Here is a 72,089-nt window from a genome sequence, read left to right on the forward strand (position 1 = left end):
CTATGGAACAGACTGCTGGACCTACCATCCAATAGGGTTGCTAGTCAGATTTTCTTCTGGGACTTGTCTGTTGAAGGGAAGTGGGTCTCAGATATGTATGACTTGTTTCAGGAGTGTGGTTTTGGAGAATATTACGCTCAAAGAATGTGTATAAATGTAGAGCCGTTTAAATCTCTGATCCGTGCTAACTGGTTACAGTCTTGGACTGAAGAAATATGGCAGAAGCCAAAATTAAGAACTTATTGTTTATTTAAAAATGAATTTAAATGTGAAAAATATGTTATGTTTAATTTACCTAAAAGCAAGAGGTCCTTATGTGCTCAGTTACGATGTGGTATCCTGCCTTTACATATTGAAACAGGCAGATACAGAGGGACGGCGGAGGAGGATAGGATTTGTGAATATTGTGAGTTGAAGGAAGTGGAGAATGAATTTCATTTTATTTTGTATTGCCCATTTTATGACTCGTGACTTACGAGAGATTCTATTTAAAAAAGTTCACTCCCCCGAGTTAAACTTGTTAGATTTTGAAGAAGGTGCCATACTTGAATTTCTTTTTGACAACATCTTTGCTTTTTCCGAATATATTTCTCATGCGTGGGATAGGAGGAAAAAGATGACATATGATAGATAATTCATATATTTTACTTACTACATATTGTAGTTAAATCGGTGTTTTGCTGTCCATGCCGTCCGTGTGTGTGTTTGTATGGTTTTGTATTGTTTATGCACCGGAAACGATATGGTAATAACTTTATGTTGATGTGTCTGATAATCCCATGTGGGATGGGTCATGTAATTTGTCCTGACACGTAAATAAAACTTTCATTCATTCATTCATTCATTTTCTCTGTTACATTTCTAAGTGTGTCTTCTCTATGCTCTTGTTGATCACATGCTATCATATGATTTTCTATATTTTGACGTCACCACTGCGTCAGACACTTCCTTCCGTGTGCCACGTCACCTCACCTGTGCCACGTATGCTCTCTTATACAGGTGCGGCAGCCCCACACCCAGCTAATACAGCCTGACGAAGACCAGCCCCACACCCAGCTAATACAGCCTGACGAAGACCAGCCCCACACCCAGCTAATACAGCCTGACGAAGACCAGCCCCACACCCAGCTAATACAGCCTGACGAAGACCAGCCCCACACCCAGCTAATACAGCCTGACGAAGACCAGCCCCACACCCAGCTAATACAGCCTGACGAAGACCAGCCCCACACCCAGCTAATACAGCCTGACGAAGACCAGCCCCACACCCAGCTAATACAGCCTGACCAAGACCAGCCCCACACCCAGCTAATACAGCCTGACGAAGACCAGCCCCACACCCAGCTAATACAGCCTGACGAAGACCAGCCCCACACCCAGCTAATACAGCCTGACGAAGACCAGCCCCACACCCAGCTAATACAGCCTGACGAAGACCAGCCCCACACCCAGCTAATACAGCCTGACGAAGACCAGCCCCACACCCAGCTAATACAGCCTGACGAAGACCAGCCCCACACCCAGCTAATACAGCCTGACGAAGACCAGCCCCACACCCAGCTAATACAGCCTGACGAAGACCAGCCCCACACCCAGCTAATACAGCCTGACGAAGACCAGCCCCACACCCAGCTAATACAGCCTGACGAAGACCAGCCCCACACCCAGCTAATACAGCCTGACGAAGACCAGCCCCACACCCAGCTAATACAGCCTGACGAAGACCAGCCCCACACCCAGCTAATACAGCCTGACGAAGACCAGCCCCACACCCAGCTAATACAGCCTGACGAAGACCAGCCCCACACCCAGCTAATACAGCCTGACGAAGACCAGCCCCACACCCAGCTAATACAGCCTGACGAAGACCAGCCCCACACCCAGCTAATACAGCCTGACGAAGACCAGCCCCACACCCAGCTAATACAGCCTGACGAAGACCAGCCCCACACCCAGCTAATACAGCCTGACGAAGACCAGCCCCACACCCAGCTAATACAGCCTGACGAAGACCAGCCCCACACCCAGCTAATACAGCCTGACGAAGACCAGCCCCACACCCAGCTAATACAGCCTGACGAAGACCAGCCCCACACCCAGCTAATACAGCCTGACGAAGACCAGCCCCACACCCAGCTAATACAGCCTGACGAAGACCAGCCCCACACCCAGCTAATACAGCCTGACGAAGACCAGCCCCACACCCAGCTAATACAGCCTGACGAAGACCAGCCCCACACCCAGCTAATACAGCCTGACGAAGACCAGCCCCACACCCAGCTAATACAGCCTGACGAAGACCAGCCCCACACCCAGCTAATACAGCCTGACGAAGACCAGCCCCACACCCAGCTAATACAGCCTGACGAAGACCAGCCTCACACCCAGCTAATACAGCCTGACGAAGACCAGCCCCACACCCAGCTAATACAGCCTGACGAAGACCAGCCCCACACCCAGCTAATACAGCCTGACGAAGACCAGCCCCACACCCAGCTAATACAGCCTGACGAAGACCAGCCCCACACCCAGCTAATACAGCCTGACGAAGACCAGCCCCACACCCAGCTAATACAGCCTGACGAAGACCAGCGAGGTTGAAACGCGTTGCGTTTTGTTGCCCGTGTTTTTGTTTGAAGATGTACATGTTAGTAAACTTGTGTAGTACACCTGTACATTACTTCTAAATTAAAACGTGAACTTAATATCCAAGAAGCTCCTTTTTTCTATTTTGCATTCTACTTGGCCTGCTGAGCTTTCTTGGCTGACTTTTTTGTATTCTCCTCACACATTTTGTAGTTCACATGTTCTTTAGGCCAATTTCACACATTCTGGAAATCATCTCGTGACCCGCCTGGGGGTCCTGAACCCCACTTTGGGAACCACTGTTCTAGCATTTGGTAGGCAGCCTGTAAGGAAGCTTGTGGGCTTGCCTCGGGTGAAGTGTGAAGTGTGCTGGATCGTAAGTGAGGGCTCACGGGCAGTGGTCGGTCAGAACCACAGAGATGTCGGTCCTCGGACGTGGTTGAAGGAAGGGGAGACATATGAGGAAGAAGACAACCAATCGTGACCTGGCTGGTTGTAAGGCAGCCAGTCACCAGGACCTGGCTGGCCGCAAGGCAGCCAGAGACCAGGACCTGGCTGGTCGTAGGGCAGCCAGTGACCGGGACCTGGCTGGTTGTAAGGCAGCCAGACACCGGGACCCGGCTGGTTGTGTATCCAGGGAAGGAAGACATAGTAAGAAGTATATATCGCCACAGAACACCCTGCACATATACACCCCCACATCCGGTGCATGACATCGTTGGCGATGTCACAACGTCCGAGGAGGTATGACATCATCGGTGACCCCGCAAAGTCCCGTCTGCCATCACAGTCAGCCTAGACCGTCTGACATCGCCGATGACCTCACAGGTGAACTCTGACGTCATCATTGATGATGTCACGGCGGTGTCATCGTCATTACGTCGTTGGCTCGTGGGCATCAATTGCCCCAAGAACAAGCCTGATGGTGGGCCATTATAGACCCTTTTCTACAGCCGCTCCCAGATTCCTGTGGGGAATCTGTATTCCTCCAGAAATGGCAGAAATGGCCCTCCAGTCCCACCTGGTATAGGCGGGGCTCGGTTGATTAGTCTGGCCGTAAGGGGGGCTGTGGTCCGCTTGGCCACCGGCCGGGTGTAGGTACGAGTCTACACGTTGTTGTCCAGTCCAGGGGAAAATTTGGTGACTGTCCCCATCGGCCAAAATGTGTGCAGGAGCTGGGGGTCTACCCAGCAACTGCTGTAGTGAGGGGCCTCTGGTGGCTTGAGTTTCCAGTTGAGGAAACTCAGCGGCGTGAGGTCAGTGCGGGAGCTGCGCAGGAGCTTGGGGTCTACCCAGCTACTGCGGTAGTGAGGGGCCTCTGGTTCTGGTGGCTTGAGTTTCCAGTTGAGGAACCTCAGCGGCGTAGGGTCAGCGAGGGAGTGAGGGGCCTCTGGTGGCTTGAGTTTCCAGTTGAGGAACCTCAGCGGCGTAGGGTCGGTGAGGAAGCAGTTTGTCTGCCCTCGTTGGAGGGAAGCCTCGGCCCCTAGTGCCTCGTTGGCCGCCCCGTGGAGCGCCGGTGTGGCATCCTCGCTGAGGGCAAGTTTTTTTTTTTTTTTATGTGGTTTTGCTTTTTTTACAATAGTACAAAATATATTATTTGAACTATCCATTCCATATAAAATGAAGAAGTTTTGGGATCAGTAAATAGGTATATTTAGCGATTTAAAAAATCAAGATTTCAGGCTTGAGTCCTAGCTGAGGGGGTTTTTTCATTCATTTGCATGCGGCGTTTCACTGGCTATGTCTGCTATTGTTCCGAGTTTCGGCCAATGAGCCAACATCAATAGAATTCAGCGTGTTACATGGGGGCGGTGTGCAAAGCTCTGTTTACAAGTGACAACCCAAGCAGAGGGGCGAAACATGGCCGCCGCCTCCAGACAGTGTGGCTGACTGTTTCAAATTATAACAAAACAACCACTATTGCAATTTGCAATACATGTCCCGCAAGGTTTATGAGATTAGGGGAAAGTCTGAGCTGGCGTTACGCTAAACCAAACGTGGGGAGGAGTTGCGGATTTGTTTGGCGTTAACGTTAGCTTTTGTGTGGTGGCTAGCTGGTTGTGGCCTACCTAGCTAGTAGTTCAACAGGCAGCGGTCCACAAGCTTGTTGTGACCAAAATCCTCGCATTTAAAGCACTTCATACTCCCAGAGCTTGCGTAAACCATAGAGAACCTCATGCATTACTCAAAATGAAACGTCCAGGGTTTGTGTCTCCAAAAGCAACCGTGTCGCAAGCTCAGAGAGCGGAGATGGCGCGGCTGTGTCCAGACGCCGTCGGGATCGCTCTGCTTAGACTGTGCATTCTTTATGTCTTTCTTTTCTCTCTAATCTGTCTTGTCGATCAAACCACTAGTCTGATCACATACGATTTCCAAACGCTTTTAGAGATCAGAGATCAATCAGGCCTACCTTTTATTCCTGTGTCGATCGAGACCAAACGGGCGTTTCCAGCTGAGATCCTCCGGGGCAACAAACAAGTAGGCCGCGGGACATACAGCGGGAGATGGGCCAAGAAACACCGTGGGAAACGAGGGGGGATCCGTAACAGACTGAGGAGCAAGGCAAACAGACCACCCTTGCCTAGTATTCTGCTCGCTAACGTCCAGTCCTTGGAAAACAAGTTGGATGATATCAGAGCAAGGATTGCTTTTCAGAGGGATATCAGAGACTGTAACATCTTTTGCTTCACTGAGTCCTGGCTGTCCCCCTCCGTCCCGGATCACTCCGTCACACCGGCCGATCATTTCCACACCGTTTGCATGGACAGAACGGAAGACTTTGTCAAGTAACTCAAGACAATGATTTCCCAATCAAACTGTGCATTTTTATGCAAATAACCACTACAGATGACAATAACAAAGGAAAAGGATAACATTTAGAATTTTGGATTGTTTACAGTGACTTCAAGGCGGTTGAAATTACTTTTCGGGATGTTCTTGGGCGCCGATGTCATTCTGCTGCTGCTGTTGTTTTGGTAAAAGTAATGCAAAAATAGTGTAATGAGTAATGAGTTACCCAGAAAGTAACTTATTACGTTCAAATGAAAGTAACTAGTAATATGTAGTATTACATTTTGTAAGTAACTTGCCCGACACTGGTGTGTAATGACCGATGCCATCGCTCAGGACTACAGCTGAATTGGGCGATGTCCGACAGTACAACTGTCGTGCTCAACAACCGCTTCATCACAGATCCGCTTATTTACACCCGTGTGATCCATGAAGAGGACGGCAGTATGAACTGACAATCCATGAAGCTGCACAAACACAGCACTGTAAAACTGGACTGGTTTACAGCACCGATAATAACACACTGCACAATATCCCAAATACCCCAGATATTGTTTTCATTATTGAAACCAGAAAGTCAGTCACCATCATTGAAATAGCTCATTTGACCTGTACTGTACATGGACACTTGCTTTACATCCAAACTCATGAGATATCAGCCCTTGGTAGAACATATTACGACTTTAGGATATAGCTGTCAACTCATTGTGCTTGTGTTTGGGAGCCTGGGGCATGTTCACAAACTTGAACTAGAGGCAGCCACTAGAGGCAGCCTTTTCATCTGGAAAAGTCCATGCTTTGTTTACCCTTGAGTGCTAAACATGTTTATGTCTGCTTGTATCCATATAAGCTTCCATCCCGCTACACTTTCTCCTGTGTTTACAAGCACCTGCATCCAGTGTCTGGTCCTATATACTGTACTGTACTGTATGTTTACAAGCACCTGCATCCAGTGTTCAAGATTCAAGATTCAAGATTTTTATTGTCACTCCATGGTACAAGTATCACGTGTGAAATTCTTGTGCTGTGGACTCCGTTTACAACATAGTGCAAATAGTACAAATATAACAAATATAACAGGGCATATGGGTGCAAAAACACAAGAGACACAACAAGCATAAGGCAGTATAGTGATAAGACAAGTCAGAGACAGTGGCATATTCACTGCACATAGGTGCACGTGTCGGGTGCATACTTTAGACGTGCTTAAACATTTTAAATTCTGCGTATTTGACATACAGGTGCAAATAACATATTCCTTATTAAACATACAATTAAACTCGGCATTTTAAATTCGGCGTATTTGACATACAGGTGCAAATAGCATATTCCTTATTAAACATACAATTAAACGTTAGACATACGTAATGGTAGCAGCTACAGTACGGTACAGTGCGGCTACTACACTATTTGTGTATGTTAAGGAGTCTCGTGGCCTGCGGGAGGAAACTGTTCCTCAAGCGATTTGTGCGTGCTTTCGGAACCCTGTATCTTCTCCCTGAGGGTAGCAGGGAGAACAGGCTGTTGTGGGGATGGTTTGTGTCTTTGATGATCTTCAGGGACCTCCTGAGGCACCGCTGTTTATACAGTTCATGCAGATCTGGCAACTCACATTCTGTTACGTGCTGTGCCGCGCGTCTCACTCTCCGTAGCGCCCTGCGGTCCATGGTGGTACAGTTCCCGTACCAGGTGGTGAAGCCGCCAGTCAGCAGGCTTTCAATGGTGCCTCTGTAGAAGTCCCTGAGGATTTCTTTCCTTAGCCCAAATTTCTTCAGGCGCTTGAGTCCGTGTATTCGCTGTTGGGCCTTTTTGACGACAGTGGCGGTGTGGCCGGCCCATGTCAGGTCCTGGTGGATATTGACTCCCAGGTACTTGAAGCTGTCCACCCTTTCCACCACTGTGCCGTTGATGGTGATTGGGGGGTGTGCGCCCCCCCCCCTCCTGTAGTCTACAATGATCTCCTTGGTCTTGGAGACGTTCAGAGAGAGGTGGTTGTCCTGGCACCATTGTTCCAGGGCCCCCACCTCCTCTCTGTAGGCCGTCTCGTCGCTCCCCGAGATCAGCCCCACGACTGCTGTGTCGTCTGCAAACTTCACGATGGTGTTAGAGGTTTGAGTCGCCACGCAGTCGTGGGTGTAGAGGTCATACCAGAAGGGGCTGGAGACGCACCCCTGGGGCGCTCCTATGCTGATGGTCAGTGGGGAGGAGGTGAGGTTGCCCACCCTCACCACCTGGCGGCGGTCTGTCAGGAAATCCAGGATCCAGTCGCACATTGCTGTGTTAAGTCCCAGGTCCTTGAGCTTGCATACCAGCCTGGAGGGTACTATGGTGTTGAATGCTGAGCTGTAGTCCACGAACAGCATTCTTACGTAGGTGTCCTTCCCCTCCAGGTGGGACAGGGCGGTGTGGAGCACGTGTGCTACTGCATCCGCTGTGCTCCTGTTGGGCCGGTATGCGAATTGTAGCGGGTCGTGGTCCGGGGGGAGTGTGGGGCGGATCTTTGATATGACCAGCTTTTCAAAGCACTTGCTGGCTATTGGTGTGAGGGCTATTGGGCGCCAGTCGTTGAGGCTGGTCGCTTTCTGCTGCTTGGGAATGGGGATGATTGTCGCTGCTTTGAAGCAGGAGGGAACTCGTCGGAGGGAGAGAGACTGGTTGAAAATGTCTGTGTATACGCCTGCCAGCTGGTGGGCGCAGGCCTTGAGGACCCGCCCGGGGATGCCGTCCGGGCCGGCCGCCTTGCGAGGGTTGATACGCAGGAACGACCGGCGCACCTCCTCCTCAGTGATGGTGAGAGGGCGGTCTGGGTCTGTGGGGGGGGGAGGTGGGGGGGGTTGGTGGTTAGGTGGGGATGGGAGGGGGTGCTGAGGGCTGGGGGGGAGGGGGGGGGAGGGGAGGTGGGGGGGAGAGGTGGCGGGGAGAGGAGGGCAGTGGGGGGGGGGAGAGGAGGGGTGGTGGCGGGGAGAGGAGGGCGCGGGGAGAGGAGGGCAGTGGGGGGGGGGAGAGGAGGGGTGGTGGGGGGGCGGAGGGGCGGAGGGGGGGAGTGGTGGTGGGGGGAGAGGGGGGGAGGGGTGGTGGGGGGAGAGAGGTGGCAGGGGGGGGAGGAGAGGAGGTGGCAGGGGGGGGAGAAGAGGAGGTGGCAGGGGGGGGAGGAGAGGAGGGGGGGAGGGTTGGGAGGAGAGGAGGAGGGAGGGGGGGTGGTGGGGGGGGTGATGGGGGGGAGGAGAGGAGGAGAGGGGTGGAAGAGGAGGAGGGGAGGCGCTCTGGCAGAGGGGTCGAACCTGGCGTAGAACGCGTTGAGTTCGTCTGGCAGGGTGGGTGACTCGTTGTTGTTTTGCTGTTTTGCCCCTTTGAAGTCAGTGGCAGCGTGGAGGCCTCTCCACAGGTGTTTGGGGTTGTTTGAGTCCAGTTTTGCTTCCAGCTGCCTGCCATATTCTCTCCGTGCTCTTTTTAAAGTGCTTCGGAGGGCATATCTTGTTTGTTTGTATTCCTCTGGTGTTCCGGAGTTGAAGGCGGTGGTCCTGGCGTGTAGGGCTGCCCGGACGTCACTATTGATCCAGGGCTTCTGGTTTGGCATTATTTTGATTATTTTTTGGGGGATTATGTCCTCTGTGCATTTTTGAATGAAGCCTGTTACTGTGTCTGCATACTCGTCCAGGTCTCCTGCAGCCTTGAACTCTTCCCATGCTGTTTGGTCGAAGCAGTCTCTCAGAATGTCCTCTGATTGGTCTGACCAGCAGTGGGTGGTTCGGAAGGCCGGGGGGTGTCGCTTGAGCTGTTGTTGATACCTGGGAACGAGCAGGATGGAGGCGTGGTCCGATCTGCCAAAGGGGGGGCGGGGGGTCGCCTTGTAGCAGTGTTTGATGTTCGTGTAACACTGGTCTAGTGTGCGTTCTCCCCTTGTGTGGAAGTTGATGTGCTGATGGAGTGAAGGCATGCGCTTCCTCAGGTTGACTCTGTTGAAGTCGCCTGCCAGGATCATTGCTGTTTCCGGTTGTTTCAGCTCCTGTGCGCTGATCGCGCGGTGGAGTTCTTTGGCTGCGTTTATCGCGCTGGCCTGGGGGGGAATATATACTGCAGCAAGAGTGACTGACGTGAATTCACGGGGACTATAATGCGGGACACATTGGAGCATAATGTATTCCAGGTCCGCTGTGCAGTGCGTTTCAATGTTAGTGGTATTCGTGCACCAGTTATTGTTTATCATCAGACAGACCCCGCCGCCTCTCGCTTTCCCGGAGCGCTCTTGGTCTCTATCCGCTCTGTGTATACTGAAGCCTGGGATAGCGATGGCCTGATCCGTAGTGTCGGCTGAAAGCCAGGTCTCAGTCAAACATATAACGTTGCATCTCGCTATGTCCTTTTGAAACTGTGCCCGTGCTCTCAGTTCACATAACTTATTTTCCAGTGATTGGACATTAGCCAGCAGAATGCTGGGCAGAGGTGGCTTATGCGCTCTCCTTCTCTGTCGTGCAAGAAGACCCCCTCTATTTCCTCTCTTTTGCCGTTTAAGTTCAGGGTATTCAGAGAGGTCGGGAGCCGTCCAGTTTTGTTTGGGGTGTTTTTGCGCATTTCTGATGTCTAGCAGCGCTCCCCTGTTGTACCTACGTACGGTGGTACTGTTGGTGCCGTCGTTGTTGTTGAAGTTGCTGTTGTCGCTGTTGTCGTTGTCCTCCATTGCTGGTGGTCCCTTTGGGGGGGGGGGCGCAGTGGGAACAATAGCGCGATCGCCCGGCGGTAATCCACGCTGTAATCCAAGCTGTTGTTGTTTTCCCTTTGCTAAAAAAGTGCACTTACGCTACTATGTACACTGTATAAAAGACACTGATATATACACTAGATATTTACAAAGCGAATAGAAGTGACGAAATTATAAACAAAACGAAATTACTCTAAAAAAAGACCTATTTCTCTACGAAGTTCACGGAGCTCCACAGCCGGTCGCCTCTCTCTCTAGGCGCCCTCTTTCTCACTTGTCTGGTCCTATATACTGTACTGTATGTTTACAAGCACATGCATCCAGTGTCTGGTCCTATATACTGCACTGTATGTTTACAAGCACCTGCATCCAGTGTCTGCATCTATATACTGTACTGTACTGTATGTTTACAAGCACCTGCATCCAGCGTCTGCTTCTATATACTGTACTGTATGTTTACAAGCACATGCATCCAGTGTCTGGTCCTATATACTGTACTGTACTGTATGTTTACAAGCACCTGCATCCAGCGTCTGCTTCTATATACTGTACTGTATGTTTACAAGCACATGCATCCAGTGTCTGGTCCTATATAATGTAGTGTACTGTATGTTTACAAGCACATGCATCCAGTGTCTGGTCCTATATACTGTACTGTACTGTATGTTTAGAAGCACATGCATCCAGTGTCTGGTCCTATATACTGTACTGTATGTTTACAGGCACATGCATCCAGTGTCTGGTCCTATATACTGTTCTGTACTGTATGTTTACAAGCACATGCATCCAGTGTCTGGTCCTATATACTGTACTGTACTGTATGTTTCCAAGCACCTGCATCCAGTGTCTGGTCCTATATACTGTACTGTATGTTTACAAGCACCTGCATCCAGTGTCTGGTCCTATATACTGTACTGTACTGTATGTTTACAAGCACCTGCATCCAGTGTCTGCATCCATATACTGTACTGTACTGTATGTTTACAAGCACCTGCATCCAGTGTCTGGTCCTATATACTGTACTGTACTGTATGTTTACAAGCACATGCATCCAGTGTCTGGTCCTATATACTGTACTGTATGTTTACAAGCACATGCATCCAGTGTCTGGTCCTATATACTGTACTGTATGTTTACAAGCACCTGCATCCAGTGTCTGGTCCTATATACTGTACTGTACTGTATGTTTACAAGCACATGCATCCAGTGTCTGGTCCTATATACTGTACTGTACTGTATGTTTACAAGCACCTGCATCCAGTGTCTGGTCCTATATACTGTACTGTACTGTATGTTTACAAGCACATGCATCCAGTGTCTGCTTCTATATACTGTACTGTACTGTATGTTTACAAGCACATGCATCCAGTGTCTGGTCCTATATACTGTACTGTACTGTATGTTTACAAGCACGTGCATCCAGCATCTGCTTCTATATACTGTACTGTACTGTATGTTTACAAGCACCTGCATCCAGTGTCTGGTCCTATATACTGTACTGTATGTTTACAAGCACCTGCATCCAGTGTCTGGTCCATATACTGTACTGTACTGTATGTTTACAAGCACCTGCATCCAGCGTCTGCTTCTATATACTGTACTGTATGTTTACAAGCACCTGCATCCAGTGTCTGGTCCTATATACTGTACTGTACTGTATGTTTACAAGCACATGCATCCAGCGTCTGGTCCTATATACTGTACTGTACTGTATGTTTACAAGCACATGCATCCAGTGTCTGGCCCTATATACTGTACTGTATGTTTACAAGCACATGCATCCAGTGTCTGGTCCTATATACTGTACTGTACTGTATGTTTACAAGAACATGCATCCAGTGTCTGGTCCTATATACTGTACTGTACTGCAACCTTCTTCCAAAATATTTGGATCTCTAATATTTGCCCTACGTCGGATCCAAATAAAAGTATTTAAATGTGTGTGTGTGTGTGTGTGTGTGTGTGTGTGTGTGTGTGTGTGTGTGTGTGGGTGTGTGTGTGTGTGTGTGTGTGTGTGTGTGTGTGTGTGTGTGTGTGCATGTGTGTTGTACAGTACCTGGCACTTCCTTCAGCGTCACGCGGGTGAAGTCACAGCTGACGTCGGGCAGCAGGTATCGGCGCGGGTCGGCGATCTCGTACAGCAACTGCTCGCCCACCGTGCCCACCGACACCAGCCCGCCCGTCTGAGGAGGCTTAGAGAGAAGCAAGGAGCCGTCAGCGCTGCACTCCACCACCGGGAAACCCATGTTGTCCCTGAGAGAGAGAGGGAGAGAGAGAGAGTTCCCAACCTTGGGGTCGCGGCCCCAAGTGTGGCTGCCTGGCATTCATATACTGTATATATATATATATATATTGTAACGAATTGCGTATTCGTCCAGGAACGGAGACTTGTAGTTGGTACAGGTTCTTTATTCACAGGCTCATTTAGCTCCTAGCAGGTAGCTTCACACAGCTAGCTCTACACACGACACCCGGTCAGCTCGCTCGCCTAGCTAGCCCTGACATCCGGCAAGCGGCCGCTGGTCCCATACATCCCCCTTCCCCCTAGGAACACCCCCACACACATTAGTTCCTAGTTAACACAGAGACCCCACAATACACGTCATTACCCGATTCGCTACATTTCCCCCACCCAAATTTAATGTCGCTTCCACGCGACATGCACAACCCACACACATATCCCCCTGTACCAAAACACACCCAACACAACATTTCAATTAACATCTCCAACAGCAGTCTTTTCTTTTCCCGCACCCCCGTCATAATGTCTAGCTTTCATCAGGTACTCCGTAATGTCTAGTTTTCCATTAGGCACTCCATAATGTCTAGTTTTCATTATTTCCTTCTTTTTCACACATTCATTTAAATTCAACACAATAGCCCGTTACGTTTTCCCTCTTTTCTTTACACACATTTCAACCCACCAATAACCCCAACATTTACATTAACTTTTATTTTCCAGCAACTTCTTAATTTTCCATTTAAACCCCATTTCCATCCCCCCTTTTACAGCTTCTGTCCCACCTGAAGCACGCTAGTCCCGCTCAACCCCCAGTGGGGTTAGTCCTCTGCAGTGTAACTCAGCACGGTCCCCCCTCGATGCCCCACAGTCATCACACGCACCGCAGTAGCTTTGCACATCCTCCCTTTGTTTGCCCCAGTAGAAATGTCCACGGATGCGGGTGAGTGTCTCTTCGGGCCCGAAATGACTGGATCCAGGGCCCTTGTGTGCCCCCTTAAGCGCCAACTCTCGCAGGTAACCGGGTACAACCGTCTGCCTCCCTTTTACCCCGTGCTCTGTTCTCTCCAACAGCCCGTCTTCATCCAGCCGCAGGTCGGAAAACATGTTCCACAGTCCTTTCGTGGCACCGGAAAACATGTGAGTCTCCTTCACAGGGGGCCGGCGTCCGGCCGCCACCCACTCGTACACCGGACCGATATCCGCATCCTCCATCTGTCTGCGTTTCCACTCACCCACGTCGACATCCTTGATGGTCGCTCTGTCGTCCTCCAGATCCACATCTGGACAGTCCTCCTCGTCTTCCTCCACCTCCTGCACTCGGTCGTCCTCCCGGCCCCCTTCCCCAGGGGGCGGCGTGTTCAGGACAGCAGGGGGAACACAACCGGCCTCGCTCTCCACCTCGGCTTTCCGCACAGCAACCGTGGGGGGCGCAGTGCAGTTTCTGGCTAAGTGCTCAGGCGAACGGCAAGTCCAGCAGAGTCTCACCTGTCCGCCGCCTGCACGTCTCTCCTCTCCCGCTGTCTTCCAGTCCCCGACAGCTTCTCGACACTCTCTGGCTAAATGCCCCACTCCACCGCATGCCCAGCAGGCTCCCTGCTGTCCCCAGTACCTTTGCTCCGCATACCCGGTCCGTCTCCTGGGACCGCTTCGGCACCACCTCGCCACGTGGCCCGGCTCTCCACATGTCCAACACAGTCTCTTTTGCGGCTCCGCGTGGGGCCCGTGCTCAACTGTGACGCGGTATACAGTGATGTTATTGACGTTTGGTTGCTCCCCTGGAGCGGTGGGAGGGTGACCCATCTGGACTACTGGCCCCCCTGCGAACGTCAGTGTGCTCTTCCCTAGGTCTACTGTGCATTGGTTTAGCGTCAAGTAGTCCTCCCCCAAGATACAGGGCCCCGCCATCTCTACTACCCATACCGGAAAGTTCACTGTCTGTCCCCCCACAGTTATCATCACGGACCCCCTTCCCCTCATGGGCATCAACTCACCGGATACTGTCCTCAGCAGCTGGTCCGCTGGCTGCTCCAGAAGCGCTCCCTCTGGCATCATGTTGTAGTTCACCAGCGTTGCCGTACACCCCATGTCCACCAGGGCGACACAGGGCTTCCCTTGCAGGCGGACCTGAACATGGCAGCCGTTCATCGTGTGTGGCCCGTTCTGCATGTTGACAGCGCCGGCGATGTCGTCTGCTTCAGGGGAAGGCGACGCCCCACCTCCCCGTCTGTACCGCTGGGCCCCCTCCAATGGTGACGTGGCCATAGGGAATCTGACGTAGGGGGCCCGTCTCGCCCCTCTTAGACGGGCCCCGCGCCGTTTCCCTGGTTCCACGCTCCTCCGCGGCACTCTCTGGCCCGATGCCCGGGGCGTCCACAGGTCCAGCAGCGCATGGCCCCGGGCCCCCTGGCCCCGGTATTGTCTCGTGGGGTGGGCTGCAGAGGCGCGCTTCGGAGCAGTTGTTCTTTTAACTGGCGCACCGACTCAGATAGCTCTTTCACCATGTTGCCTTGCTCTGCCAAGGCCGTCTTCCACGCTGGCTCTTCTTGTAGCTGGCTCTCCGCTGCCATTCTCACCACTGGGGCGGCCTCCATTATGCCGCTGCTCTTATCCCAGCCTTCTACTGTCTCTATCTCCAGCGCCAACTCCAGCGCTGCTCCCAGTGTTTTCGGATGTCCCAGCGTTACCTTCTGGCTTAGACTCCGTGGCTCGATGGCCTGGACAAAGTAGCTTAGGGCTAACCCATCCAGCGCCTCCGTCGGTAGCTGGCTGTATGCGCGCCGGCTGAGAGTCTCAATGTCCGTTGCCAGTGCACGCAGCGACTCACCCTGCCGTCTGCGTCTGTTACACAGTTCCGCGGCTACGATGGCCTGCTCTTCACATCGGCCGAAGCGTCTCCGCAGGGCCCCCACCACCACATCCAAGTCCTTTGTATCAGCTATTGCCGACACGCACGCCGTAGCCTCGCCCTCGAGGGACATCACCAGATGGCTGCCTCTCTCCCTTCTCGTCCAGCCATTCCATTCTGCAGCCTCCTCAAACTGCTTGCAGTATGCCTCCCACTCGCCTTTACCGTTGTATTTCAGGACGAGCACGTCCTTCCTGGTTCTGCGGGCGCCATCCCCCACTGTCGCGTGCCGTGCTTCAGCCTCGTCACTCCCCGCCTGTCTGCCAGCAGGGTCCGGCTCGGCTTCGCTCTCCTCCCGCCTGAGGTTCTCCCTCATCCGTCTGTATTCCCCCCTATTCTCCGGAAACACCGAGGCTTCAGCCTCTTCCATCTCCCTCTTCATCTTTGGCTGCTCGCGCCCAAAGCTGTCGGCTCCAACTTTCTCCGTCGTTCCTCCTCACTCTCTCCTCTCCCGGCCGAATCAGAGGCGTTACCGCTTCACTTCTGCACCAATGTAACGAATTGTGTATTCGTCCAGGAACAGAGACTTGTAGTTGGTACAAGGTTCTTTATTCACAGGCTCATTCAGCTCCTAGCAGCTAGCTTCACAGCTAGCTCTAGCCACAACACCCGGTCAGCTCGCTCGCATGGCTTGACCTGACATCCGGCACGCGGCCGCTGGTCCCATACATCCCCCTTCCCCCTAGGAACACACCCACACACATTAGTTCCTAGTTACCACAGAGACCCCACAATACACGTCATTACCCGATTCGCTACAGTATGTAGGCTACTATAGTATAGTCAGTGTTGGGGGTAACTCAGTCATTACAAAAGTAACATATTACATGTAATATATTACTTTTAGCAGTAACTCAGTGATATAACTTATTATTACTTTACTTATATGAGGGATCAGCAGTTTTGGTAAACAAACCACGTCACTGGGGCGTGATTTCTAACCCCACATAGGATAAGCAATAACCACGCCCTGTGGCGCCGGGATTGGCCAGGAGCAACACTGGAGGGCACGCAGCCCAGCGATTTCATGAACCAACTGAATAGCTCTTGAGAACGGACAGCGATTTCGAGCGCGGACATTGAGAGCGGACATTGAAATGAATTATGGTCACCTACCTTCCTTAGCATAGTAATAATAATAATAATAAGTATAATAATTGTAATCTACACAATGTACACAATCTACAAAAACATGCAATAATATAAACGGTGTTGTGTTCACGTTCATAGCTCATATAATATAATGTATCATATCGTTAATTTCAAGCTCAATTCTTACCCAGAGAAAAGGTACAGCACTGAAAATAGTTTTTTAAACATCTTTATTTTAAAAGATGAAAAACCCCAGGTGCTTTAGTCCCAAGCTTCAATGCTCCTGGCTAATCCCAGCGCCACAGGGCGTGGTTATTGCTTATCCTATGTGGGGTTAGAAATCACGCGTCACTGGGTGGCAACGGCAATGGAACCCTATGGAGCCCAAGTGGCACAAGGCTTGAGTGTCTGACTCTAGCTGGCTAACTCTGTTTACATTTTAAAAACTGCGACAGTTCACACAACTTTAACATGACATGTATATATTATACATCAAACTCTTGAGCTACTTCTGCTCTGACTCAGAATGTCAAAATATAAGCGATGTCATGTATAGTTTTTGAGATATTAACGTTTATTTGGCACAACTCATACGTTTAACTGCCACGGGGTCCCACATTTCTGGGTGGCAAGTGACATCACGCTGATTCGTCCTATAGGATTTCAGTAATATCATACCAGTTACTTTGTCAAGTAGCCTAACTCAAGTTACAAATTGAGTTTTTTTTTAAATCAAAGTACATGTAAAAAAAAGATACAATCATTTCCTAATCAAACTGTGTGTTTTTATGCAAATAACCACTATAGATGACAATAACAAAGGAAAAGGTTAACATTTCGAATTTTGGATTGTTTACAGACACTGACTTCAAGGCGTACGAACGTGAGAAAATCTGTTTTCTTTGCACTGGATGGTAAAAAGTTACCAGAAATACTCAAATAGGGCTGCATTAACGTTCAATTACAATTAGGCTATAATTAGTTACACCCTCCTCAGATTTGACTCCATTATGAGTTAAAAATTGAAATGTCAGATGTTTTGTTATTATTATTATTATTATTATTATTATTATTATTATTATTATTATTATTATTATTATTATTATTATTATTATTATTATTATTATTATTATTATTATTATTATTATTATTATGCAGCTTTGCAGTTTGATCCGCCCTGACGGGACGTCCAGTGATTAGAATCAAACGCTATTCACCGTGGTGTACGGAAAGCCGAGCGGTCGAATATTGTCGTTTGTGCATTAGGTTCAACCGTTCTGCCCATGGACTGTATCTGCCAGATTGCTCTGGGTTCTGCTAGACCAAGCGTGAAAATATTGTCTTTTTATGTCATTTTCGGATAGCCTTCTGATCTCAGTCCTCCACGAGAAACTACTATTATACTCTTTATTATAGCAAACTCTTATTTCCAATCTTACGAGACATTGCAGACCTTTCTACGAATTTCCCCACACCGCCTTGTTGTGAGGTTCAGAGGTGAAAATCAAACACGACGATGTTTACCTACGGAAGCCGAGTGGTCAAAACTCAAGTAGGGAGAGGGACTACATGTAGCGAACGAACAGCGCGGCTGTTTTGTTTATGTTTTTGAGTTAATCGTGCGCTTATTTCTAGATGATAGAGATAAAAAGGGGACAACACTGGGGTCGGGCTTCGTTAGGTTTACACTGCAGCGCACCGTGCGTCTACTCCGCCCTGACGGACTGCTTACTCTGCTGCCACAAACATGGACTGTCACAAGTAAGTTTATGGCGCTGCAGTAGTTGACAGACAGCTCGGACAAATCCCCTACATTGGCTTGTACTCTCTGGCAGAGGCCATGGCCAGTTAATTTACGACACTATAAGAAGAATCCGCCGTGCGTGTCGTGATGTCGGGTCCTGGAGGGTTCAGCTGGACCGTGGTGGTCCTGACCTGTCAACACAAAGACACTGTCTACTGCTTCCAGAGAGGTAACGCTACAGACCGTTTAGTCCACCACGTTTCATATCAAGGACCCCTCATTTAGTCCGTAGAGACTGTAGAGCCACACAGACCCCATTATGACTGAGCATTGTCTCTCAGGCTCTGATGATTTGTGTTCAGATGTGTTTCTGTCCAGATTCAGAATCCCATATGTCTGTATTGTAGGTACAGAACTATATATGGTCAAAACAGTCATTCCACATTCTTTAATTGTATTAACTTCTTAAATGAAAAAATGTCAGCAATTTGAGGGACCCCCTGGGACCTCCTCAAGGACCGCTCGGTGGTCCCCGGGCCCGGACCCCACGTTGAGAACCACTGCTTTATTGTGCGTGTGTGTCTGTATGCCTGTCTGTGTCTGTCTGTCTGTCCATGCCATGACACTGACTGGCCTAAAGTGGGCACTGTGATCAAAGGTCACAATTTAACTCAAATATACAGTCCCAAATACCACCTGGAGGATGATGCATCTTGTTACATCTTGCTGGTTTGATATTTAGGCTGAGTGTTTAATTCAGTTTATGTTCTTCTAGATCAGTGCTTCTCAACTTGGGCTCCAGGGACCACCAGGGACCACCAGGGGTCCCTGGTGGGGTTCCAGCGACAGGGGGTCCCCAGCAAATGGATACATTGTTGAACTTCACCATTATTTAATTTCTAAGATAAATCTGAGGCCCATAGCTCTCACTGTTCCAAATCCTTCATCTATATGCATGTATAGAGTACAGTACCGCCTGTCATAGTGTCCCGTATAGAGGAATGTACAGTAGGCTACTTCTCCCCACCTTGCTTTTTAGAGCTTGGGTAGTTTTTAATCCGCTACACTAGCTCTCGTGTTCAGGTATGAGTGTCCCGAACAAACTGAAAGTACTTACTTAGTAAAGTAATTTGGACATTGGTCATGCACTATTTGATAGACCATGATGAGTTTTAACTGTTGAACACTGTTGACTTCCCAGATACGTTGCACAACACCTTTCCTGTAACTTAGTACCGTTACATTCCACTGGAAAGCTGGGTTGGTCCCTTAATACATTCAGACTTTCCTAAGTGCAGGGATAGCTTATTTTTGCATGACCATGACGTGCTCTTGTGCATGTGTGTGAGTGTGTGCGCGTGCATGCGTGTGTGTGTGTGTGTGTGTGGGCACACTTGTGTGTGTGTGTGTGTGTGTGTGTGTGTGTGCGTGTGCGTGTGTGTGTGTGTGTGTGTGTGTGTGTGTGTGGGCACACTTGTATGTGTGTGTGTGTGTGTGTGTCTGTGTGTGTGTGACAGAGCTGGAGTTGCGGCAGCAGCGTGGCTCTCTCTCTCGGGGTGCGTTGGTTTTGACGGTGCAGGACCGCCAGGAGCCGCTGGGCAGCGGGGGGGCAACACTCAACGCGCTGCTGGTGGCAGCAGAACACCTGAGCAACAGAGCCGGCCACACCGTGAGTCACACTGGGCTGGGTTAAGCTGATCCAATCAGTTTAGACAGGTTTATACTGGGCTGGGTTAAGCTGATCAGATCAGTTTAGACTGGTTTATACTGGGCTGGTTAGGCTGATCAGATCAGTTTAGACTGGTTTATACTGGGCTGGGTAGGCTGATCAGATCAGTTTAGACTGGTTTATACTGGGCTGGGTAGGCTGATCAGATCAGTTTAGACTGGTTTATACTGGGCTGGTTAGGCTGATCAGATCAGTTTAGACTGGTTTATACTGGGCTGGGTAGGCTGATCAGATCAGTTTAGACTGGTTTATACTGGGCTGTTTAGGCTGATCAGATCAGTTTAGACTGGTTTATACTGGGCTGGTTAGGCTGATCAGATCAGTTTAGACTGGTTTATACTGGGCTGGTTAGGCTGATCAGATCAGTTTAGACTGGTTTATACTGGGCTGGTTAGGCTGATCAGATCAGTTTAGACTGGTTTATACTGGGCTGGGTTAAGCTGATCCAATCAGTTTAGACTGGTTTATAGTGGGCTGGTTAGGCTGATCACATCAGTTTAGACTCAACTTTATACTGAGCAGACTCTTCTCAACACTGTCATCTGTCATTTATGGCCTCATTGCTGTCTGACGTCAGTGATCTATGACATCATTTGTTCTATAATGTGAATTTACTTACTTAAGATGAACTCATGAACTCTGTTGTATATTATGACCTCTGTTCATGTTGTACAATATGAATGTGCCTCTGGGGCAAAAACTGCAAATGCGTCTCTAAGATGTAAGAGATGACCTCAGGGTCAGGGGGGCAGGAAGGACTTTTTGTCTGAATGTTGGCTGTTTGCTTGTTTTGGTTTTGCTCTGGTTTTGTGTCTTTTATTAAAAAGCAAAATGGAACAGTTAGGGGATCAGGGAGGGGGGTATTGAGGCCAGAGAAGTTTGTCATCAGTAATGTGGATATAGATAGATATTCTCTCAGGTGGTCAGGCTGATAGAACCAGCAGCCTGTTGCACCAGCTGAACGTAAGTTCTCTCTTAAGTTGGGGTGTAAAGTCCACACTAACTGCTATGTTCAAACTAGTTAGTTTGACACTAAAGTTGTGCCTTTGTTTAGTTGCACCACGGAGACGTAAGATACATCTTAACTAGTAGACCCTAAAGTCCATACTAACCAAAATAGTTACAAAAACCGAAAAGCACGGTGGAAACGGTGTTTATTTACCGTTGTTTAATTAAGTGGAATGAAAACAGTCGGACATGTTGCCCACCGCAAGTTAGTGCTTTCATATTTCATCAACACTAACCAAATGAGAACGTCACTCATTGAGTAACGTTCATTTAGGTTCATATTACTGTTAACGTTTATCTGTGAGCCCCTCATCAGTATTGTAGGCTAATTTACCACCATCCTGCCTCGCTAAATTGTTGCGGTTATTTTAATTTGTATGCAGTGCTGCAGCTTGAGGGAAACAAAAGCGTGAGTCATAAATATCAAAGGGTGTAATAATTGATCACGGAGAGCGCGTTGCGGACGCAAAACCACGATGCGCCACGGTGCCAAGTTGCAATCCGTGCCAACTGCTATTTTACGGAGGACTTTACACCTAGTATGACGCAGGTGTAAAATGTAAGTTCTAACTTATGCCTACGTTCTAACTATTTCACTTGGTGCAACCCAAATATTTTTTAGTAGTGCGTAAACTCGGACTTAGTGAGACTTTACGTTCAAACTAGCTTACGTTTCAACTCACGCACAGCTGGTGCAACCCACTGCAGATGGATAGATGATATCGACGACAATCTCATGTGATCTTCTCCTCAGGTGGTGACGGCCGACGTCTTGGACAATGCGCACATCCTCATCCTGCACACGGTGAGTCCAGTGGGCCGGCAACTAACCAACATTTATCCATGAATCAATTAGTTGTTTGGTCGATAAAATGGCGAAAAGTGTCAATCAGTGTTTCCCAAAGCTCAAGATGACATCCTCAAATCTTTTGTTTTGTCCACAACACAAAGATATTCAATTTACTGTCATAGAGTAGTGAAGAAACCAGAACATATTCACATTTCAGAAGCTGGAATCTGTGAATTTTCACTCTTTTGTTAAATAATAGTTGGTGATTGATTTAGTAGTTGACAACTAATGGATTATTGGTTGCAGCCCGAATCCTCTGTGCTTGTGTGGGTGTGTTTGAGTCTGTCTCAGTCTGTGTCTGTCTGCCTCAGTCTGTCTCCGTCTGTGTGTGTCTGTCTCAGTCTGTCTCCGTCTGTGTGTGTCTGTCTCAGTCTGTGTGTGTCTGTCTCAGTCTTTGTCTGTCTGTCTGCCTGTGTGCAGGGTCGTGACTTCCCCTGGAGCCCGTGCAGCCGGGCGTTCTGCTGGCTCGCTCTGGAAGAACCAGAGCAGAGGGTCCAGGCTCCAGTCTGCTGTCTGGATCTGCTGCTCCGCTGCCTCAACAACCAGGTCAGCCCTTACAGTTTGTTCGTAGGACACTTCTTACACAAGCAAACTCGATACAGATACAGATACAGATACAGATACTTTTATTGCCACGCAACCATGTTGGTGGTATTTAGTTTCAGTACATGATGTTGTAGCTCTGGCAAAACATGGAAACAGGACATTGATACATTTAGACAATTAGACAGTTACACCATTCCCACTTCCAACAATAAATACATAAATACAGGATACAAGACCAATAGACGTATAGTTAGGGTGAGGGGGGAGGGGGGAGAGGGAGAGAGGGGTGCTGCTGAGGGAGTTCAGAGTCCGTATGGCTGTGGGAAAGAAACTGTTTTTGAAGCGGGTAGTTTTGGTGGGAATTGATCTGTAGCGTCTCCTTGAGGGGAGGGGCTGGAACAGAGGGTGGGCTGGGTGGGAGGGGTCCTTAATGATCTTACAGGCACGGGTGATGGTTCGGGAGGTGTATATGGAGTCCAGGGTGGGGAGGTCACAACCAATGATTTTTGCTGCTTTATTAATAATGCGCTGTAATTTGTGCTTTATGTAAAAACAGTTGCATCAAAACACATACAAAACTAGTGCAAATCTGCCACAGAATACACATACAGTATATCGAAAATTGACAAAATATACTGTACCAACCTAACCCAGAATAGCCAGACTCAGCATCTAACTATCCAATTAGGTATTCTGTCAAAACTGTGAAACATCCATTCCACTGTCAAGTCAACAGATTTGAACATTAGAATATATTTTATATAATATCTGAATAAACATTTAATTGGAGGATTTGTTTTAATATGCTAAATAACACAATTGGCAATTGTGAAACAGTACTGGTGCAAATGAATAACTTGCCGGTAACAAAAGTCACTGCTAGCAATATGAATACACCAGACTGTGGTGTTTTGATGGGAGCTGGGTTTAGGGGTGCTGGAAGTCTTCAAACCACAACATGAACATGAGCCTGTTTAATGTGGAGTACCACCGGGCTATGTTGGTCCGGTTGACGGGCCGGAAAGAGACGGCACCCGGTACAGGTTGGGTTAGCAACCCAGTCTGGTTCTTTCGTGAGGAAGAAATCCAAAAACGCCACGGTGAGTCTACTGAAAAACTGTGCAAGCACCAACGTAATGCAGGATGGATGGGTGTTATGGATTTTTCCTAGTGGATCAGGGAAATCCTCTCAACCATTCATCCCCCGGAAGTGTGAATTGCTCGTCGCAGAACTATGACGTGCAGCGCGCAGACCTGTGTCTCTAGGCGTCCCCCCTGCCGCCCGGGAGGATGCAGACCTGGTGAGACGAAGGAGAAGCCCGGCCGGGAGAACCACAGTGCCTCGACTCTCCATGCACTGATGTTCCGGTCCCTGCGGAGTAGTTCCACAGCAGCGGATTGGGGTTTCTTGGACCCGTCCTCTAGCAACATTGCAGAGGAAGATTAAGTGTATTAAGTAATTAAGTAATTAGCCTCAGCTGGGGTCACCTGGGCGAGTGTGTATGATGTTGTGAGACCCGAAACACCCAACGACCCCAGGTTACATCACTGACGATTAGGGGTGTCACAATATATCGTCCCACGAAATTTCGCGATAGTAAAACGTCACGATATGTATCGTTGAGATGAAATCTCATATCGTGATTTTTTTTTTTTTTTTTTTTTTTTTTTTTTTTTTTTTCCAAAAATAGACAAAGAAACGTCTTTGTTTGTTGAAGTTCAATGTGTGGAAAGTAGTTCAGTTGAACAAGTCTCTGAAGAGACACATGAGAAGTTATACAGGAGAGAAACCATTCAATTGAGTTTCTGGCAAAACTGTTTACTTGACAGGAAAAACTGAAGATGCATAAAAAATAGACTAAGAAAAGTCTTGTTGTTTGAGTTTGAAGAAAAACTGAAGATGCATAATGAGAATTTATACTGCTGAGAAACCTTTTAGTTCAAAGTAAATCTAAGTGACGGTGTAACTCATTCTATTTCAAGATAAGCCTTATCTCCAATCTCATGTTTTTTCTAGTTGTTATTGTAATAACAATTTCCCACAACAGCATGTTTTGTATTTGTGCATTTCAAATAAAATACTACTTTTCCAGTCATATATTGTCATTATTCAAGTTTAAAAAAATATTGTTAAAATCGTATCGTATCGTATCGTTATCGTGAACCCAGTATCGTGATACGTATCGTATCGTGAACTGAGTGTATCGTGACACCCCTACTGACGATGTATCCCAGTTGCATTTAGAAGATGTAGTGTGTAATATGTCAGGTTAGGGCATATTGCAGTGAAGCCTGGCCTCCCCCTTGCCAGGTGCAGATGTATTATTGTACTATTGGGGCCACTGCACTGCTGTTTATAGAGCTCAACAGTCATGTGACTTTTGTGGGGAGGAAAAAAGATTTAAAAAAAAAATCCCGCATTTATTTTTTGTTTTAGCTGAAAGTAAAATGTTTTATGGTCAGTCACGATTCTCTGGAAGACTAGTTGGCTTGGTTCAAGCCTTAAAACTCGTTATATACAGATTTTCTTCCTGAAATGTCTATGGAGTAAATGACTGGGGAATTCACTTCTGGGGCAAGAAAAGTCACATGACTGTTGAGCTCTATTGTAAACCATTAAACGTTAGGGTTACCCTATAACCCAGGTTTTACGAATGAGAACGAGGGTTCTCACATTATGCTGAAGCTGCCCAAGCAGCGCCAGACTGAATGCTTTATTTTCCCCCTTCAAAAAATATCTTTAAAACCACCCAAGTGCACCTGAGTGCATCTTGGCCCACCCTGGCAGGTGATTGGCGTGGCCAGCCACCTCCCCCTGTGACGTGTCACTGTACACCAGGGATACTCAACTTGCTTTGCCCGGGGGCCACTTTTGTGAAATGATAGAAGGCCAGGGGCCAGTTAATAGACAAACAATATACGGTACATTTTTCTGTAGCGGATTGTAGGTTTTTAGGGTGTCAGCCAGAGTTTAGTCTGACAATGTTGTGCACACCGGATAGTTAGTTAGGTTAAGTTAGTTAGTACATACGTGCCTGGGTAGCAAGCAGGTGGCGGTATTTGACAATTTAGCAGCTAAATCATAGATTATTGAAAGATATTCCATATTCCAGACTGAAATGATATAACAGAAGTGGAGTATTGGCCAGAATGACATGAACATTTGGACACTTATTCAGCGGGTATCTTGCATGTTGCGTTCAGGTGCACTGTAAAAAAGCCGCAAGTTGAGTATCACTGCTGTACACGGTTCGCACCAATTGCCAGGGAAGTTGAGGGAATGCCATTCTTAAGCGTGTTCAGCCCGCCACAATGCGAACGCAAAGGACAGAACCCTCGTTCTCATTTGTAAAACCTGGGTTATAGGATAACCCTCATGTTTTACTTCATTTCGAACTTCAGTTCTCACATGCTGGTATACCACCACCATCCTTGCTGTCCCAAGAGGCACCTCAGTGGGACCCTCTGACCTACGGATGAGTGACACAGGGCATCATGATAATGTATCGATGGACCATCCTGATATGTTATACATATATATATATAGACATATGGCCAAGGAGGCATTAACGTCTGGTGGCCCACAAAACCATGTGAGCACGTGGTCACATCCGGAGTATAATACCTCACGAAGGTGTGCGGGGTGGACCATGAAGGTGTGCGGGGTGGACCATGAAGGTGTGCGGGGTGGACCATGAAGGTGTACGGGGTGGACCATGAAGGTGTGTGGGGTGGACCATGAGGCTGCAGCACTAACAAAGGTGTGTGGGGCGGACCATGAGGCTGCAGCACACGCGTCCTCAACGGACACACTGCATGACAATGCCCACGAAGTGGAGATGCCTGGAGTGGGGTGACCCTTAAGGCCATGTTCACATTACAGGCAAATCGGATTTGCTGCTAAAGTCATTAATCATCATTATCTTGATTGGTTTCCCAAATCTGATTTGGGCAAGTGTTCAAGTCAGATCTGTGTGTGTCCAGATACAATAGAGAGGCAAAGTGGAACGTCACTTCCTGCTTCAGCACTGTACCAGAGATTTCCATCCGCCATTTATTTTCCCATAGACATTTAATAAAATGCGTATAAAAATAGTTTTACTTGGTAAAATCAAACGGTTCAGATATATTCAGAAAAAGACCACATAACATTTCACTCGGACCAAAACATTAAAAAAAATCGCAGATTTAAAGAAAATATTGTTTCGGTGGGTTCTCTTTTTTTTTTGGTCGGAGTGAAATGTTCTTTGGAACCTCTCTTTGGTTTGACTAAGTAAAACTATTTTTATAAGCATTTTAAGAAATGTCCACGGTAAAATAAATGGAGGATAAAAATCTCTGGTACAGTGCTGAATAGGGTTGGCACGATGGACGATGGCATCGACCATCGTGATTGGCCGACCCCCCATCGACCTCTGAGCCTTCTACATCGGATCATCGTGATTATCTGTTCGAATTAAATTTGTGCCGTTTTAATAATAAAACATACCAAGTCAACTTACCGTGACGCGCGGGGAACGCGCCGGCAGCATTAAACGAGCGCCCCCAGTTCAGACTCAGAGAAGCCTCCCCTCCCCCTCCTCCTCTTCAGTGCTTCTCTGCACTGGGTGTGCTTGTTTAATGTCGCCGGGGCGTCCCCCGCGCACGAGAAGTCAGTTCTTTTGTTGTGAAAACTTTTAAGAGAAAGAAGAAACCTCACGTTCTTTCCTGTTTTCAACCCACAGTGAGTACAAGTCTTCAACTGTGACTTTAACTCGCCTGTTTCAAAAGTGAAAGTGAAAGTGAAACACTAGCAATATTGAACTGCGCAGGCTAACGTTAACGTTACAGTCAGATCCTGACCAACAACGTGTGTGTGTTGAATTTAACTAGCTGGCAGAAAAGTGACAGAATTACTGGCGGATATAACGTTAGATTCGTGTGGGCTTTTGAACCTAATAAGAGAGGGTTGAGGAGATGGAAAGAGTTGAGAGAGAAATAGAGCAGCAGCAGCAGCAGCTAGGCTACTGCTAGCTGTTACAGCAGTACTGCTTGCCAGAGCCAGGCGAATCTAACGTTATATCAGCCAGTAATTCAGTCGGTTTTCTGCCAGCTAGTTAAATTCAACACACACACGTTGTTGGTGAGTAACGTTAACGTTAGTTTTTCGCCGTTCAAATTGCTATAGTGACAGCCGATGCCCACTTCAGTCGCGTGGCTCTGTGCTAGAGCAGTATTCAAGCCCGCTGGTATCATGTAGAGCTCAGGCTCAGCTCTCCTGTTAACGTGAACGCATTACAGCAACGCAGCGACTTAATAAATAATTAATTATTCCCCCAACCCCCACCCCAATGACGATGGCATCGTGCAAAACGATGTTTCACTGTAAAATAATCACGATGGATAAATTCCTGACATCGCACAACCCTAGTGCTGAAGCAGGAAGTAGGCGGTCACTTTGCCTCTCTACGAGCCAACATACAATGTTTCTGGCAGTGTTTGCATGTCTGTGCTCTCTGCTGTTCAAGTCCCCGCCCCCTGCAAAAGACACCCTCAAATCTGATTTGGGCGATCAGCGCGTCCACACTGAAGTCACATCAGTCGAAAGCAGATTGGAAACTACCTGTATTATGTTTGTCAGTTTTAGTTTAAACTGACCAGGAGCTTGACTTTTCAGTGTGCGGACTTTATTCCTTTATTCCAGTTTATCATTTATTTGTCTGGCACCTGCCTACTGAGTGGACTTTCTTAATTGAATCATTTTAACACATTTCAGAAAAATCGCTCTTCACGATGTCAATAGAGCCTTTGTGCCCTAAAAAAAACAACATTTCAACCCTGCGTGTGTGTGCGTGAATGTGTCGTGCGTGTGTGTGTGTGCATTACTTTGAAATGCTATCGTCCTCTCTCTCTCTACACACCCCCTTCCTTGTCGCCTCGAGCCACAAACACACAAAGTCACCTGTAGAAGCGGCTTGCACCGCTTCACCTGAGTATAACATGAAGTAAAACCGTCTGTTGTTTTGTCTTTTGTTGACTCCTTCAGATCTGTCCTGCTTCTCCCCCTGGTGTTTGGGTCTGCAGCACTGATATGATCCTGACCATACCCTCCGACTTCGGTTAGAGTACAATTAACTATCATTAGCCATGGTTAGAGTACTATAAACTATCATGATCTATGATTACTATTACCTGACCATTCATATATCAGCCAGTTAGTAGGAATGTCTGTTATTTCTCCTGTAGGGTTACTGACATTCCTGTGTGTCTGTTAGTTTTGTCCTGGGATGGTTTCTCTGGCGTTCGGGTCTTGGCTTTGCCAGGTGACATTTCCTATGCAGCCAATCATGGAGTCTACCTGACCGACCAACAGGTAAATACTTGGCTGTCATGTCTTTTTATCATTTTATTTTACCCATTATTGTTTTAGCCTCTTATGTTTTTACCTTAAAGTGTGTGTGTGTGTGTGTGTGTGCATGCGCGCGCGTGTGTGTGTGTGTGTGTGTGCATGCGCGTGTGTGCGCGTGTGTGTGCGTGTGTTTACTTTACATTTTTAGTTTACATTTTTAGTTTACATTAATTTTGTTGGTTTATTGTTGTTTTTATTGATTGGTAAAGCACACACATTTTTTTAAATAAATAAACTTATTATGATTATTATGATTATGATTATTATTGGCAACAATGGTTAGTAGCATTCACCATGGCACAGTGAATAAAAGGTCATGTGTGAAAGGGGGGCGTTTGTTTTGTGTCCCAGGGTCAGGTCAGGGACATCATCTACAAGGGAACGATGGAGCAGATCCAACAAGCTGTGATGCCTGATGGGAAAGTGCCACTGGTACGTCCTCCTTCCTGCTGCCAGCAGTGGAATCAAACACACCTTCACTAGCTGTAGGAAGTAGGATTTGACCAATATGAATTCAGAAGGCAAATACTCATGTGTACTGAAGTTGAATGTTTTGTGCTGATATTTAACACATTGACTGCCAGCCGTTTTTTTTTGCTGTAGGTAGCTTCTGCCAAGCCGTTTTTTGAGGATTATGGCTCATTTTACAAGAGCCGAGGATTCGTTTCAGCTTGGAGTTTGTGAACATACAATATCTCAAAAGTACTAATAGAATGTGTACTTTCTCTGTCTAAAAGAGTTAGTTTGTAGAGTTAGTAGTTATGTAAGCATTAGCAGTTGAATACAGCATGGTTTTAGCGTCAGAAAGAATATTCAGAGATAAACGGCTTTTTGTGAAATTGGATGGAACAGTCACTTTAACCATTCATTTTTGGCTCTCTCTCTCTCTCTCTCCCTCCCCCTCTCGCTCTCTCTCTCTCTCTCCCTCCCTCTCGCTCTCCCTCCCTCTCTCTCTCTCTCTCTCTCTCTCTCTCTCTCCCTCCCTCTCGAGTTGCTTCAACTCCTCCCTCCGTGGGCGGACAAGCTTGTCACCAGTCAGTGCTTTGCTGCTCTCCTGTGCCTGCATGTCTGCACGGCCGCTGTTTGAGGAAGTCGGGATGGACTCGCTCGTTTGGAGTTTTGGTTGAGAGAAGCTTTTGCGATTCTGGTCATATTTATGCTGCGTGTTTCAAAGTGTGTTCCTCCACCTGTAATCTATCACCCGATCATAGTAGATCGGCTGAATCTATTATGTAAAATTGCAATCCCGCATCGCCAGCAATCAGCGCGAAAAGGAGAGCGTTTTCCCCCATCCATTTTACATGAGAATGGCTGGGCTGAGAATGGCGTGACAAGTTAAAAAAATGCTTTCCTTCCTCTAGCCAGGAGAGCACTGTTGCCACTTAGTGGGTCGGTGGAATGGGTTGTAAACGTTCGGTGGCTCCAATAATTATATAAGAGATGTAAAAGGGTTAGATGCACAACCCACCGTCAAAAAAAAAAAATCGATGCCAAAAACGTGTAAACACGTTGTTGGCAGGGAACAGCTGGATTCTGAAAACGTGTTCATACGTTGTTGGCAGTGAATGTGTTAATATGATTTTCATGTAAAAAAAAAATCTTCCAAATAATAACAAGTATTCAGTGTTTTGAGACATCATTTTGAAATGAGACGAAAAAAAATCTCCATAGAGACAGTCCACATGTCTGGGAACGCCCACAAAATGTTAAACGGCTGGCGCGCGAGTGGGTGCTGCGGCTCTAAACTACAGGTTTGGGGGTTCTAGAGCAGAACACAAGACGTCTGCTCAGATGTGCGTTTACTGCGGTGGCTAAATCCCCGATCGTGTCTGCCTGGGCTGGGCTATCAGCTAAATTCTAACTTTGCTGAATGGATAGAACGGGGGTTTTTACCCCACCCTGACCACGCCCCCAGCCAGGCTGAGCTAGCTAAACCAGCGTCTATGATGAGACGTGGCCTCAACCTATTGAAACCCAAGATAGTGTTCACATCTGATTAGCACATTAGCTAATGCATCTAGTGGAAGTCAATGTGGACCAGTGATGTCATTCATGCACAAATGACATCACTGGTCCACAACTTAACTCAAGTCAACTTTCAATCACTGTCAAACTCAATGAATGTCTGCAAAACTGTTTACACTGCTGGCTGGTAGCAGGTAGGTGATGCAACTGCAAAGCCTGTATTGGTTATCATGACTAGTTACGTTATTAACAAATACTCTTTCCAGAGCTGATGTGGTCTGTCTGTCTGTCTGTCTGATTGTGTTTCTGTCTGTCTGATTGTCTGTCTCCCTGTCTGTCTGTCTGTCTGTCTGTCTGTCTGTCTGTCTGTCTGTCTGTCTGTCTGTCTCTCTCCCTGTCTGTCTGTCTGTCTGATTGTGTTTCTGTCTGTCTGTCTGTCTGCTTGTCTCTCTCTCTGTCTCTCTGTCAGTAGGTGTCAGGTCCAGTCTTTTTCAGTAGGTTTGTATCAGAGAAGTTACTGCAAGCCCACGTCACTCCTCCCCTGGATGGCTGCACCTACCTGGGCCTGGACTCTGGAGCTCCGCCCCTCCAGGTACCTGTCTGTCTACCTGGCTGCACTCTGGTTTTGTTGTCATGGTTTATTTTTTCCAGTCCAATTTTCCACAATAACAACAATACAGTCCTGCAGATGGTCTAGATCAGTGGTTTTCAACTGGCGTGCGTGCGTGCGTGCGTGCGCGTACGCATGTGTGCGTGCGCTCTGTCTTCCTGTCGTTGTGCAGATCTCTCTCTTTCTGGATGTGCTGAAGACTCTCTGCTCGGATCAGACTCAGGATCAGTTTGTGAGTGAGGAGCGAGCCGGCTGCAGTTCGGCCGTCGGCCCACAAGGGGCAGCGGTGAGGAGCGGGAGGGCGGAGCTGTGGAGGATCCTGAGAGGAACGCTGCTCAGTCTGGGTAGATGTCTCTCGCCCCTCCTCTCTCTCTTTAGACCATCTATCTTTTATCAAGACTAATGCTGAATGGCATCACAGCAAACAGGCCACGCAAAGTGAAACCTTATTCAGTGTCTATGACAGGGAGGGACGGGCAACTTTGATGATAGAGAGGGCCACACAAAAATGGCGTCGCTACCAGAGGGCCAGATTGTGACCGTGCACTTCCGCCAGTAGCCTAATACTGTAACACCATCACTCCCAATTATAGCTACTAATTTGATGAGGACTGGTAATCAAAGTTTATTATACCAACATTTATATTTTTCATATTCAAATTTAGTAATTCTTCCATTCAGATGACACCATAAACGTTGCTCTAGCTTTAAAACAGCCCGCTACAGCAATTTGATGGGGTACATCACCCACATAATGTGATATTAATCAAATTTGTAATGTTGCATGTGCAATGTGCATCCTGGATATAGTTTGTTACAATAGTGTTAGCTCCAATGCTAACGTTAAACAGTATGTGGATGGACAATGCTAGTGCCATGTTCTGGGATGTACAGTAAAATAAAAACACAGATTTGGGTGGTCTAACCCAGTGTTTCCCAACCAGGGGTACTTGGGAAGATTGGGGATTACAATTTATTTACAAAATGATTAAAACATCATTTCCAAGTAATTTCATAGGCCCATCTTAGTAAAACTGACGACTTTTTCCAATTGAAAACAGTTAGAATTGTATTAAAGGGGGTAATTCAAATGATTTTCATTTAATAATCAGATGTGTTAGATAGGCGTACTAAAAGTTTAATATCATTTTAATAAAACAAATTTCAGAAAATCATCGACACACATGAGTGAGGGGGTACTTTGGCATGGCAGAACAGCTCAATGGGTACATAAGACCAAAAAGGTTGAAGGTTGGGAACCACTGGTCTAACCTAACCAAAAACATCTGCCTTGTGTAAAAAAGAAAAGAAAAAAGACCCAGGGGCCACACTGAGTGAGGTCGGGGTCTATGAGTAAAGTCAACATTTTCTGTGGTTCTAATAATTTCTGTGAAATAAATTATATTGTGTAAATAATTTGTTGTTACCTTTTCACAGCTGTCAAACAACAGCATGATCGTTGGGGGAAAAGTTCTTGAAGTTTCAAAATGATAACATGACTCCTCTCTTGTATGGAAGTTAGCTAGCTTCTTAGTGCAGTACAGTATTTTAGCAAGTAATTCTATGAATCGGTGAAGTTGTACCAGAAAACCATTTTAGCCTCTTCCGGATGTCCATGTCCTGTTCTCAACCAGGTCCTCATCCATGCTTTTGTCTCATCCTGACAGTGTATGTCCCTGGAGGTTGCTATGACTACATGACCCTGTCTGGAAAGCAGCATGTGGAGCATCTGAGCCGTGATTGGACGGAGAGAAACACCCCACCAAGGTCCTCAGATACCATGATGACTTTCAGCAGCACTGACCAGCTTCCTGTTTACCCTCAGAGAGAGCGAGGGGTGAGCGAAGGAGGCCGGGTGATCAACAGCATCCTAGAGGGAGACGTTGCCGTTGCGAACGGAGCTGTGGTGCAACACTGCCACCTACAGGTCAGGAGTAGCCTAATATTCAGACTGAATAGAGAGCCGCAGGAATGAGTCCGGAAAACATCAATGCTAACACTCCCGGTTCTTCACTGTTTCTGCCTATGGGATTTTTGAATGCGTTTTTGGCGCGATGCTTCAAATAAGGTCTGTGGTTAACGCAAGCTTATTCAAACGCGAACCAGTGTTCACTGTTGAGTCGACGGGGATATTATACGTCAATAACGTCATCACTTCAAAGGACGAACACGGAAATTCTCCTTCCCTCACCTGGTTCAGCCCGGGGTATTCAGTGCACAGCAGCGCACACATCAACAACACTCCAGGTTAAGTGGTGACGTGAAGGGGAAGCCTGTGCGACACTGTGTGTAGTTCTGCACAAGCACAAGCTTTTTACTTCTAGGGCTTGCATTTACACTTCAAAACTCATGAAAGTGGTCCTCATGTGTGAAGATTATCCCGCTGAACACTGGTTTGCATTTGATTAAGCTTGCGTTGCCCAGAGACCTTATTTGAAGCATCGCGCCAAAAATTAATTCAAAAATCCCATAGGCAGAAACAGTGAAGAACCATGAAGTCCGGGACTTCCGCGTTCCGACTACAAAAATACGTCATCCCTGCGGCTCTCTATGTCTAGCAAACTCTCTATGTCTCTACTTGTCTCATACACTCATATCCATCTTCTAGTCTGACATTGAGCTCTGTTTGAGTTATTTCTATGACGGGATCCCACCAGGGGAATTCCAACCAATCACTAGAGACCAAATCCAACGTATATCTGCCTGAATGACTGTTACTCCAGTCGGAGGAACGTGAAAAAAAAAAATCTCCCTTTTGAATAAATGCCCTCCAAGCAGTGTGCATTTGGATTTCAAAGTAATTGGTACTTGTAATTAATTTAAAACAGTCTTGACAGCAGCCAACCCCCGTAGCCATTGTTGTTTATACTCCTCAGGGAAACGTTATTATGGATCCCACCGGACAACCACACTTGACAATGGCTGGTCCCGCCCGTTGGGCTGTTTATTGATGCTGATTGGCCAATCGTTAGTCCCACTCGGCGCTCATTGGCTCGGAGGGTTAGAAAGATTCGGCGGATTCGAGGGTCTGGACCGAGGCTAGGAGTTTACTGCAGTTAATCCAGAGTCTAAACTCCAACAAAAACGTATTCTGCAAAGTAACTAGTTACTAAAGCTGGCAGATAAATGTAGTGGAGGAAAAAGTACAAAAAAGTAGAAAAGTCTCGCAGAATGGAAATGCTCAAGTCAAGTGCCAGTAACTCAGGGGCCCTGTACACGAGGACAGTTTCTGAGAGAAACGACACAATAGCGTTTCCTTCACACCTTTTCCCTGTTTACATGAGCGCTGTTGAATTTTTAAAACGCAGTAATGTACATGCCAGGTCGCTAGGTGGCAGTGTGATCACCTTATTCTTTGCCCATACAAGGACGCTTACTGCATGACGTAATTTCGCTTTAAACGCGGAAGTAGAGTACACTTTCCGCAGTCATTTAGACTTGCCAAAAAGCTTTTTTCAAGCTAAAAAAAACCCCCAAACTGTTAAAGTTTTAATATTTGTCGGGTGAGAATGTAACATATATGTGACCAGTTTATCAGAATAACGCCTATTGGAAATCTTTAACGAGCAGCGAGGACCGGGAGCGCTGACTGTGATCTGTCACCCTACTGCTACTGGCAGTGAGAAAACTGTCGACGTGCTTTGTAACTATAACGTTAAATGCCGACCGGGTACAGCCATCGGCTCCTCGCAGCAGTAACGTTATGAACATGTAACTGAAGTTGGCCGCAGTGTAGCTTAATTCTGAATGTTGCCAAACTTAATTCATACTGACGTTTTATTTGGTGGCCAACTCGCGCACGGCATCGCGTGTGTCGCCTGTGCAGGCACGTCAGAGTTTCTGAAATGTGCCGTTCCAAAGTGATTACATGGAGCGCTCAGCGGGAAGCGTATCAAACAATTTCACTCTGGAGGGTGGTTTTAAAATGTGTCGTTACCTAAGCGCGAATTCGCCGTCGCCGTCTAAAAGGGAGGCACTAACGATAAAATAATTCCCTGTTTCCATAGGAAACCGTCCTCGTGTAAAGTGCCCCTCAGAATTGTACTTCGTTACTTTTTGAAGCCACGAGTTTGTCATTTTGACCGTCACCATCTTGGGTTTTTGGAGCCATTGTGTCCTCCTCCTCCTCCTGTAATAAGCATGTTTGTATGTAGATTCTTGACACATTGTGTCCTCCTCCTCCTGTAATAAGCATGTTTGTATGTAGATTATTGATATATTGTGTCCTCCTCCTCCTCCTGTAATAAGCATGTTTATATGTAGATTCTTGACACATTGTGTCCTCCTCCTCCTGTAATAAGCATGTTTGTATGTAGATTATTGACACATTGTGTCCTCCTCCTCCTGTAATAAGCATGTTTGTATGTAGATTCTTGACACATTGTGTCCTCCTCCTCCTCCTGTAATAAGCATGTTTGTATGTAGATTATTGACACATTGTGTCCTCCTCCTCCTGTAATAAGCATGTTTGTATGTAGATTATTGACACATCATGTCCTTCTCGCTCACTGTGTGACCCCTTGGCCCAGGGTCCTCTGGACGTCCCGTCAGGTTGTTTACTGTCGGGTCTGGACCTGTCCTCATCACACATAAGTCACCTGGCGCTGGCCGATGACATCATCATCCAGGGACATCGTATTGAGCTAGGAGAGCTGAAGCTGAATGTCTACACGGTGATGGGAGCGCTGGACGACCTGGAGGTAAAAAAAATAAAAAAATAAGATTTGTTACCAGCTCACACTGGGTAGACTGGTGTATTATCTGATAACTGATGATTGATTATTGAATTGATGATTATTGAATGCTCTTTGAGAGCTTTTTCCATCCTGACAAGAAGAACATTCCGGAGGACTCACCGAATACCTGTAATTGTTTTAGCGTGAAAGCGGTCACATGTATTAATTTACAGTCGATGTGGAATATTGGCAGCGTCAAGCCAAACACTGTTGCTATCAGCGTTCAAACACCCGCCACCATCTGAGACCTGAAGGAGGGTGTCACTGAGACAGGAAGTGATGTGGAACTTCCTGTCCTCCTCTGTGCTTCCTCTCTCACCCTGGCCTCCTCCTCCTCCTCCTCCTCCTCCTCAGCTCACCTGCGATGTCAGCAGCGCCTCCTTCCTCAACCACAGTTGGAGTCTCTTCTACAGCAGAACTGGAATCCAGTAGGCCTGCCTCAATTCTTCGCTAACCTGAAATCAGCTGCTTAAGCCCATTGATACCTGATGCAGCATTTGCGTGTATATCCCTCATTTGTGTGTGTATCCCTTTAAGACCGCGAACCGCGTCACGCGGTTCGCGGTCTTAAAGGGATACACACACAAATGCTGCATCAGGTATCAATGGGTTAAAGGAACACTCCGCCCATTTTCAACCAGCTTTGTATCATTAGAACATCAGTAGTATATCAGAAAACTGTAAACGGTTTTGAAGTCATTCATCTAGTTTGACAGTTATTGAGAGTTGATTTGAGTTAATGAGTTATTAATTTGAGTTAGTGTGGACCAGTGATGTCACTGGTCCACACTTTAACACTCAATAACTGTCAAATTAAATGACAGACTTCAAAACAGTTTACAGTTTTCTGATATACTACTGATGTTCTAATGATACAAAGCTGGTTGAAAATGGGCAGAGTGTTCCTTTAAGCCCATGGCACATATAATGTATAATGTTTGATCGGTGTGCCATGGGCATTAGTGTTCAGATGTTTACCTCTCATACATAATATATACTGTATACATGTGCAGTGTTTGGAGGGTTACTTTTCAAATGTATTCCGCTACAGATGACTGAATACATGGCCCTAAAATGTCATTTGTAACCTATTCCATTAGATTGCTCAAGTTAAAGTCCCTGGAAACCAAACATAAATATGTGTTTTGAGTTTGTCACATCCCAGGGAAATTTCTTATTACCCACCCAGTCAAATTTGAACTGAATTGAATGTCGCCCAGAAATGTTGGCGGCCCACATCCCACTGTAAACACACATCCCACTGTAAACACACATCCCACTGTAAACACACATCCCACTGTAAACACACATCCCACTGTAAACACACATCCCACTGTAAACACACATCCCACTGTACACACACATCCCACTGTAAACACACATCCCACTGTACACACACATCCCACTGTAAACACACATCCCACTGTAAACACACATCCCACTGTACACACACATCCCACTGTAAACACACATCCCACTGTACACACACATCCCACTGTAAACACACATCCCATTGTAAACACACATCCCACTGTAAACACACATCCCACTGTAAACACACATCCCACTGTACACACACATCCCACTGTAAACACACATCCCACTGTAAACACACATCCCACTGTAAACACACATCCCACTGTACACACATCCCACTGTACACACATCCCACTGTAAACACACATCCCACTGTAAACACACATCCCACTGTAAACACACATCCCACTGTAAACACACATCCCGCTGTAAACACACATCCCACTGTAAACACACATCCCACTGTAAACACACATCCCACTGTAAACACACATCCCACTGTAAACACACATCCCACTGTAAACACACATCCCACTGTACACACACATCCCACTGTAAACACACATCCCGCTGTAAACACACATCCCGCTGTAAACACACATCCCACTGTAAACACACATCCCACTGTACACACACATCCCGCTGTAAACACACATCCCGCTGTAAACACACATCCCACTGTAAACACACATCCCGCTGTAAACACACATCCCACTGTAAACACACATCCCGCTGTAAACACACATCCCACTGTAAACACACATCCCACTGTACACACACATCCCGCTGTAAACACACATCCCGCTGTAAACACACATCCCACTGTAAACACACATCCCGCTGTAAACACACATCCCACTGTAAACACACATCCCGCTGTAAACACACATCCCACTGTAAACAGTACAGAGGCCAATATAAAGGCCATGTAACGATAAGAGGAGCTGTCCATCAGCCCCACACAGGAATCAGAAACTAAAAGTGACCGGCTGTCTGCAGGCTAATTAACCAATAAATATGATAAATTATTTTTCATTACATTTTCATTTTTCATTTCCATTACATTTCTCCATTATCATTCGATAATGGAGAAATGCATTCTCATAATAATAATAATAAAATCCGCAAAAATCGTAATATTTTGCAAATCATTTGGCGGTTCACTTGCAATACCTTCAAGGCCCACAGGTTGGGAATAACTGCTCTACTACAACTACAATACCTAATAAAGGCTGGTGGCTGGTGAGTGTAAATTTCCTCTTCTTCTCCTCTCAGGCCAGAGGAACTGTGGGTAAGAGGAGAGCAGCGCTCCCTCCTGGAGGCTCGTCTCTTCCCGGTCCTCCACCCCAGAGGGGGCGCTGTGGGCGTGGAGGCGGGCGTGGGCTGGCTGCTGGGGGCCGGTGGCTCCCTGCGGATGTGGAGGGAGGCATGGAGGCTGTCTCTGAGGGAGGTGCTGTCACTCAGCCACCAGGAGGCGGAGCTCCGCTGGAGGGAGGAGCTAATGCTGCTGGCGGGCAGGAGGAGGGTGGAGGACGTCCTGAGGAGCCGCTCAGACGTTTGCCTGCTGCCCTGCTTCAGGGCCGCTGTGCTGGGCGGCCAGCAGGGGGCGCTGCTGGAAACACTGGACTGCAGTGAGTCGCTGTCATTGATTGTATAAAAATAATGGACGTAGCTACCATGACGTCACCCATCGCTTTGTGGACAGTTTGGCATTTTGACCGTCGCCAGAGGCAATTTGGTTAGCTTACTCACTCATTTGATGATGCACGTCGTCCACGATAGTTCGGGTGGTCGGATGGTGGTTTTCAATGTACATAGGCTACTGAGGAATTGGGTTGAGTGAGGTGCGGCAAACTGCTTGGCTTTTGAAATGGTTTACAGTTTTGATATAGCAAAATGTAGTATAGTGGAGTATCGTATATACCAGTATTTCTCAACACGCTCTGGGGACCACCAGCCGTCCTTGAGGGGGTTCCTGTGGTCCACAGGAAATGTATCAATTGTTAAACTTCAGCATTACTTCATTTACGAGAATTTTGCCGACTTAGAGAATGTACAAGAATGATTATTTTGATCGTAGTTTAACTGTTATCTCGACCTACAATATGTCCTTACAGGGTGGAATTCTGGAGAAAATCATCTCCAACAATAAAATATTCTAAGATTTGGGGTCTGAGAGACAAAATCTTATCAAATGGGGGTCCTTGATATGAAAAGAGTTGAGAACCACTGCGTATTGTATATACTGTAAGTAAGGTCATGGAAAGACCCCCTAAAGTCAAAAATCAGTTTATCTTCTTGTTCCTTCAGTTGGATGTCTGAGCTTCACTGTGCAGAGTTCGACACTAGAAGCTGTTTCCACGATCGTCTGCTGAACATGGAACGTTTCTCTGAGCTCACTGAAAAGGCCATTTTCAATCAGCATGATTAGTGGCATCACGAGTACTGGGGCCAATCCCTGTCCAGTATTCAGCAGTTAAAGCTCTTGTTTGTGTGATGTGATTGGCTAGTTATGTTCTAGATAACCCTGATTGGTTGCTTTAGAAATTGTAATGAGGCAGAAGGAGGGCAAGTCATTTGAAGGATTTTAAGAAGATCATTTGTCCTTTTTTGGGGGGGGGGGGGGGAACCGTCAGACACAAATTATTATTCAAAGTAGAATATTTTATATACATCTTAAAACATGACTTTAGGGTACAAAGTACACCTTCTTTTCTAATCAATCAACCTCCCAAACTGTGTCTCTCCAGTCGCAGCGGGTACGAGCGTGGCGGCGGGGGCGGGGCCAGGGGCAGAGCTGGGCGTGGCCTCTCGCTGTCTGTCCTGTATCGCTGATGTGTTGGTGTGCATGGCGGGGGGGGAGGGAGGGCTGAGGAGCGGGCCGGCCGCTAACCAGGCCTGGAGCTCCGCCTACGCCCTGCTGGAGGACGGGGACCTGAGGGGCGGCGTTCATGCCCTCGCCGCGCAGAGAGCTCATTGGCTGAACAGGTGAGAGGGGGCGGGGCTAGAGGGATTGTTTTTCTGTGTGTTCCCTGAGCAAAACTCAGGGAAAATCATGAGCGATGATAGGCGGATGTCCCGCCTAAAGGCAGGTGATTGGAGAAATAGGAGCATTCATAATTTCTCCAATCACCTGCGTTCAAACTTCCTGGACTGTTTTCCCCCCAACTTCCTTTGACCAGGTTCTGTGGGCGTGAAGCATTCGAAGAATGTAGATAAGACAGTCTGGCTTGAGAGACTTAAAGGATGGCTTTACCGATAATCAGCCCACTTTGTATGATATATATTCTCGGTAATATCAGCACATGGGCAGTGTTTACCTTCTCTCTCTGTTTACCTCACAGAGAAAAATCCTCCTGCATAAACTCTGCCCCCACCAGCTGCAAGTCATTAAGGTTTGTTAAGGCTCTCAATGTGATTCTCCGTGGATGTGCGCATACTTTAAAAAAACAAAAAAAAACAATAACAGCTGCCCTCAGAGCAGATTCTGTGTCTCGAGCAGAACTTCCGCAGCTCCATTGTGACGTAAAGCGCGTCACAACGGTGCCTTTTGCCAGAGGAGGAAATGGGAGATCTCCGTGAGGAAAACAGAGAGAACGTAAACACTGCCCATGTGTTTGGTGTTCAACCAACCAACCAAAATTCTCTCATGTCACTCCCCTCTTCTGTGGCCTTTACTGGCTTCCCATCTCGGCTCGCATCAAATTCAAGACACTGGTACTGGCCTACAGGGCAGTCCACATGTCAGCCCCTACGTATCTGCAGTCCATGGTCAAGTTCCAAACTTCGCATCGCTCCCTCCGCTCCTCCACCCGTCCAGATCGCCTCGCTCCTCCACCGCTACGTGGGCTAAAAAGTTGCCCGTCCCGATCGCGACTCTTCTCCTCCCTGGCCCCTCAATGGTGGAATGAGCTCCCCCCTTCGGTCAGAACGGCCGAATCACTGCCAATCTTTTGGCGGAGACTAAAAACTCACCTTTTCAGGCTACACCTGGGCCCTTCTTGAACTAACATCTTTTAATTAAAACTAAAAAACTAATGCTACATGTTACTTATTCCTTCTCAAACTACTTCTGACATGGTGCTAGTCTATCAAAATATCTTAGCTGTCATTGATTGTGTTGGATAGTGGTTTTCTGTACTGTTGACAAATTGTGATATTGTAAGTCGCTTTGGACAAAAGCGTCTGCTAAATGACGTAATGTAATGCTCATATTACAGAGATTATAATGATACCACGTGTGTTAATAATCGGTAAAGCCATCCATCGGTAAAGGCATCTCGTTTGACCAGACTCTCAGAGAGTCCGGCTCAACCTACTCTCTGTTTAGAGCTGTACCAGAGCTGGAGAGTCTGGCTCAACCTACTCTCTGTTTAGAGCTGTACCAGAGCTGGAGAGTGTGGCTCAACCTACTCTCTGTTTAGAGCTGTACCAGAGCTGGAGAGTCCGGCTCAACCTACTCTCTGTTTAGAGCTGTACCAGAGCTGGAGAGCCTGGCTCAACCTACTCTCTGTTTAGAGCTGTACCAGAGCTGGAGAGTCCGGCTCAACCTACTCTCTGTTTAGAGCTGTACCAGAGCTGGAGAGTCTGGCTCAACCTACTCTCTGTTTAGAGCTGTACCAGAGCTGGAGAGTCTGGCTCAACCTACTCTCTGTTTAGAGCTGTACCAGAGCTGGAGAGTCTGGCTCAACCTACTCTCTGTTACACAGATAGCGAAAACGTAAGTGGCGGGAATTCCCTACTAAATTGGCGGGCACCAGTGGCAGAGCTTATACCTGCATAGTCTCGCAGTAGCCAGCCGTAGATACATCTACGTCTGCAACACAACTCTGAAAAGTGGTTAACGCCCGCCCCTGAAGACCAGAAAAAGAGGCGTGCGTGACAGACATTTGAATTGACCAACCACGGACCTCGTGGGCAGGCTGCGAATAACGGATGCACGCTGTATGACATGTGATTCAGACTCTCCGCCGCTGGAAGCGTGCAGCCTCCTTCCATTGAGTCAGACAAGTACTTTACTGACACGCTGCTCTGCCCCCTGCAGGCCGGACCTGCTGGTTCGGGCGGCGCGGCACTACGAGGGTGCCGGCCAGGTGCTGCTGCGGCAGGCCGTGATGTCATCACAGAGGTTCATATCCATTGGCCAAGGTGAAATCCCGCCTCTAGAGGAGTGGCATGAAGTGGAGTGTCCGGCCAGACTGGACCTGGCAGGTGAGTCGACCACAAAACGGCCGGCACTTTCAAAGTTAAACAGCAGAATGTCTCTCAGCCAATCACACAATGCATGGACAAGACTATCTATTAATAATCTGTAACGAAGGAGGAAAGTTTGGCTGTTATCCTTTTAAAAGTGACCAAAAAGTGCCATCGATTCATTGAATCAGTTCCATCATTTGGTCTAAAAAGTTGCATTGTTTGTGTTGAGGCGGCTGGAGCGACACTCCACCCATCGCCTTTGAGCTTGGAGGCTCAGTGACCAACGTTGCAGTGAAGGTGGATGGGAAGCGTCCTATTGGTGCCAGGGCCCGTCGCATCAGAGTGCCCCGCCTCCTATTGGTCAGCCACACTGGAGGGCGGGACAGTGGGGTTTCCATGGAGACGGTGTGTGAAAGCCTGGATGACCTGAAGGACCACTGTCAACCACATGCCCCTGGTAACCAGGTTTACTATGCGATGGGCGAGTTATTATGGGATAGATAGGATATTAGGGGATGGACAAAAAGGTCACCATGGTTACTGTGGGATGAGCAGGGTACTATGGGAAGGACCAGAGGTTACTATGGCACAGGACAAGATCAGTGATATGGCTTTAAATGAGTTTTAATTCCCCTACTGAAGTGTGTGTGCATGTGCGTGCGTGTGTGTTTGTTGTGGTGTGTTTGTGTTTTGCAGGGGCCCTACTGAAGGCAGTGTGTGTGTGCAGTGGTCTTGTGTCTCTCTCCTCCCAGCATGCTCTGGGGGATCAGCTGATGCAGCGGTGGGGAGGAGGGGTGGAGCTCCACAGCTGGTCAATATTGCCCACGGGATCTGGACTGGGTGAGAGCCTACTGCCCTTTTTCCATTCGTACTTTAGGCCAAGCTGAGCCATGCTGATTTGCATTTCCATTAGCAGTTTAACTGTGCCAAGTCACCTTCTCTTAGCCTAGGTAAACCCAGCCCCCACGTGATCTGCTCTCAGAGTTCCCAGTCACTAGGTGACTGAGAACAGGTCTGAGAGCAGGTCACGTGGAGGCTGGGTTCACCCAGGCTAACCTTCTCTGGCCTGGTAAACCATCTGGTCATGTGACCTTCTCTGGCCTGGTAAACCATCCGGTCATCTGACCTTCTCTGGCCTGGTAAGCCATCTGGTCATGTGACCTCTGGCCTGGTAAACCATCTGGTCATCTGACCTTCTCTGGCCTGGTAAATAGGGGTGGGAATCGCTGAGTAGCTCACGATACGATATCGTCACGATACTTGGCCCTCGATAACGATATTATCACGATACAGCGATACTGCGATAATCGATATATTGGAAGACGATACATCACGATACCTGTGTAACTGAAGAGAAAAAAATACCCCTAAAAGGCAAGAAGCAGGTATTATGTATTTATTAGCAGAATTGACATGAACTCTCTCAGAGTTCACTCACTCACTCATACCATTTTCGATACCACGGAGGAAAAGTTACACATTAAGTCTTTTTATTATTATTATTAAAACAAGAAAACCTATATAACCTACCTACGGTACCTATATAATTTCTAAAAGTAGATATTAATGATCAAACATTTCTATTCATGTAGCCTACAGTATTTATGTTTTTGTTTCAACTACAAACATAAATAAACGTCAACTTGAAACTATGTTTGAACTACCACACACAGCATAATATTTTAGCCTGTTTATTAATTATTATTTTTTTTTTTATTTTTTTTTTTTAAATAAACATATCGATACTTGGTGCCAGTGTATCGATAACGTATCGCAAGTGGAAATATCGCTTATCGGATATTTTGTCCCACCCCTACTGGTAAACCATCCGGTCACGTGACCTTCTCTGGCCTGGTAAACCATCCGGTCACGTGAACTCACATTTGTTTCATTCTGCGGGACTGTCTGGCCTCCAGCCCTGGGCGGGTGTTTTCAGAAATTTCAAAGTGCACGGGCCAATCAGGGACCTGCCTCGTAGTTGACATCATAATCGGCCAATCAGCGACACCGCATACAAAGCAGTAATGGCTGCTCCCATGGCTTTACGGCTTGAGCAGTAACGTCAATGTTCGTTGAGTTTACACAGCCATAGGTGCAGTTATTGCAGCAATAGACCCAATACCAAAATACGTTTCTGCCGTTCTTCCTAGTGGATTTGGATTTGACTTTATCTGACGCTAATTAGCTGATGGACTGGATTTGGCGATGCTGATTGGCTGAAGGAGTTGTCTGTCAAGGCAAGTACTCAACACCCACTGAAATGACTGTGCACAGCTTGAATTCCAGACGAAATCGCAGAACTAAACAAAATGTGAGTTCACGTAACCCGGTGGTTTCATCTAGGCTAGAACTTCTCTGGAGTCGGGCCCAAAGTGCGCCGGGTCCGCCTCCAAGTGGGCTGTGGTGATGTCTCGCCAACCGCCGCCGACCCCCCTTCTCCCCCTCAAACAAGCATGAGTCTCTCAACCGCTCGCAACACACATGATCATTCTGTGCTGGAGACCAGAGAAAGACCTTTGCAAAAGCCAGCTGTGGTCAGCTGCTCTCAGTACGTCTGTACTTTATTGTGAAAAACGTATAGGAAATTAAATGTTTAGCCACCGTTTTACAGCCATGATTTCTTTTTTACAATATATTTATAGATTTTTCCACATTAATAAAACAAATAGACAAACATGTTGGGTGTTGGTAGGCAGGGAATCTCCCGCTACACTACCCGGACACCCCACACATTAGCCAATGAAATTGCAATAACCGCAACCTTGTATTTAGCGTTTGGCTATGGGCCTCGAAGCAGACAGTACCCCACTCTTCCTGCACATCCTCCCTCCAGACATACAATCGACCATCAGAGGACTTAGTAGACTCAGTAGAGCCATCAACCAAAATGCTGTACAAAAAATAAATGTGTCCTTTATTATACAAGTAGTTAGAAGTTGCTTGGTCCAGAATAGACGGGGGGTTTAGTTCACTTTTGACTTTGGGTCACATTCATAAAACGTCTCACTTGCAAAGATAAAAAAAAAAGTGTTTGTTAGAGATATCAAATGTTGCTTTAAAGCAGCTACGAGCAAGATTTTCGATTGTTATTAAACAGTCTAAATTTAATATTGATGCCTCACATCTTACCTCTAATAGTAGACGAGACCAACGCCGAGTAGCCTCGCTTGAACCTCGAGTGAAGAGTCGAGGCCAGTGTTGTCTTGATGATTAGTCTGTCTGCGGCCGGGGCAGATCAGGAAGTGAAATGAAACGGTTTGGGGCAGCCACTTCGGCCTTAACCACAAAATAACAAAATTACTTCCAAACAAACTGTTAGAATATAACGAGAGATGTTCGCGAGAGTAGCAAGCCCCTGGATGTTGCGAGCATGGCGTTCTCCTTGTTTATGGTCTGTTGCTAGGCAGAGCGAAACGGTTGAAGGCAGGCAGCTGCCGTAAACCGTTTCGTTTCACTTCCTGGTCTATCCGGCCCGCCGGAAGACAGACACAGACTATATAATCATCAAGAGAGCAATCTCAGATTCACACGGCTTTGGTCTCAGCTACTATTATAGGTAAGATGTGATGCATCAATATTATAATTATACTGTTTAATAACAATCGAAAATCTTGCTCGTAGCTGCTTTAATTACCTTCGATGTCATCATAACCTCACCATTGTACAAATGTCCAGTCTTACGTAGCTCATTGTTAGCCCAGAAGCATAATCCCGGATCTTCTCCCTGTCTTAGAATGGTCATTTCCTCAGTAGCCTGGTAAACCAGCCGGTCACGTAAACTCACATTTCATTTCGTTCTACCATGCAGACCATCTCCACCTCCAACGCTGGGGGGCGTGTTTTCAGAAATAACAAAGTGCTCTAGCCAATCAGTGACCCGCCTCGTAGGTGCCCAGATTGGGTTAAACACAGCCTGTGGCATCTGTTATTGCAGATCAAATTGTACACACGTTCTTTAGCTCTGTAAAAAAGTGATAGAGGCGGAGCTAAAGGGATATAGTAGTTTAGGAAGGATATTTATCTTCAGTATATTGACCAATTGTAGAAATAGGTCAGTTTGACCATCATGGTATACAGCCTGCTGCTTTTTGACAAGCGCCTCATCAGTTACTGTAAAGACACACCTTCAAGCAGGTAGCTCTGTTGTCATGGAAATGCAAACCCCTGCTGTGCTGAGTCAAGCCAGGTCAGCACATGTACAGGTGGAAAAAGGGCTATACAACATTGATCTCCTGTCTGCCTGCAGGTACCAGCAGTATCCTGGCGGGGGCGCTGCTGGCTGCCGTCTACAGATGCACCGGCCAAACCTACGACACCGACTCCCTCATCCACGCCGTCCTACACCTGGAACAGATACTAACCACAGGTCTCTCTCTCTCTCTCTCTCAAATGTATCACAGATTTTAACCAAAATGTCAGAAAATCGGCAAATATGCAAAATAATGTGCATTTCCATCCACTGCTATTATGCGACTTTTTAAGCACCACTACGGTCTAAGAATTGTGCTGTTTATTTACCATTATTGACCTTACAAATTTTCCACCTCCCGCAAGCGTGAAAACTTTTTTGTGATATTATTTTTTCGAATTTTGCAGCGTTTCCACTCATGTTTTTTATGCGCAAATTGGACATTTGTATAAAAACAGGTGGATGGAAACTCAACTTGTGTCTGCTGCTTTCTCCGGTCGGACTGAACTTCCTCCTCTCCTCTTCTACTCTCCTCTTCTACTCTCCTCCTCTCCTCTTCCCCTCTCTCCTCTCTCCTGACCTCTCCTTCTATCTCCTCTTCTCCTCTCCTCCCCTCCTCTCTTCTCCTCTCCTCTAGGGGGAGGCTGGCAGGACCAGGTAGGCGGTCTGGTGGGCGGAATCAAGGTGGGTCGTTCCAAAGCGTCGCTCCCCCTGCAGGTGGAAGTGGAACATCTCAGTCCTCCAGAACACTTCCTGGCTTCCCTGGAACAGCACCTCCTACTGGTCTACACTGGCAAAACCCGCCTGGCACGCAACCTGCTGCAGGTTAGTCCGACTGTCTGCTTGTTACCTGAAGGTCGCCGGTGGACCCCATGTGTTTGGCCGGCCAGATGTGTTCGAGGTCCTGCGTGTAAAGATATGATTGGCTGTAAGTCTGAGAACAGCCGTCAGCGCGAACAAGCAGCTGCCAAAACAGTGACATTAGCTAGATAGCAATTTGTCTGCGTTAGCAAGCAAGCTAAGGTTTAGGCCTCTCCTCCCCTCTCTTTTTCTTTCTCTCTCCATATGCACAGCCAGCTAAGGTGAGGTGTACTACTAGCTTCACGAGACAGTCTCTAATTTTCTGGCTAGGCGGGAGTGTTGCCATATGGGAAATGTTGAATTATCCTACCAGAGGGTCAACATTATCGCTTTTTTGGAGGGAAATCTGCTGTTTTCACTGAAGTCTCTAGCTGCTCCTTTTCATTCTTCTTCTTCTTCTGTGGTGTTTTATGGCAGTTGGCATCCTTTAACGTTGCATTACCTCCTCCTTCTGGATTTATCCATCCACTGTTTCCCTACATTGTGTCCCTCTTCGCCCCTCAGACACCACCCGTGTGCCACACCCTGCTCCTTTTCAGACGTGCTCATGCATTGTGCTTAGGACCTTTCCGTTGGAGCAAGACATTTCTTTTTCCCCTGATGTTTTTGGGACTTGGCTTTTCAAATCTGATCTCGGCCTGCATTTGTACGTTGCAACAACGACAAAAGGCTTTAGCGTCACAGCCTGCAACAGCTTTCTTGCAGCCAGTGAATGTAGGGTCGATTCCCATTCAGTCCTGTCCTGTATGTTAGTTTTCCATTCAGTCCTGTCCTGTACGTTAGTTTTCCATTCAGTCCTGTCCTGTACGTTTGATTCCCATTCAGTCCTGTCCTGTACGTTTGATTCTAGGGCTGTGGCGATTCACTTATCTCCCGATTCGATACTATCACGATTCTTGGGTGCCGATTCGATTTATATTGCGATTCTTAAGTATTGCGATTCTACGATTATTGCGATTCGATATTACGATTTATTGCGATTTTTGTTTATTTTTTTCTTTTATTTTTTCAGTTTGTTTGCTTTTTTACACTAGATTAGAACATGGGAAAAGTTGAATCATACACTAGAGACTGTATATTATATATCATGAGTAGGGCTGGGCGATATAGTTAAAAACAGGGGCGGACTGGGATCATAATTCAGGCCGGGCATTAGATACCAAGCAGGCCAGGCCGATATGGGCCAACGCGCGTGAAATTTGGGCCGTTTGAAGCCAGATTTGGGCCGTTTGAAGTCCAATTTTACAATGAGATGCACCCACTTTAACCCTGAAGTGTAATTATTACTTCAGACTAACTAATAAAGTAATAAAACCACTAGTAAACCAGTAGGCGGCGCCTGGCCTGCTGTTCAGTGAGTGGCCTGACTACAAGCACCCAAAAAAAAAAAAAAAAAAAAAAAAATTATTTTTAATTTGCGATTATCGATTCTGGAATAAAAGATCGATCCAAAAAATCGTGACATTAAAAATCGCGATACTTAGGTGAATCGATTTTTTCCCCCACCCCTATTTGATTCCATTCAGTCCTGTCCTGTACGTTAGTTTTCCATTCAGTCCTGTCCTGTATGTTAGTTTTCCATTCAGTCCTGTCCTGTACGTTAGTTTTCCATTCAGTCCTGTCCTGTACGTTAGTTTTCCATTCAGTCCTGTCCTGTACGTTAGTTTTCCATTCAGTCCTGTCCTGTACATTAGTTTTCCATTCAGTCCTGTCCTGTATGTTAGTTTTCCATTCAGTCCTGTCCTGTACGTTAGTTTTCCATTCAGTCCTGTCCTGTACATTAGTTTTCCATTCAGTCCTGTCCTGTATGTTAGTTTTCCATTCAGTCCTGTCCTGTACGTTAGTTTTCCATTCAGTCCTGTCCTGTATGTTAGTTTTCCATTCAGTCCTGTCCTGTACGTTAGTTTTCCATTCAGTCCTGTCCTGTACATTAGTTTTCCATTCAGTCCTGTCCTGTATGTTAGTTTTCCATTCAGTCCTGTCCTGTACGTTAGTTTTCCATTCAGTCCTGTCCTGTACATTAGTTTTCCATTCAGTCCTGTCCTGTACGTTAGTTTTCCATTCAGTCCTGTCCTGTACATTAGTTTTCCATTCAGTCCTGTCCTGTACGTTAGTTTTCCATTCAGTCCTGTCCTGTACGTTAGTTTTCCATTCAGTCCTGTCCTGTACGTTAGTTTTCCATTCAGTCCTGTCCTGTACGTTAGTTTTCCATTCAGTCCTGTCCTGTACGTTAGTTTTCCATTCAGTCCTGTCCTGTACGTTTGTTTTCCATTCAGTCCTGTCCTGTACATTAGTTTTCCATTCAGTCCTGTCCTGTACATTAGTTTTCCATTCAGTCCTGTCCTGTACGTTAGTTTTCCATTCAGTCCTGTCCTGTACGTTAGTTTTCCATTCAGTCCTGTCCTGTACGTTTGATTCCATTCAGTCCTGTCCTGTACATTAGTTTTCCATTCAGTCCTGTCCTGTACGTTAGTTTTCCATTCAGTCCTGTCCTGTACATTAGTTTTCCATTCAGTCCTGTCCTGTACGTTAGTTTTCCATTCAGTCCTGTCCTGTACGTTTGATTTCCATTCAGTCCTGTCCTGTACGTTAGTTTTCCATTCAGTCCTGTCCTGTACGTTTGTTTTCCATTCAGTCCTGTCCTGTACGTTTGATTCCCATTCAGTCCTGTCCTGTACATTAGTTTTCCATTCAGTCCTGTCCTGTACGTTAGTTTTCCATTCAGTCCTGTCCTGTACGTTAGTTTTCCATTCAGTCCTGTCCTGTACGTTTGATTTCCATTCAGTCCTGTCCTGTACGTTAGTTTTCCATTCAGTCCTGTCCTGTACGTTAGTTTTCCATTCAGTCCTGTCCTGTACGTTTGATTTCCATTCAGTCCTGTCCTGTACGTTAGTTTTCCATTCAGTCCTGTCCTGTACGTTAGTTTTCCATTCAGTCCTGTCCTGTACGTTAGTTTTCCATTCAGTCCTGTCCTGTACGTTAGTTTTCCATTCAGTCCTGTCCTGTACGTTTGTTTTCCATTCAGTCCTGTCCTGTACATTAGTTTTCCATTCAGTCCTGTCCTGTACATTAGTTTTCCATTCAGTCCTGTCCTGTACGTTAGTTTTCCATTCAGTCCTGTCCTGTACGTTAGTTTTCCATTCAGTCCTGTCCTGTACGTTTGATTCCATTCAGTCCTGTCCTGTACGTTTGTTTTCCATTCAGTCCTGTCCTGTACGTTTGTTTTCCATTCAGTCCTGTCCTGTACGTTTGATTCCCATTCAGTCCTGTCCTGTACATTAGTTTTCCATTCAGTCCTGTCCTGTACGTTAGTTTTCCATTCAGTCCTGTCCTGTACGTTTGATTTCCATTCAGTCCTGTCCTGTACGTTAGTTTTCCATTCAGTCCTGTCCTGTACGTTTGTTTTCCATTCAGTCCTGTCCTGTACGTTTGATTCCCATTCAGTCCTGTCCTGTACATTAGTTTTCCATTCAGTCCTGTCCTGTACGTTAGTTTTCCATTCAGTCCTGTCCTGTACGTTTGATTTCCATTCAGTCCTGTCCTGTACGTTAGTTTTCCATTCAGTCCTGTCCTGTACATTAGTTTTCCATTCAGTCCTGTCCTGTACGTTAGTTTTCCATTCAGTCCTGTCCTGTACGTTAGTTTTCCATTCAGTCCTGTCCTGTACGTTAGTTTTCCATTCAGTCCTGTCCTGTACGTTAGTTTTCCATTCAGTCCTGTCCTGTACGTTTGATTCCATTCAGTCCTGTCCTGTACATTAGTTTTCCATTCAGTCCTGTCCTGTACATTAGTTTTCCATTCAGTCCTGTCCTGTACGTTAGTTTTCCATTCAGTCCTGTCCTGTACGTTTGATTTCCATTCAGTCCTGTCCTGTACGTTAGTTTTCCATTCAGTCCTGTCCTGTACGTTTGTTTTCCATTCAGTCCTGTCCTGTACGTTTGATTCCCATTCAGTCCTGTCCTGTACATTAGTTTTCCATTCAGTCCTGTCCTGTACGTTAGTTTTCCATTCAGTCCTGTCCTGTACGTTAGTTTTCCATTCAGTCCTGTCCTGTACGTTTGATTTCCATTCAGTCCTGTCCTGTACGTTAGTTTTCCATTCAGTCCTGTCCTGTACGTTAGTTTTCCATTCAGTCCTGTCCTGTACGTTTGATTTCCATTCAGTCCTGTCCTGTACGTTAGTTTTCCATTCAGTCCTGTCCTGTACGTTAGTTTTCCATTCAGTCCTGTCCTGTACGTTAGTTTTCCATTCAGTCCTGTCCTGTACGTTAGTTTTCCATTCAGTCCTGTCCTGTACGTTTGTTTTCCATTCAGTCCTGTCCTGTACATTAGTTTTCCATTCAGTCCTGTCCTGTACATTAGTTTTCCATTCAGTCCTGTCCTGTACGTTAGTTTTCCATTCAGTCCTGTCCTGTACGTTAGTTTTCCATTCAGTCCTGTCCTGTACGTTTGATTCCATTCAGTCCTGTCCTGTACGTTTGTTTTCCATTCAGTCCTGTCCTGTACGTTTGTTTTCCATTCAGTCCTGTCCTGTACGTTTGATTCCCATTCAGTCCTGTCCTGTACATTAGTTTTCCATTCAGTCCTGTCCTGTACGTTAGTTTTCCATTCAGTCCTGTCCTGTACGTTTGATTTCCATTCAGTCCTGTCCTGTACGTTAGTTTTCCATTCAGTCCTGTCCTGTACGTTTGTTTTCCATTCAGTCCTGTCCTGTACGTTTGATTCCCATTCAGTCCTGTCCTGTACATTAGTTTTCCATTCAGTCCTGTCCTGTACGTTAGTTTTCCGTTCAGTCCTGTCCTGTACGTTTGATTTCCATTCAGTCCTGTCCTGTACGTTAGTTTTCCATTCAGTCCTGTCCTGTACATTAGTTTTCCATTCAGTCCTGTCCTGTACGTTAGTTTTCCATTCAGTCCTGTCCTGTACGTTAGTTTTCCATTCAGTCCTGTCCTGTACGTTTGATTCCATTCAGTCCTGTCCTGTACGTTTGTTTTCCATTCAGTCCTGTCCTGTACGTTTGTTTTCCATTCAGTCCTGTCCTGTACGTTAGTTTTCCATTCAGTCCTGTCCTGTACGTTAGTTTTCCATTCAGTCCTGTCCTGTACGTTTGATTTCCATTCAGTCCTGTCCTGTACGTTAGTTTTCCATTCAGTCCTGTCCTGTACGTTTGATTTCCATTCAGTCCTGTCCTGTACATTAGTTTTCCATTCAGTTCTGTCCTGTACGTTAGTTTTCCATGCTTACTTTTGAGCTGTTCAGACGGCTCTGCCCTCCTTCTTCGCTCCTCCCAGGTCTCTCCTGTCCTCATGTTCCTGTTCAGCTGCAGCACCACTCATTTTCTTTACTTTTTCACCATCTACATGACTCCCCTCGCTCGTATCTTCTTCTTATCTAGGTCAGAGTAAATTATATTATATGCTGCTGCCTGCGATGTGTTGTGTCAGGTGGGTTGAGGGTTTTTTACTGCCTAACATTTTTTTCCCTTTATGGTTTTTGTATAGGCTAGCTAGAGTGTAATTGCATAGTATAGTTTTTAGTGTTTTTAAAATGTAATGATTTGTCATATGCCATTTGCTGGCAGTTATCTTTGTAAACCATGTCCAGCAAGGACCACAATGGAAACAAGGATGCTAGCTTTCTTGTGTTATCTTTGACAGTTTTAAAATTGTACATGGAGCTCATATCGTGTATCTATTTTTTATATTGTCCAATAAAATCAATCAATCAATCAATGAAAACACTACTGGATTCAAGAAAATCAAATGTCCAAGACTGATCTGTGGAACTACTGGGGTCCAATGTTGACCTGTAGGGCTGGGGGTGCGTGACGTAAGTGCGGGCGAGGAGCGCTTGCATTGTGGTCCAGTATGACAATCGCGGCTAGGCTAGTATAGCAGCCACACCAAACTCCATTCATCTGGCAACAAAATGTGGCCCTGTCTATCGGTAAATTGAATACCACCAGAACATAATTTACAAACAGGACACAATCATAGAAACAGGCACAGCTCTGGTCCAGTTTGATATGCAGTATAATACTACAGTCACACTATAATACTGTATTATAGTGTGACTACTGTTGTTGTTGCTGCTGGTTTTTGTGACGACGATGACGACGATGATGATGATGATGTAATCTTCCAGGATGTGGTGCGTAGCTGGTACAGCCGCCTGCCCTCCATGGTCCAGAATGCACAGCAGCTGGTGGCCAACAGTGAGGAATGTGCCAGCGCCTGTTCACACGGTAAGACTCAATTAAAGGAGACTAGATGAAAGGGTAACTAAACCCTAAAACACATTTTTTGTTTCAGCTTTACACCAATGTATATGTATATATATGTATATGTATATGTATATGTATATGGCTTCATGGCCTTTTTGAGTAGTGTTGGACTGAAGGACTCTGGTCAAAATCTCTACATTTGAGAGGAAACTGTCCTACAAACTTTATGATTTTCATGCAGCAAGTCTGCCATCTAGTGGTTGAAAGTTTCAACTTGAAACCCACTTTCACAGTTGAGTTTGCCCAAAGGCTACTCTTCAGTTTATACTAATATGTCATCAACGCCCCTCACCTGTAAGGAAAGGAGTTCATAGGCCCTTTTCACAGCAAACAACCATCTTGATGTTGCGTTGACTTCCTGATTTATCACCTCTAAACGGTTGCTGTGAAAAGGGTCTACAGACTGTTACGTTATACTCTATTGACTTGAGCCTAACATCAGTGGTTGAGTTGAGTGGTTATAGCTAGATTGTGTGCTGTTATACTGTAGCATAGATTATTTTAGTGTAAATGTTATAGTTGTATGGATTTACAGTATTTGGTAGGTTAGTGATTTTAGACAGTTTAGTTAGCCCCACTATGATGACCATGTTGGCTAGCGTGTGTGTGTGTGTGTGTGTGTGTGTGTGTGTGTGTGTGTGTGTGTTGTGTGTGTGTGTGTGTGTGTGTGTGTGTGTGTGTGTGTGTGTATGACCATGTTGGCTTGTGTGTGTGTGTATGTGCATGTTTGCTCGTGCACTCGGGCGTGCATGTGTCCCAGTCCAGCACTGGTAGTCTGGGTGTAGCACTCCACGCTAGTGAGTTTACTTGGGCTCCCAAGAGCTAACACACAGTTAGTCATTGATAATTATTGTTATATTAGCTGGGGCTAGCGTCCGCTAATGCTAGCTACCAGGCCATAGTTCATAGTTGTAACGTAACATTGCAACCGTAGAGCTGGAATAAAACAGACACACATTTCAGAACCTACCACTCAGTCCAACATCCTCGCTGACTCCCCTCCAAGCCACACAAGGGCACAGCGAAGCCACCGTGAGTGTAGCCTTCCTCCGCTACATGTACCGAGCATAAGTAACGTAACGTTATCCACTGGGGCAAAGTGCAGAATGACACCGCACTTCCCCCTCTTCCCAGAAACATGCATTTTTCATTCTTTTTTAAATGTCCCAATTCGTGCAGCTGTAACCTCTTAAAAACGTGTGTCTCTGGTCCATAAAACATGATTCTGGATTAATTTGTCGAAAATATAGCAACCCCGTTTGTTGTGACGGAGTTGTCCCTTCCTCATCTCGTTGCGTCCCAAGAATGGTCTGTTTCTATAATATATTCAGAACTAACAGTTCCCATTGGGAACCAATCAGATTAGCGTCTGTGGATCAGCACGCTAGGTTGTGTCCACAACTAACGTTAGCAGCGCTACGCTAAAGAGGACATCTCAAAATGCCTAGACTTACCGAATGCACCTCCGCAGTTGCTGGATCATGTACAGTTGGCGTCGCTCCAGCTAGAAGTGTTAATTTTGTGGCTATAGACAAAATGGTGCAGGTAGCTTGTGTGAGAGAGACGCACGCAGTATGCTTGAGGACCATCGTGACGTCCCAATACCCCGTCTGGGGAACAGAGCGTTAGGGGACGTGGCTTGAAGGAGACTGCAGGGGGAAGCTGGATAGGGACAAATCCAACTGTGGCAGTTCTGAGCTTGTGACCACTCATTACAGGGAGGGATGACAGCAGTATATATGCATTTACAAGTAAAAACAGCTTTTGCACGGAATGGGACCTTTAAAGTCTTTCTCTCTCTCTCTCTCTCTCCAGGCTGTCTGTCCAGACTGGGTGTGTGTCTCTCTCGGTCGTGGCAGCAGAAGAAGCTGATGGCTCCTGGCTGTGAGCCAGGCTCGGTGAGGGTCATGATGGAGGCTCTGAGGCCGCTGGTCCTGGGTCAGAGCCTGGCCGGGGCCGGGGGCGGCGGCTTCCTCTACCTGCTGACCCGCGAGCCCGGGCAGAGCCAGGCAGTGAAACAGGTCCTCAACCACACGCCGGTGAGACAGACAGACGGGTCGCCCTAGCCTACCCCTGTTAAGTCACCAAATACACAATCCAACAGCGCCAAAAAAGGCCAAATACGAGACATACGTTGTCATTGAATGAATGAATGAATGAAAAAAATTTATTGGTCACCACCACCAAGCATATACACTTAGGTCACAACCAAAGGTTAGGGGCAGAAGCAAACACTTATGTAAAGCCCCCCCCCCCCCTTTTCTTACAATTAAAATAAGAAAATCATCATAATCATTCCTCAGACATTTTTGGACATTGTCCTTACTTGCCATCAAATATACAACAAAGGATTTCAAGGAAAAATATCCTAATACAAAAAAAGTAAATAAATAATACAACAGTCAAAAAAAACAGTGAGTAGCAAATAACAAAATTTTATGAAGCAAAATGCATAGCCAGAGCTTCCGCTTTTCTTCAGGAAACTATTTGCCTCGTAAATTACAATGTCTGGTAATTTGACGTTATTATTTCATAATGTGGTGTAATAAGAGCACATGAGAGTGTCTTGCTGTTGGAATGTGTATTTGGTGACTTAAGGGGGTTAGGCTAGCCAGTACCACAGACAACCAGTCTTGTGCTAAGCTAACTAGCAGGATGGCGCGTAACTTATTTATCTTCTCAACTTACTATCGTGAATATGGCAAATCGGCGAATCTCCCAGAATGTTGGTGTGTTCCTTTAGGCGTAACTATATTAACGTCATTGTCAGAGCTTCGCCTTGGCATCAAACAGCCCTTTCCTTTGGCACTACATCTTCTCAACCGTAGAACTTGTTGGATTCCCATGCATGTGATGCAGAGAGGATGTGAATCCTTTTTCCACAACGTCTTCGACGTCCCCGTCTCCTTTTTCTTTGCACCACTTCCCGAGGCTTAGGGAGAGGGGGGGGGGGGGGGGGGGGGGGGCGTGTGACAGCTAGCAGAGAACCAACTATAACAGTTATCACTCTTGACACGATGATAGCTGTGTAACGTTTAGTTCAAGCTGACCCGCTAGCTTGTGACGGCTAGCGGAGAAGCAGCTACAGCAGTTAGCACGCTTGACGCGACGCGATACTAACCGAGTAACAATCGTTTGGGCCCGCTAGGTTGTGACGGCTAGGGGGAAGCAGCTGTAACAGTTAGCACACTTGACGTGATGCTAGCTGTGTAACGTTAGTTTTAAGCTAGCAGTTGGCACGCTTGACGTGATGCTAATGGACGCAGAGCAAGCCGGAGGTAACAGGGGGCGTGAACCTGCAACCCTCTTGTTTGTAGGCAGGGAATCTGCTGCTACACTACCCAGATGCCCGCGTCCGCCAAGCCTTGACAGCTAAGCTAAGACACTTGGAAAGTAGATGGGTAGCGCCCCCAGGAAAGACCTCCCAATGAGTTTTCTCCGTGGTGTAGGGAGAAAATCCAGCGGTTTAAATCCGATCCAGAAAATCCACGCTCGGTGACTAGCGTGAAGGCTCGTCTGTGAGCAGCTAAATGAAAGTCCAGATAAGGAAGGGCTGAAGGAGCAAGTCTGATCTTCACGTGGAAGAAAACGAGAATGAGGAAGGTGGTCCTACGACCTCTTATATAGGGGGACGGTCTGTGCCGATCATCTGAAAGATGATTGGTCTGCCGGTTGGCATACATGGTGTCATTAAAGCTTCCATGATTGGTCACGCCGAGGGCGCTTCCCATAGGTGAGATACAGAACGAGAGATCGAAAAATAACTCATACAACCCCACTTCAAATAATCCAAACTACCAAAACACAACTAGCCCTGGGTGGGACTGTGGAACCCAATGACTTATGAGTGAACATCATGAACTGATTACTGAAGTGAAGATTGGTTGGTTGGTTGGTTGATTGATTGATTGGTAACCATGGTGATAATTGCTCTGCCCATAGGGTCTTGGAGACTTCAGTGTTCACTCAGTGGAGCTGGACATGGAGGGGATTACAGTCCTACAACCATCCTGAAGAGAAACACGCACACACACACACACACACACACACACACAGACTGGCTCATGTCAAGTCAGGATTTGCAACACCAACAGCAGGTTGATCATTATAAATCATCTCTAGCTGGGGTATTAATTATGAATCATGGTATTCAAATTCAATGATGAATGATTGAACAGTGTTGATCTCACAAGTATTGTCATTGTACAGAGATGTAATTATGAGCGACTGTCCTGCAGACAGTTCAGGTCTAATTGTAAAAGAGAAACTTGGGACTATAAAATAAAGGCTAAATAAATTATTAATAATAATGATAATTAAAAACACTTTGGCAGGTAACCAACTGTCAGTGAATGTGACTGCTGGATTCTGGGATTTATCAGCCTGATATTTTCCCTGGTGAGCACTGATCAGAAAGACTCTAATAACTAGGCTATAGGTAGGTATAATAGAATAGTTGATTAGAAATATCTGTGTTGAAGTAGTTAACTAGAGCAGATAACAAGCAACAGTGTTTCTGTTGAATCTATTTTTGATAATTGAGCTGTGATTTTCCAGCTGCATGAGAAATGTCCAGTGTTTCATGAAGACATTTAAACTCTATTGATTTTGTTTATTGACAGAATAAAACTACATTACAAAAAACGCGTACATTTCTGTCATTGCTAATCTGTGTGGATGATAGAGAGAGCACTCTAAGTCTAAGGCCCCGTTTACACCTGGCATCAAAATGTGTATCGGCCTATCGGGTGATCAGATTGCTTGACCACTTGAAAGTACAGGTGTAAATGCACCAAAGACACATTGAGGACGGATTGTGATTGTGATTCGATCGACCAAACCACCAGAGGTGGTCAGGGACACATTTTGACCACATTGAACACAAGTGTAAATGCAAATGTGTTGTCAATCCACATACAACAATGGTCAGGCGTCCATATTGGCTGGTGTCTGCGGGAGGGAAGCCGGATTGAGGGTATTTGTTCTGGTCGCTGCACTAGCGCCTCCTCTTGGCGGTCGGGGCACCTGTTCAGAGGCAAGGGAACTGGTGGGAATAGCGATCATCCCACCGTCTACTTCCTGCCGGTGAAGCGCCCGCTGTCAGGTGAAAAGAAGTGGCTGGCTACTGCGCATGTGTTGGAGGAAGCATGGTGCTAGTCTATGGCTCTCCCCAGATCGGCAGAGGGTGGAGCAGCAGGGGGAAATTGGCCAAGTGCAATTGGGGAGAAAATAGGGGGAAATCCACATACAACAACAGTCACCGCTGTTTTTCTGCAGCTCTACGCTATGGAGCTTGCCTGATCCGATAGCAATCAGATCTCAATGTGGACTGGACACACATTAATACCAGGTGTAAATGTCAGCAGGTTAATGTGGTCAAGCACTATCCCATTGCAATCTGATCACCCAAAACACATTTTAATGCTAGGTGTAAATGGGGTCTAAGAAGACAACATGTTTTGTTTACCTGAGTTCAGCCCTGACAACACCTAGCAAATGTGCGTTGAACACCCTGTCGTGTTATGCAACTGTTGCACCTATCTGTTGGATCCACTGTGCACGCTGCCTCTTTAAATGGCAGGGTTCATATACACGTCGCTACTGATTGTGCGAGAGACAACATACCTCAAACCCTGTTGCACACCATTTGACGTTGACATTACGTTAAACCCGGAAACCGTAGCAACACGGTGCACACCGGTTTGAGATTGAACATCCCCAGGGTTCCTACACATTTTCAATAAAAAAAAATGCATGCTTTTTCCAGACCTTGATTTGTTTTGAAGATTTTGTCTGGTGTTCAATATGATGTATGCAGATTATAGACATCTTGCCCCTGCTTACTAGGTCAGTGGTTCTCAAAGTGAGGTCCGGGGAGCCCCAGGGGTTCTTGAGGGCGTTCCAAAGCAAAGCCAAAAGGGTAATACTTTATTTTCACTAGAATTCAAAACATAACTAACACAATGCCAAAATATATTACTATTTTGGTCATGGGATTCATACTCTTTCTGTAATAAAACATCTAAAAGTAGTGCTTTTATCGGGCAAGTAATAAATTGAAATCTAAAAACTCCTGGCCCTGTCTTGCAGGAGCCTGGTGTTGGGGGCCCGGTGTACTCATGGGAAGACCTTCAGACTATTCAGTCTCTCTCTCCCTCCTCACCGATGCACCTTTTCTTCTGTTCGTTTGTTTCATGTAGTTTGTGTTGGTGGATGACTCCCCTCATTTGTTACTTCCTTGAGCCCGGTTGTAACATTATGAGGGGAGAGTGAGTTATACACAAAGTAAAAGTTAAAACAATCATTTATTAACTAAAACTAGGGGATGTTTGCGTTCATTTTGGTATTGTTTTGTTTTAAACTTCTTTTACATGTTCGAAATAAAGATGATCACGTTGAAATAACACCATGAAAAAATAGAACATTTGACATGTTGCTGCCAGATGTTGAATTCAGTTGATCAATTTAGTGTCATTTCATTCAACGGTGCATGAAAGACTGTAAAGAAAAGTGAAACTGATTCAACCCAGATGAGAAAGAGAGAGACAGTCAAAGGAGAACTCTGGCACAATATGTTGTCACACACTGCATTATGGTCTATTCTCATAACCATTTTTGCACCATTTTAGTATTGAAATGAGATAATTGAATCCAAGACCACAAATACAACCACATCTCTAAATCAGCTAATAAACCAGTCTGAGACTGGGCCTCAAGACAAAGCCTGGAAAAAGGAGCCTCCCACTTTGAAAACCTCTGACAGACTAAAATATATCGAATAATGTCTTTCTAGCTGATTACCACATTGAATAACTAAGTTGGGTAACACTTTACAATACTGTAACACAAAAATTGGGTAGTTACTAAGGAACGAGTCAGGAACAAACCATTAGTTCATGATTAGTTCATGAATAGTTAATAGGTAGTTCCTTAATGGTAGTTACTTAAGAACTGATCATTAGTTACCATGTTAACGAACCAGTAAGTAATGATTACTTCCTTAAAAATATATATTTTTTCTTTTTTTTCTTTCGCTAGTTCATGAGTAGTTAATGGGTAGTTCCTTAATGAGCCTTAATGGTAGTTCCTTAAAGATCCTTAATGGTAGTTACTTAAGAACTGACCATTAGTTACCATGTTAACGAACCAGTAAGTAATGATTACTTCCTTAATTTTTTTCCGCTAGTTCATGAGTAGTTAATGGGTAGTTACTTAAGAACAGACTATTAGTTACCATAGTTGTTACTAGGGAATTAATCATTAGTTAATTATTATTTCACCATTAGTTACCATATTTGTGCCCCCTCAAGTAAAGCAGGCCATCATACTTAGTTGTTACTAGGTAGTTCATCATTACTTCATGATTACTTTACCATTAGTTACCATGTTTGTGCCCCCTCAAGTAAAGCAGGCCATCATACTTAGTTGTTACTAGGGAATTCATCATTAGTTCATGATTAGTTACCATATTTGTGCCCCCTCAAGTAAAGCAGGGCTTCATACTTAGTTGTTACTACTGTATCAGTTACCATCACCCTACCTATAACAAATAAATACAAGAGTTGTTCCAGGTGAGGTTTGAACCCTTGGCCCCAAGAACGCAAGATTATTAGTCTCTACCAAATGAGCTATCTATTTGTTATAGGGTAGGATGATGGTAACTAATGGTAAGATAATCATGAAGTAATGATGCATTTCCTAGTAACAACTAAGCATGAAGCCCTGTTTTACTTGAGGGGGCACAAACATGGTAACTAATGGTAAAGTAATCATGAACTAATGATTAATTCCCTAGTAACAACTATGGTAACTAATAGTCTGTTCTTAAATAACTACCCATTAACTACTCATGAACTAGCAGAAAAAAATTAAGGAAGTAATCATTACTTACTGGTTCGATAACATGGTAACTAATGGTCAGTTCTTAAGTAACTACCATTAAGGATCTTTAAGGAACTACCCATTAGCTACTCATGATCTAGCGAAATAAAAAATAAAATATATATATATATTTAAGGAAGTAATCATTACTTACTGGTTCGTTAACATGGTAACTAATGGTCAGTTCCTAAGTAACTACCATTAAGGAACTACCTATTAACTATTCAGGAACTAATCATTAACTATTCATGAACTAATGGTTAGTTCCTGACTAGTTCCTCAATAACTACCCATTTTTTGTGTTACAGTATTGTAAAGTGTTACCCTAAGTTGTGCTTTTACCGGAATTAGATTTCCATTGTTCTCCGTGTTATCCTTCCTCACACTAATCATTATTTCAATACTACTTCAGTGCTGCTCCTATAAATGATTGAATTTAATATTGGATTTTAGAAATGTTCAATATTTGGAAGAAATTATGCTCTGCATGCTGAAATTCCATTTGCACGTCACCTGCAGGTGGTGCCGTCTGCTCAACATTCAACAGAGTCAAACAGATGAAACTGGCTACAGTATCAAACAGTCCAACACATCTTGAACAGAATCCCAGTTCGTCCAAACTGATCGACAAATGTGGCAGCACTAAAACAGCAGGATGATTTTCCTATCTAACATTGGGCTCATTGATATGTTTTTCCAAAGATAGCCACGTAATATTTCTCTGCCTGCTTCTCAATTTTATTACATTTTATCACATGAGGTGCATTCAAAGACTGATTGGTCACCCACAGTGAATGTGGTTGATATACACACTGGGACTTTTAGGGTAATTGAAAATATAAAACAATATATCTAATTACAGGATTATTAGTCATGGGAACATACAATCGTGATATACAATTATCTACAATTAATTATGTAGTGTTACACACCTCCATAAACAATATAAAGCTTAAAAGGAGACCAAATACATAAAGGATGCCAAGACTCAAGTAACAAAACATGTTCTAATTTAATTAATCAAGATACCAAAATCCGAAATAAATACAAAGCAAAAGGGTGGTAGAGCCCGCTCTCCTAACCATGCATGTGCAATGACCACCTACAAGCATGTTTCTGTCTAAACACAGCCAGGGGTGGTAAGGTGGGTCAGCTAATCATAGATATATATAAAGGCTAGATAGCTTACCCGCGCTGCCGGCCAATGGAGAGCGACGTCGTCGCATGGCGGCCATCTTGCTACAGGGAGCTCAGCTTTATATATATCTATGGGTTAAAAAAAACGCTAACATTTTATTATTATTTTTGGCTCCAAATTACACCAAACTTAAACCGAAGCATCATCATCATGAGATGAATTCACGCACCTAGTTTCATGCAGTTTCATCCATTTTCCTAGGAGTTATGAGCATCTGTTGTTGGGTTAGTATTATCTGTTGTCATTGTTGTAACTCCTAGGAAAATGGATGAAACTGCATGAAACTTTGTGCCTGAATCCCTCTCATGGCATAGATGCTTCGGTTTAATTTTGGTGTAATTTGGAGCCCATCAAAAAAATAGTGTTTTTAGTGTAACCCAGGTGTTTAAGTGGGGTTTAATATTTTCGTTTAAGTAAGAAGCTAGTTTTTAGACTCTTTAAGTTGTGTGTGTGTCTGGGAGTGTGTGTCATTCTTACCTGTGTTATAATAATTACCTGTGATAATACTTACCTGTGTCATACTTACCTGTGTTATAATACTAACCTGTGAAGATGCAATAATCTGTAAATGTTTAGGAAAGTGGAAATGTGCCTTTAATTGACTGCAATGGGAGTGCCGCTGGGTCCTTCCTTGTTTTGGTTTCCTGGGACGGGGATTGGACAGTTCATTTCCTGGTCTAGGGGACGTGTTAGCGACCGCATGGTTTTGGCGTCGAGTGATTGGCTGGGAGGATCACATGAGCAGAGAGCGGAGCAGGATTGGACGGGTGAACGGGCGAGAGAGTGAGTGGTACCAAGGACGAGGAACGGGATGGATGGCAACAGAGACGGCTGCGGAGAGCAAGTCACCAAGAGAGAGACCTGTTTGATATTTAGACATTTCATAACCAGTATAGACTTAGCCGACGTTCCGGTGAAAGCTACGGGAATCCCAGGGCGGACAGCCTGTGAGAGCTGTATTGAGAACGCCTGGAGTCTGCTGGACAATTTGATGCTACAGGCGCATGGCATTAGCTTCTCGGCTAGTGAAGCTAGTTGTTGCGTGTTGTAGGGCCACTGTACTAGCTCAGTCAGTGGTTAGCTTCGTGTTAACTGGTGCCTGCCAGATAAGTGAGTACCGCACGTTGACCGAAGTCTGTTGAGCCGACGTTTGCACGGTGTTCGGCTTGAACGCAGAGTAAAGGTGACGTCGGGGGATTTGTTCCTGTGCCTCTCCACGCCAAGGCTGCCATCAACGTTAGCCGACCAGGAGGGAGGATCGCTCTGCTCAAGCTACGCCCTGCCTGCCAGTCACTCGCACGCCATTGCCACGTGTTTGTTTGTTCACATCAAGGACTACAGGTACCTTTCTTTATTTTAGCTCACTTCGGGAGCGAAGCGGCTATAAAGTTTGTAAGCCTCAACGTACCCAAGCAACGACTCAGATCTGCAACGAGGGTGGGATTTGTTTTGGGAAACTGTGGATGCTAACGATGTAGTTTCGATGTAGCATTGCTGACATTAGAGACACACAGGACTTTATTGGTTTATTTGTTTAATTGTTTATGCATGCTAGTCTGCTATCTTCTATCAGAGTGTTGAGTGTGTTCCACAGGTTGCATTGATGATGGAGAGTATCTGAAAACACCAACAGAGATACTGTGTTATTATTTGAATTTCTGAAAGAACTAAAGGAGTTATTGTTTATTATTTTGATTTCCTGAAATACTGTTCCAGTGTATTGCTATTTCATTTAAGATACTAAATACTATATTTTTCTATAAACTTACCTTGTATGAGTGACATCATTTCCTGTTAAGAGGTACTTACCTTAAGGTCCTGGGTCCTACACTAGAAGGGAGAAGGGAAAAAACAAGTGATTAGTACATAGGATTAGTATATTAGACAGAGATATATTCTCATATTTGTACATTTATTTGTATAGATAATTGATTAACATTTAGATAATATAGTGTACTAGTGGGACTAAATTTTAAAGGGCACTTACCAGAGCTGATGGTGAAGGTTCACTGCAAGGGTGAATTGTGGGTCAATAACTATACATTATTACTGACATTCAAAACTAAACCAAACCTCAAGGGTTATAATTATATACTTATAACGTAGCGATACAAGAGGGAATTCAGGTGGCACTACCCTGTAAAAACAAAGGGGGTTAAAGAAGTGCTACATTAGTGTTTGTTTGTTTTTTGGGCCGTATCTCGGGAACGGAATATGCTTGTAATAAACCAAACCGTTTGTAAATCCGTCAAGATTTCAGCGAGTTATGAGTATTTTTGTCTGTGCAGGTCACTCACCCTCCAACAGCTACCATAGAACGTACCAGAAAGCATACTGTAGCAAGATGGCGGCCGTTCAACGACGCTGGTGACTCCGCCTTAAGCCATCTAGCCTTTATATATATCTATGCAGCTAATGACCATCTACAAGCATGTTTCCTGTCTAAACACAGCCAGGGGTGCTAAGGTGGGTCAGCTACTCGCTGCCCAGGGATGACAGCTGCAGTGATGAATGTAACTGTCCTCTCTGTTGAGATGTTGTGCTGCTTTATATTGTGCACATGGCCAGAAAGATCATTGTATGCATCTAGTGATTTATAGGCAGGCAATGCCTCTCCACTAAAGGACCCGGAGGCTCTAGATTAGAAGATAGTTAGTTATAAATGTCCATGTAGTGGTAGTGGTTTCGTCGACAAAAACGATGACGAAAAATGTTCGTCAACTACCTTTCCCCCCCAAGACTAAGACGAGACTAAAATACTCAAAGCTTTAGTCGACTAAAACGTAACTAAACAAAAAGAGGATGAGGTTGACCCATAATCAGAATGTGACTCACTGCACAATAGAACTCAATTTAAACATGTTCAGAGAAACAAGACTTTGGGGCCTAATTAATTTCTTTGTGGAAAAGGCCCTCGCATGCTGATACCAGACCGCTGTCATCGGTGTTACTCAACTGTGGTCATCGATGATGTCACTGCAACTATGAGGTCATCGATGATGTCACCCGCTGCAACTGCGAGGTCATCGATGATGTCATAAGTGCAGTTGTGATGTCATCAGTGATATCATACATGCCAAGATATACATAAGCGATGTTTCAAGTTGACTGCTATGTATTTGATCGGCTCTGCCTTACCTCTCACCCTGAGTGTCCCAATAAAAGCATAATAAGTGGAAGCTACAACTTCCCTACATTTTTTTATGTAGAGAGCTTCTTATGGTGCTGTAACGTCAATATTCATTCCTATGGCATTATCAACATCAACTAAATTAGTTAGCTAACTTACTGGCCTTCAGCTAACACACACACACACAGAGCCAGGTCCGATGCTCGATAGCAGTGGCGTGCTTGACCAAGTTGGTGCCCTAGGCAAGATTTTTGCTGGTGCCCCCCCCCCCTCCCCCCTCCCCCAAAGAAAATATAATAAAAATTATATCGCAGCTAATCCAGCACTGCAGTGCAGGCTCAGAATCGCCCTTCCCCAGTGGCGCTGGAAGTACTTTTAGGTAGGGGGTGCTGTAAGGAAGGGTTTCTCGGCGCTGCCCGCGAGGGCAGCGCCGAAGAAAATTTTACGTTTTTTGGACTTTCATCCATATTTAGAAGAATATTTAATTTTAAATTAACATTAGATTATACTGTTGTGATGTCATTATTCAGTATCTTCTCCTTTTCTCACTCACTTTCATGTAAGCACCTGCTCTCCCTTTAGTCGTTTTACACTACAACAGACAGAAACACAGGCATAAACACTGAACTTATTATTATTATTATTATTATTATGGAAAACCAGATTATGATGAAAATCAAACACTTTTGAAGAGAGAGCGTATGAAATAAGATTAGAGCTGGGAAGCACAAACTGTTTTTTAATGCATGTTGTTGGTGGTATAAACACAAGACAGCCAAATCCAACAATTTCGAAAATCCATTTCTTGCCACCAGGAAGTGCTGCAGCACCCTCAGCACCCACCTTCCAGCTCCCTTCCCCCACTCTGGGAAAAAGCTCCGAGCAGGTAGAAGGGGGCGCGGCCGCGCAGTGGGTGGGGTGGTATGGATTAGGGACCATGGTGAAAGTGCTGCAGCCCGGGCAGCCAGAAAGCCAGAATTAGAAAAATGATTTCACTATTATTTAAAGACTTAAGACGTTGTTCTTCTTATTTTTGTCTACTATTGTAAAATAATAGTAGGCCTATTATCATGAAAAAGTATTTGTAAAAAAAAAAAAAAAAAAAAAAAAAAAATTACCCTCTCTGGCGCCCCTAACGGCTCAAGCGCCCTTAGCATTTGCCTAGTTCGCCTAATGGACGGCATGCCACTGCTCGATAGTGATAAAAAGATAGCATTAGCAAGCTAGTTGTTACGTTAGCCTAGCTAACACAACGCCAACAACCCCAGATAACGTGTTTCTTTTATAATGAAAAATAATAAATGAGACAAAAGCTTAGGCTACTTGTCACAAAATGCTTTCCACAAATGGAAGACCTGCTTGGCTGCCAGGTTTTCCCAGCTCCCCCGTCTTTCTGACTGATACCAGCTGGAGGCCTGTATAGCCACTTTCAGACATGAACTCCGGGTCAGGTCTGGGTTGCTTGCCCTGAGCCTGACCCGGGGGATACGTGAAGTGTACCCTTTCAGACATGAGGCATGTTGCTTTCATACATGTGGAGCACGTCCAGGTGTAAAGTAGAGAGGGGGCGGGGGTGGGGGGAATTTGAGCATGACCACACAATGGGGAGTTGTGAAAACTGACCACACAGCTGTACTTCACTGTCTGAGCATAGCCTTAAGTGAATGACATTGACATTCAACAAACTATCACAACATGCAGAGTCTGAAAACAAGTTGCTAAAAATACATAATGGGCGATAACTGCCTAACGTTCACGGCATATAATCGTTTGCGCATAACGTTAGTAATTAATTAAACAACCCTACAACTCACGCCCAGATGCATCGATTTCCTCAAGTAATCCCCAAAACTCTATACTGTATTCCTTGCTTTACAAATATTATACACCCTCCTCCATTTCCCTCCCCTCTATCTCTGTGGATACTATCATAACTTGTGAATATACAGCATGAAATTGCGATACGAATTTTGACCCACCTGTCAATCACAGCCACAGATGTGTACACGTCGGAAGGAAATTTCTGAAAAATCGACCGTGGTTCGAAAAAATAAACACTGCAATAATGGTCAGCGAAACTTCGCCGTTGGTATGCACAGTTGCATTGACTGATATAGGTTCGGAAATATATTATTGATGTGCGAATTAATCGCACGAAAAAAACGCTCCCGACCTTAAGCCTTTCATCATCATCATTTCCTTTATTTTACCAGGTAGATTATTGAGAACACATTCTCTTTTACAATAATGACCTGGAACTGCTTTACTGCAGCAATTATGTCACTTACTACTACAGTATACTGGTATTCCTTTTTCAAATACTACGTCAGTGTAGAGGTCCGCTACCCGACCCGAACCCGACGGTCAGGTAGGGCTTGATTATCTCGGGCACGGGCCGGGCTAGGGCCTAAATTGTAGACCCGTGCAGTGCTCTACGTCAGCGTCCTCACACTTTTTCACATCAAAGACTCCTAAACGGACACAAATTAGACCACGGACGCCCATTTGATGAGATTTAGTCCCAGGGTCTCCCATCTGATAAAACTTTTGGTTTTAGATAAAGAAAGAAACCCATGACCAAAACATTGTGTCATTGTGTTACTTATGGAGGGAATTGACAATACATTATTCCCCTTTTTGCTGGGGACCTCCTCAAGTGCCCCACTTTGAAAGCCACTGCTGTACATTCTACAAAGTAAAGAGTCATTCACTTTTGAATAGAGAGGCAAAGTGACCGAGCTACTTCCTGCTTCAGCACTGTACCAGAGATTTTCATCCGCCATTTATTTTCCCATGGAAATTTTGTAAAATGCTCATAAAAATAATTTTACTTCATCAAACCAAATGGTTCAGCTATATTTAGAATCGGGAAAGACCATAGAACATTTCATTCCGACCAAAACTAAAAAAACAACACAGAAAAAATATTTATTTGAATCCGCGATTTTTTTATGTTTTGGTCTGAGTGAAATGTTATGTGGTCTCTCCTGTTTATAACCACGTTGTCTGGCTTGGGACAAATCCTGTTTGAGGAGTGGAATGCCATCCCACATATGATTATATTTATATAATGGATGTTATGCTGAATGCTCAGCTCAGTATGTAGAGATGTCTTCTTGTTTTCATCAGAATCAGATGAAGTCAAGAAAAGCAGAACAGAGGAACCTGAGAGCAGTCAGGATGCTGGACAGTTCAAGGCTTTAACACCATTTGAAAATAAATTAGGCCTATGACATACATGAGAGCCAATTAGACGATGTCATCAATGATGTCATACATTACATTTTCCTTGATTTTCAGATGAAAAACAACTTATAAAACAACAGAACAAGAAACAATATTGTTTATTTTAGGGCATTTATTACATTACATGATGTCATTTAGTAGATGCTTCTGTCCAAAGCAACGTTCAAAATATGTACATTTTGTCAATAATAAGTATTGTTCATCATTTAGAGAAAACTTGAATTCTGAGAAACAATTATTCAAAACTAGATCACATGTAAAACATAAAAGTTGTAAAAGAAAAAATGTAACCTCAACAAGACTTAGACTAATAACAAGACCTTGATTCTGTCTTGTTTAATATCTCATTAATTTCCATGTTCTTGCACGTGTGTTGTATACAATCCCTGTTCAGTTTCCCAACATTTTTCCTCAAACAGTTCAAGAGGTAAGCCTCGCCTTGTGACTCTGACCACACACACACACACACACACGCACGCACGCACGCACGCACGCACATACACACACACACACACACACACACACACACACACACACACACACACAGATAACTCTGTTCAATGACTCTGTTTACTCTGACTGATGGATCATGTTTGTTGTTAAGTCAAGTCAAGTCAAGTCAAGTTTATTTATATAGCCCTAATTCACAAGCATGTCTCAGAGGGCTTCACAGAAAGTATGTCTAGCTGATTCTAGCTGACACAACAGTAACAAGAATATACAGAATAAAGATAACATTTGAACAATTGATAATATAGAAAATATAGAAATGAAGAGAGAGCAGAGGAGAGAGCAGGAGAAGGGGGAAGAGCAGGGGGAATGTGAGAGAGTGATGGGGTGGGGAGGGAATGGGAGATGTTGGAGGGTATAGGAGGTGCGGAAGGAGCAAGAGGAGAGAGCAGGAGAGGGGAAGGGGGGGTGTGGGGGAGAAGAGAGCAGGGGGAGGGAGGAGGTGGGGAGAGAATGAGAAATATAGACGCACATCTTGCAAACGGACATATGTCAATTTCTTAGCAACCAAACTATGCCTAATTTAATTGGCTGCAAGCCTTTAGTAGTGAGTCCTTTTGCCAAATAAGCACATGTTCACATATAGAGCTTATGGGTGCCTTGCTTTAGGGAAGAGTGGGTGCCATGCTTTGAATAGTGGCGAAATACTAAGAGCATGGGTGCCATGCTTTAAATAGTGGCGAAATATTGGAGGGGATAGAGTGGGTGCCATGCTTTGGAGTAGAATGTGTACTATGCTTTAGAGTAGTGGGGGAAGGGGGGAAGAGGAAGAAACACCGGGAAGAGGAGAAAGCAGGAGAGTGGAGGAGGGAGGGAGAGCGGGGGGATGTGAGGGAGGAGAGGGGGGAGGTGGGGAGAAAATAGGAAATGTGGAGGAGGAGAGAACAGAGGAGGAGAGATGAGGGTGCAGGGGAGGGAGAGCCATGGTAGAGGTAGGGTCTAGGGTTGGGGGAGGGGAGGGAGTAGGATACCGGCCCGGATTAGGGCGAGGGTGGGGAGAAATGGGAAATGTGGAGGAGGAGAGAACAGAGAAGGAGAGGTGGGAGGGTGCAGGGGAGGGAGAGCAGGGGGAATGTGAGAGGGAGGAGAGGACAGAGAGGAGGAGAGAACAGAGAAGGAGAGGTGGGAGGGTGCAGGGGAAGGAGAGCAGGGAGAATGTGAGAGAGGGGAGAGGACAGAGAGGAGGAGAGAACAGAGAAGGAGAGGTGGGAGGGTGCAGGGGAGGCAGAGCAGGGGGAATGTGAGAGGGAGGAGGTGGGGAGGAAATGGGAAATGTGGAGGAGGAGGGAACAGAGAAGGAGAGATGGGAGGGTGCAGGGGAGGGAGAGCCAGGGTAGAGGTAGGGTCTAGGGTTGGGGGAGGGGAGGGAGTAGGATACGGGCCCGGATTAGGGCGAGGGTGGGGAGAAAATGGGAAATGTGGAGGAGGAGAGAACAGAGAAGGAGAGGTGGGAGGGTGCAGGGGAAGGAGAGCAGGGGGAATGTGAGAGAGGGGAGAGGACAGAGAGGAGGAGAGAACAGAGAAGGAGAGGTGGGAGGGTGCAGGGGAAGGAGAGCAGGGGGAATGTGAGAGAGGGGAGAGGACAGAGAGGAGGAGAGAACAGAGAAGGAGAGGTGGGAGGGTGCAGGGGAAGGAGAGCAGGGGGAATGTGAGAGAGGGGAGAGGACAGAGAGGAGGAGAGAACAGAGAAGGAGAGGTGGGAGGGTGCAGGGGAGGGAGAGCAGGGGGAATGTGAGAGGGAGGAGGTGGGGAGAAAATGGGAAATGTGGAGGAGGAGGGAACAGAGAAGGAGAGATGGGAGGGTGCAGGGGAGGGAGAGCCAGAGTAGAGGTAGGGTCTAGGGTTGGGGGAGCGGAGGGAGTAGGATACGGGCCCGGATTAGGGCGAGGGTGGGGAGAAAATGGGAAATGTGGAGGAGGAGAGAACAGAGAAGGAGAGGTGGGAGGGTGCAGGGGAAGGAGAGCAGGGGGGATGTGAGAGAGGGGAGAGGACAGAGAGGAGGAGAGAACAGAGAAGGAGAGGTGGGAGGGTGCAGGGGAAGGAGAGCAGGGGGAATGTGAGGGGAGAGGACAGAGAGGAGGACAGAACAGAGAAGGAGAGGTGGGAGGGTGCAGGGGACTGTTGTTTACAGTGTAGCAAATACACATGTTAAAATCCCTGTTCAGTTTCCCAACACACACACACACACACACACACACACAGAGTGCAGCATCATCTCAGCAGATGTGTTTAGTCAGCAGTGTGTGTTTCTCTCTCACTCTATCTGACACAGAGACACTGAGGCACCATGCTTAAACTTGGTCAGAAACCCACACCCAGTTTTAAGCCCAGCACCAATCGCAAACCCAGGGTACACTGGTTCAGTGAACGTGTTGTTGAAGGTGTAGAG

At 45.9% G+C, this 72,089-nt stretch overlaps 1 protein-coding gene across 1 annotated transcript; it reads left to right on the top strand.

Annotated features, from left to right (window-relative positions):
* Positions 1-17,982: 17,982 nt before the first annotated feature.
* Positions 17,983-58,359, top strand: LOC310780173 (L-fucose kinase-like). The gene is made up of 22 exons (XM_083640748.1): positions 17,983-18,287; positions 19,576-19,727; positions 21,550-21,600; positions 22,066-22,191; positions 28,217-28,289; positions 28,446-28,543; positions 28,931-29,011; positions 31,017-31,136; positions 31,327-31,498; positions 32,822-33,081; positions 35,684-35,854; positions 36,245-36,318; positions 38,483-38,838; positions 39,958-40,195; positions 42,252-42,418; positions 42,633-42,860; positions 43,100-43,243; positions 46,650-46,769; positions 47,230-47,417; positions 53,597-53,696; positions 55,551-55,774; positions 57,678-58,359. The coding sequence occupies exons 1-22, from the start codon at positions 18,206-18,208 to the stop codon at positions 57,747-57,749; spliced, it is 3,297 nt and encodes a 1,098-aa protein (XP_083496874.1). The 5' UTR covers positions 17,983-18,205; the 3' UTR covers positions 57,750-58,359.
* The last annotated feature ends 13,730 nt before the right edge of the window (positions 58,360-72,089 follow it).

Source organism: Poromitra crassiceps (genome assembly GCF_964638095.1).
Source record: "Poromitra crassiceps genome assembly, chromosome: 7".
In the NCBI taxonomy this organism is placed as follows: Eukaryota; Metazoa; Chordata; class Actinopteri; order Beryciformes; family Melamphaidae; genus Poromitra; species Poromitra crassiceps.

Excerpts from the sequence above, each read along its gene's own strand:
- LOC310780173 (XM_083640748.1), top strand. The coding sequence starts at position 18,206 with ATGTCGGGTCCTGGAGGGTTCAGCTGGACCGTGGTGGTCCTGACCTGT. Across the intron at positions 38,839-39,957 it reads GCTGGAAACACTGGACTGCA|TCGCAGCGGGTACGAGCGTG; the intron begins GTGAGTCGCTGT and ends GTGTCTCTCCAG. Across the intron at positions 46,770-47,229 it reads GGAACAGATACTAACCACAG|GGGGAGGCTGGCAGGACCAG; the intron begins GTCTCTCTCTCT and ends CCTCTCCTCTAG.